This window comes from Lissotriton vulgaris, chromosome 5, assembly GCF_964263255.1.
Source record: "Lissotriton vulgaris chromosome 5, aLisVul1.2, whole genome shotgun sequence".
In the NCBI taxonomy this organism is placed as follows: domain Eukaryota; kingdom Metazoa; phylum Chordata; class Amphibia; order Caudata; family Salamandridae; genus Lissotriton; species Lissotriton vulgaris.
Window position 1 is genome coordinate 1,196,885,890 of NC_141693.1, and position 72,089 is coordinate 1,196,957,978.

General features: G+C 47.0%; 1 protein-coding gene across 1 annotated transcript; it reads left to right on the forward strand.

The window, feature by feature from the left end:
- Positions 1-29,053: 29,053 nt before the first annotated feature.
- On the forward strand, positions 29,054-35,916 carry HMX3 (H6 family homeobox 3). The gene is made up of 2 exons (XM_086920303.1): positions 29,054-29,726; positions 33,944-35,916. Exons 1-2 carry the CDS (start codon positions 29,417-29,419, stop codon positions 34,558-34,560), a joined length of 927 nt encoding a protein of 308 aa, XP_086776429.1. The 5' UTR covers positions 29,054-29,416; the 3' UTR covers positions 34,561-35,916.
- Positions 35,917-72,089: the final 36,173 nt, after the last annotated feature.

Below are 72,089 nucleotides of genomic sequence, written 5' to 3' on the forward strand. Positions count from 1 at the left end.
TGCTGAGTTGAGATGCTGAAGCGCTAAGTTCCTACTGCTGACCCGATAGCAACATATGGAATGGGGCTTAACATATTTGAAGCTTAGTGAGCTAAAGCAACGCTCAGTGTTGTATGTCTGAAACCATCACAAATCAATTTGTTAAGGAAGAGACTAAGAATGAATAATAAAATACAATTGTGGCCTTCTTAACCTTCACCCTAACCTGTCTTTTATCTACTGATTTGTTTTATGTTAATCATATTTTTTTTGATACGCTCATTATGTAGACAAGTACTGCATGATAATAAATGACTATAATTGTGAAATACCAATTCTTGTTTGTGCTTATTGAGCTGGGATACCCATATGCCACTCTATTCTGTTATCAACTGCAGATAAAAGATTCCCTGACAAGTGTTCTGATTTCCAGCACTTGATTGCAGCAGAACATAACTCACTAGAGGGGAGATGAGGCAGACAAGCCAGTGCTCCTTTTCTCAGAGAAGGACACTTAACCTTCTTAACCTTTTCTGGTAAGGGCAATCTGTAGGGTGTAACCCTCAATTATATCGATGGGGAACACGACAGAGCAAACTCACATTTGTTTTCCATTTAATCAGCCTTTCACTCACAGGAATTTCAAAATGGATTTATGCCCAAGTCAGCGACTCATACACATGCAGGCTCAATTTACACTCAGTTCTCTGTATTTCTCCAAAAAAGGCCTCTTTACGTTTTGGGGCTACGGGGATCTACTGGGTGTGACCCCAATAAAAATGGGGTGAACATGACAAAGTGCTCTACTTTGGGCCTTGCCTTAGGGGGGCTCTGCGACCCCTAGAATAAGTTGCATACACAAAATTTAACTGGAGACATCAGAGTATTTTACAGATTTTGTTGGTATTCAGTATTAGGAAGGGCATCTCCCTAGTCTACCTGAGGTTTGTTGAAGGAATAACAGACACAGAGGATATGCCCTAATAATTAGTACAATTTCCAGCGTATTTGCGAGGCCACTTGATGGCAAAAGGGTTCGCATTAACCAGGGACGAGATTACACTGGTAGTAATCCCAGTTCCTGAAGGGCATGAACTTGAAAGTCCATGCCTTGCCTGAATGAGCAATGGCGTTCCCATTGTGGTGCATTGCTAAGGTTCACATATTAGCCATAGCACTGTACTACCGTGGGCCAGCTGCCAGATGACCAACCGACCTGGATTACTGTCGAAATCTGGCATGCAGTCGCATTATGGCTTTGGTGGTGTGGCAGCGGGGTGCTGGTGTGGTGGCCCGCTGACACACCACCAAAGTTATAGTGAGGCCCTAAGTATTCTTAAGAATTTGCAGAAGGTGGATTCTTCTAAGTGTTCCTTGGAAGGTATTGTGCTACTCTTACACTATGGTATTTGTCTTTGGTTCTTGGAACATGGCTCTGCCATAGACATACCACCATGCAATGTGATACCTGAGTTAGAATCTGTAGCCTGGTCGATGTAGACAACCAAACCAAATAACCTCAAAATAATTCATTAGTGGAGCTTGTTTGGTTATGTGTTGTTGGTAACAGGAGATTCAATTAGCATATAAAAATGCTGAGTAACTTGTGTTGCATTGACATGTTGTAAGGCTATTAACTTTTATATTTCATATGCACATTTTAGGTTAGTTGCATATGATGTACTCAGGGTGGATTTTTGTAAATGCCTCCAAATGCACTGGCTAAAGTTATAAATAACACCCTAGATTGTACTGTGTGGGAAGATCTTATGTGTGGTCGAAATCATTGACTGTTCAAATACTATGATAAAATTTTGTGGGATATAATTGTTAGTTTTTTTTTATATGTGTCACCATTTTATTATAGTGCACTTTCTTTGCTAGGTAACACTTCTTACACTAATCAGATGATTATATTTTGATATTGACCATGCATTGTGTATATTTCACTGAATGGCTTAACTTAAAAGTGCTATCCCTCATCCATGTGTTACATTGTGTTAAGGTAAGTAAATTGTTATTGATAGCATAAACTAGAATTCTTTTATTGTTATTGAGGTTATCATTAGACAAGGGTGATATTTAATTAATCCAACTTAATTTATATAATTTTGGAAATTTCAAGTTATGTTTGTTGCACAAAGTTTCCTAAAGTATGCCATTAAACTACTTTGCATCACTATGCACCATTTGCAGTGAAAATTACTACAAATGTGCAGTCCATGATAAAAATGTACCGCAAAGGAACCAAGTAACAAGTGTAACACAAAATTCTAAAATTATGCAAATTACAACTGCATAGTTTTAACTTCACCCAGTCCTAATGGTTAGGTTCCCTACAGCTCTCAACAATATAATTGTTTGTGAAGGTCCTGCGATATCATACATTTGTATAGTATTTGCTGCATTTCCAGTTTCTTTTCTCTCTGGTGGTGCTCTCCTTACTCAAAGAATATCCTCTATAATTTAATAATTGCTTCCCTTTTTGGGAGTTGATGTATTTTAAAGCTTCCAACATTTTATCTGCTGGTTTTAGAGTACAGAAAATATAGATTAATAAAAAAAATGATATAATATTTAGTTTCACGTTTTCCATTACAGGTGCATTTGTTAACTTACTTCAGGCCTGATTACGACCGCCCGGGTACCGCATTTGCGGCCATCAGTAGACCACAGAGTTGGCAGTCTTCAGACAGCCGGACATTGTGCCGAAGGTGTGGCGGGGGAGATCTTGCGGCTTGGTGACTGTTTTTCCATATGTATCAATGTATGAGCGAACATTTAAACTGCATAACTGTCGAATGCACACACACATGCATGATACATGTGGAAACATTCTATCTAGCCATTGCTGGAGTCTGGCCCATATGTGGCAATCCAGGCAATGGGTATATATTGCACAAAACTTCCACATATAACAGTGAGCTACTCAATAACATGCCATAAATGATATTTAAGTTCAACAAAACTCACAGAAACAGTTTATCATGCACCCATGACTAACCCTGGGCCTACTGAATACAGTGGGTACCCACAATATATTTTTTTTTTAAGTTGTGAAAAAAGTGTATAAATTCTAGTTGCAGCAACTGCAATGCCCCAAACAAACAACACTAATTTACTTGTAAAATCTCAAATCCAAAAGTGATCCCCAAACAAAATCCTCAAATACAAATATCCAGCAGCAGCCACAAAGAGTAATCCTTCCAGCTCCAGATCCAAATGAAAAGTGACCAGGACATGGACAAAGCACTGGGAGGAGCCTGCTGGACAGGAACAGGAAGTTGGAGACTGTGGGGCATTACCTCCCTCCCACCCCCCCCCCCCAAAAATGGACTCCTTACACAAAAAAATGCAGCCAAATGTCAATCTGAGGAGTTATTCTGATCCAAATCAACATTTTCAGGAGGTTTATGCGGCCAGCGATAGATTTCTTGTGCAGAATTGCAATTTGTGCAATTTCGGGAAAGCGAGCTGTTCAAATATCCCGCTGGATGTCAGCTGCGCGTTGCATCTACGTCTCCGCAATTGTTTTCTCTTGTGGTGCATGATCGCGGGCCCTTATGCAGAATTCGCGTTCAACAAGTCTCGCAGTGCAAGATGGCGGGACGCTATGACGTAGTCGCGGTCGAAAAGTCTCGCGAGATCACGCAGCAAGATCGAAAATGGCGTAGCGCACGCAAACGAGGAGGAAAACAACTCGGCGAACTCAAAATCACGGTAAGTCAATGCCGTACGCGCAAAATTGTATTTTTGAAGCGCGACCAAGCAAAAAAAATACGCCAACTTGTGAATTGTGAATTCTTTGACAATTTTACGCGAAATTGTCAAAAATTCGCAAATTCCGCGAGTGGAAACGATTTTCAGTCCATACTTACAAACAATTGCAAAATGTGGCACGCCTTGTGTTCTTTCTTGACTCACTCATCTAGCCGAAGGAACCACACTCGATCTCTTAGGGATCTCTTAGTGGCTACAAAACCTCGGTGTACTACATGGGCCATCTAGATGAACCGCTGTCGTAGGTTTCCAGGTATGACGATTGTTGAGGCTTGCAGTATTACACAGTCTTGGGTGACTGCAAACTCATCCAGTACATTCTTGAACTTTTTTAATTCAACATCATTGGCAAGGAGCCAGTTGCTTCTCCCCCATGCGTGCGTGGTAATAAGTTCTTTGATTATGGTCATGTGTTTATCTGCATTAGTGGATCACTGATTTGTTCCACAGACAGAGCCTCTGGTATACTGGATCTCACAATAAAGTTGAGATAGGCTTCAGTTGTCCTTGATGTCGAACTGTGATGGGATAGTGGCACTTGTAAAAAGTGATCTTCTGGATTCTGATCTTTCCCCGGTTTGTGCAGAATCTCATAGTTGTACTCTTGCAGTCTTAACCTCCACCTCTCAATGTGAGGGGGCATCTTGGCGGTCAGGTTTCCAAAGATTATAAGCAATGCCTGGTGGTGTGTGATGACAGTAAATCATTTTCCATAGAGGAATACAACAAAATATTTGCAGGAGCACACCACAGCCAGACTCTCCTTCTCCGGCTGAGAGTAGGCATGCTCCGTTTCCGATAGGCTTTGACTGGCATAGGCTATGATGTGTCTCTGAGCATTTGAATGGCCACCCTGTTGAGCAAGTATTGCTCCTAACCCTTCCAGGCTCACATTAACTGTTAGTTTTGTATGTAACTTGGGGTCAAAGTAGGCCATTTCAGTTGCATTCCCAATCGCATGTTTAATGTCTTTGAAACTCTGGTCGCATTCTGAAGACCACTGAAACTTTACATTTCGCTTAGTCAAATCTCTCAGTGGGGCACTCAATGTAGTAAAGTTGCAAATGTATCTCAAGCAATAACTGCCCATGCCTAGAAAGGATTGCAGCATGATAATATCCTGCAGAGAGGGCAAGTGGGTGACAGTGCTTGAACCTTGTCTAGAATAATTCCCCTCATCAGAGAATATATGCTAAAAAACTTGTTTGATTTAGAAAAACTCACCCTTTGAGGCATTCTGATTGAGGCCATCAGCAAGTAACTGGAACACTTGGGTAAGGTCTTTGTCATGTTCTTTCTGTGTCTTCCCAAAGACCAGTATGTCATCACTGTAATTGAAAGCATGGGTAACAAGTTGGATTACTTGGTGAAAAACAACCTGAAATATCTCAGCAGCCAAAAATACTCCAAAACTCAGTCTCTTATATCTGAACAAACCAACATGAGTGAAAAAGGTAGTACTGTACCTGCAGTTCTCCTCCAGTTCAAGTTAATGGTATCCTTAATTCAGGTTGATACAGGAAAACAATTTGGCTCCATTCAATTGCATGATCATGTCCACTATATGTGGACCAGGGTGTCTTTCCTTTTCAATGGCTTTGCTTGCCTGGCGCATATCAATGCAAATGCGCACCGCTCCGCTACTGAACTTTTTCAGTACTACTACTATGAACGAAACCCATGACGTGGGGCCTGTTGAGCATACAATGAGATCATCTTTTATTAAGAGTGCTTCAAACTCTTTCTGTACAGCTTCTTAGAGATGAAAAACAACTCTATGTTGCTGTTTCTTAGAAGTGTTGAAAGGTGGTGGTGGCTTCAGGAACACGGCTGCATTGTATTTCATGCTCTCTTCTGCTGCTATTGTATGTGCAGTTCAGACAGCCTTCACCAGCACCTACAACTTCTGCAAACATGCTCCTGTGCTTAGGCTTGTGTCACCACCCCCAATGGGAGGTCGTAGAATGTTTTGCTTGTTTTGGTGGTGAGTATATTCTGCGTTTCTCGAACCTGGTTGTGGCTGTTGTTATCTTCTGCTCCGTTTGAGTAATTGCTCCATATTCAAGGCATAGCACAGCGTTTCCGTTGACTGCTTCACTGGCAGTTTTGATGGGCATTTTCAATGTGCTCCTCTGTAGGGCCTTCACATTCTTTTTTGGCCATGTATGGGCTGGAGCAGGACTTTGACTCCACATGTACCAGTCGCAGCTCCACATGTACCTGTTGCAGACTGCTTGGCATTGAGTTGCGGCACACGTGGCATGCACCGTTTTGTGTACCTTTGCAAACTCTCAGGGAGAGCAGCCTTTTCTTTGGGGCATGTATCCCATCCTCGTCTTCAGATGTAGCAGCTTCTCCAGCCCTGGAACATGCAAATGAAATATGCCATGCGGGACCTGTAGTCAAATTCTCCTTTATGCCTAAGCATACATTTGCACACTGACATTCTCTCATACTAAACATTAACCATGCCTTAAGACCTTCCCACATAGTTCCTGTTTAGAGTCCGCCCCTGAACCACAAAGGTGCTTGTGCATATGATATAATTATGCTACTACAGTAACAAAAGGTTGATTACAGAAGTGCATGAAGAAGTTATTGTGTCTTGTCTCCCTAGAGTGTGGCTAAAGCTGGAAGTAGATTTCTTTAGGTTTTTGTTGTGCTTCCACCTTTGATGTGGTATTTCATGGTTAACACTGATCATTTTTTCGGATGGCTTGAAAACTGGTATTTAGCAGAACCATTGACAAAGAGTGTAATTGATTTCTTTGCATGATGTGTTTGCTACAGAAGGGATTCCTAAAGAAATTTTGAAGGACAATAGGGCCCAATTTATTTTATCAGAAATAAAGAGGTTTCTTGGAAAGTGTGCCATAAAGCATAATATAACGAATGAGCTTATAAAAAAAGAGCACTGCGAACAACAGCCATTCACACTTAATTGTTGCTGTGAGTGGTGTATTTTTTACTGTGAATGGCATATTTTGCTGTAAAAGTGTGCATGTAATTACACAAAGTGGCATAACGGTATAATTTTGGGAATTTCAGTTAAAAAGCATCATCGAAAATTCCATAAATTATGACAACTATAATGGAATAATTTCAATTTCACTCAGGCCTAACTGTGACTTTACATGCAGGGTGGGTTTGTGCGCTCTGTCAAGAGTCATGCAGGGGACAATTATGTCTCAAAAGTTATCCTAATAGTTGGCTGTGTTAATCATCATTCAATATTTTATTAAAGGATGACAAAAGCCAACCCCCAAGATGCCGCAGTCACTCAGAACTCTCAAACATCGTGGCCAAAAACAGACTTCAAGTCATTTAACTCTAATTTTATATGTCAACTAGTATTTTTAATCACAGAGCTTTAATATGTGTGGCCTTGTTAGAGTGGGGTGGATCTGGAATGTGGAGACTTCTTCTATGTCTGGCTTCTTTTATCCAATCCACTCTAATCACTCCATATAGTATGTCTACGAAATACCCTACGCACTAGCAGCTACTTGCATGCAGTGCAGAAGTATTCCATACATTACAGATATACTCTATGCAGTAAAATTATAAGATTTGTGACGCAAGCAGGCTACATGCACTTTGACAGCTCAGTGAATGCCCTGAAAAACTGTCTCTGTTACTGAAAACATGTTTCAATCGCCATAACACGGCTCATGCTTGGACAATGTATTCCATGATCCGAAGACCTGTTACTTTCACTGAAATCAAATACACGCAATTTAAAATTTCTGTACTGAAGCACTAATTTGAATATAGTAACAGAAAAGTAAAATAATAATCTCTAACTCAGGTATTTATTCTTACTCTAAACTAAAAACCTGGAGGACGCTTCAGGGGAGCTCTAGGGGACGCTTCAGGGGAGCTCTTGTTGGGGACGCTTCAGGGGAGCTCTTGTTCCTCCTCACCTGTTGTTGCTGATTCTGCCCTCTCTGCTGGGGAACTTGGGCTGTTTTCAACACCTTCTCGGCCCCTTGCATTGCGCCCAGCACAGCCTGGTGGGACTCGCTGTCCCAGGCTGCACCGGCTCCCTGTTGGCAGAATTGCTCCCAGCTGATGCAGGGGGAGGCGTGGTGATTGCGCTATAAAGCGCTGCCTCAACCCCCGTGGCGCGGGATGCGCCCAGGCGTGCCGGGCGAAGCCAGAGCCAAGGGCTGGCTCGTCTGAGCCCGTCCGAGACTGGATGAGACTGGACTAGGCTACCCCTCTGATAAGCTGTGTAAAGTGAGTTCCATCGTGACTGTCTGAGGGTTGTTAAATTGTTGTTGCTTATTATACTTTGTTGAGAGGTCCAGTATGAGCAAAAGTTAGTGCTCCTTAGAAGTACTACAGGGGGCGTACGTATCTTATCTTATTGGAACTCTTTATCTTTTTCCCATCTCCTTTGAGAAATGTTGTGCTACTGCTCAAAGTTTGGGGGACATTCCGCCTCCAATTTCAAGGCCTAATACCCGATACAAAGTTTCTGTGCGCACTCCCACTATTAAACCAACTGCTATTGACAAAATGTTATGGTAGGCGATAGGAGCCGTCTCCAATGAGATAGAGCGCACAGAACGTAGGCTCTCCTTGACGCCAATAATGCCATGCCCATCCTTGACCTTGGGAACAGGAGTCTCGGAAATAGGGGCTGCACTCTCAACACTGAGAGATGTCCTCTAGGATCCAGAAATGTCCTTGAATCAAGGTTTCACAAAAAGATTATGACTCTACTCCAAGAGTTGTAGTCTGAATATTTTATTCACATGTGTTCATAGCTTGTTATGTTCACAAGCGTTTGCTGCTGTTCCTGTTCCATTAACATTTTGCACTCATACCATCCCAATGCATTTCGGCATTTCCATTATGCCTTCATCTGGGGATATATTTCTAAAAACGAAGAAATGCTTGTATTTTACATCATGTAAAAAAATAGTTCATAGGCTGCCTAATGGATGCTAAATAATTATACAACAGCAAGTTCATGCGGTGTGAGTGGTGAAAAAACTGGTCTGTCACAATAAAGGGTGATATAACGTGAAAGAAAAAAGATTATTGTTAAAAATAATAAAGTCTAAAGTGCAAGGTGAAAAACATGCGCTTTATGTTGCTGACTCATGCTGGTAGGAAAATAACGTGTGCATTTCAGCCGCTTAACTAAAGTAGACGGAGTGCTGTGAATTATATACAAATAAAAGCGAGAATTTAGCATGTGGAACTCCTAAGCTTGACATTAATCAAACACCTTAGTGTCTTACAAATTCGGTGGCTAAGGGAAACGCTTACCGCAAAAGTACAAATGCGCGTCTGTGACGGTAAAGGCTGTAGCTGGGTTCGGCAAAGGTCTGTGACCCGGAAATGAATATACAGAAAAGGTTGCGTGAGGGCGCGACCTGGTAGGGACTGTGTACAAAGTAAAATGCAGGGGTGAAAACGGGTAGGGAGCGCGTTAAAAAAGTGGGATGTTTAAGGATGGTGAAAAAGCATGGTGAATGAAAACCAGTGGTTCACTAGAGATCACAATGAATTATGATGCTAAAACTGACATGTAGTATAATAATATCAGGCAATATGAACAAACTAATATGATTAAACATGAATTACAAGCTTTGAATGGTGAAATGAAAAAACCACTCTGCGCAGGTAAGGAGTCATTGGCTGGGGCCCCAGCTCTTCAGAGGTAACATAAATATTCCATTCGGTCATTTAGGCCGAATGGTTTCATGCTGCTTAAGGTGAAAATCCAATAATTTTCTCTTTTTAATAATTCCTGATGATTGTCTTTACCCTCTTGTTGTTTCACACTTTCCAACACGCAATATCTTAGCTGGCTGATGCCATGACCAGCTTCCAAGAAATGTTGCGCTACAGTGGATTTTAGGTGCTTATTCCTTATATTAGATTTATGCTCGTTCAGTCTTATCTTGAGTTTTCTCTGGGTTTGTCCGACATAAATCTTGCCGCATGGGCATTTCAACATATACACCGCGTTGCTGGTGTCGCAGGTTGCTGTAGCTCTTACTTTGATTTTGTTGCCCTTCATGGGGTGGTTAACTGTAATCCCTTGGATAACATTATTGCAGTGGTTGCAGTTTCTGCATGGGATTGTTCCTTTGTATTCCGTGTTGGTTGAGGGAGTTTTTAACAGTTCTCCTAGGTTTCTTGCTCTTGTGAAAGCAAAGGTAGGTTGAATGTCAAAGATTTTGTTGAAGTCAGGCTCTATCCTTAGGATTTCCCAATGTTTTCTGATTATTTGTTTGAATTGGTGACTTGCTGTGGAATATTTGGAAACTATGGTGATTGCTTCTGTATCAGTTGTCGCTGTGTAAGACAGTAGTTGACTCCTGGTTTTGGTTTCCGATCGTTGGATGGCCTGCGGTAAGCGTTTCCCTTAGCCACCGAATTTGTAAGACACTAAGGTGTTTGATTAATGTCAAGCTTAGGAGTTCCACATGCTAAATTCTCGCTTTTATTTGTATATAATTCACAGCACTCCGTCTACTTTAGTTAAGCGGCTGAAATGCACACGTTATTTTCCTACCAGCATGAGTCAGCAACATAAAGCGCATGTTTTTCACCTTGCACTTTAGACTTTATTATTTTTAACAATAATCTTTTTTCTTTCACGTTATATCACCCTTTATTGTGACAGACCAGTTTTTTCACCACTCACACCGCATGAACTTGCTGTTGTATAATTATTTAGCATCCATTAGGCAGCCTATGAACTATTTTTTTACATGATGTAAAATACAAGCATTTCTTCGTTTTTAGAAATATATCCCCAGATGAAGGCATAATGGAAATGCCGAAATGCATTGGGATGGTATGAGTGCAAAATGTTAATGGAACAGGAACAGCAGCAAACGCTTGTGAACATAACAAGCTATGAACACATGTGAATAAAATATTCAGACTACAACTCTTGGAGTAGAGTCATAATCTTTTTGTGAAACCTTGATTCAAGGACATTTCTGGATCCTAGAGGACATCTCTCAGTGTTGAGAGTGCAGCCCCTATTTCAGTATATTACGCCTCCAGACAGAAGGCGATACTCTGGAGATCCATACAAACTCAAAAACGTATTAAAAAACGCTGTGCGCCCGGCAAATAACCCTTCTTTTCAACAGGAGTCTCGGACTCATCTCAGATAGTAGATCTGTCGGTCACTCCTGATCCAATGCCTCTTTCGGAAAGTACACCTCCTGTTACTGGACCTAAATCTGATGTGGGGGGGGCCAACTAGGAAAGGTGCCCATAGGAAACAAAAGGCAAAAAAGTGGGGGGGAGCATGGGAACCCCTCCTTAAAAGCAGCACCAAAGACTCAGACTGCGAGTAATACACCTGGTGGAAATAGTCAACAAGTACTAGAGCCCCCGCCATGGGCTACAAATATGCAAAGAGAAATTAAAGAGCACTTCGAAAACTACATCCACAGTGAGATAGAAGCTCTTAGACAACACTTAGAGAAGCTTACACTGCTGGTCGACTCATGGAGGAGCAAAATTGATGCTCTCTCTAACACTGTGGGTAATCTGAAGATTTCTGAACAGGCCCCTATACAACAGAGTAACAAAGTGACCATATCCCCCTATACTGCCTACAGAGGATCTAACACTGCAATAGAGCCCCTCTCTTTAGCTAACCACTCTACGGCCTTGGCGGGGTCTCGACCAGGGGCATCAAAGGAGAGGATGGAAGGCCAAGGCCCGATGACAACGATAACAACAACGGGCACGCCAGCGGAATGTAATTCTTCCAGTAAAAGTAGAGGAGTCTATGGGAATAATGATGACTCTAAGAGACCCACACCTAAACCCAATCTCCCATGTATAGACTTGCCTCCTGCATCGACTCCTTACACTTTTGTTTTAGCTGGAGTCCCTGAGCTGAAAATAAATAGGGTGGAGCTGTACCCGGAATTAAAAAATAAAGTTATTTTCTGGCAAAATAAAAACAGACCATTGCCCCTTTAATCCAGAGCAAAATCCTTTTTGCTAGACGGGCTAGCTGGTTGGAACAAAAAAGAAAGATCTACAGGGGGATTGTGTATTGATTAACTTTAGGGATACTAGGGCGGTTCATCATATCTTATGAAGAGGTGTGGCGCCGCGGCCAGGGCGACTGACTCCGGAATCTGGGGATCACGGTTCGATCCCTGGTGCCGGCGGCAGATTAGCCTAGCACCATGTGACTCTGGGCAATAGCTTGCTTAATCCTTCCGACGGCCTCTAGCACCTAGAGACCCTTACGGGTGATTGTTCGCGCTTTACAAATGTGGATTATTATTATCTTAAATTGGGACCATGCAAGGGAGACCAGTGGTATAATGACCCTTCCCCCTCGGTTATTTCTATCCTCCCATTCCTCTGATAGATAGAATGGGCGGTGTATACAAAAAATGGGAAATGAGAGCCCAAACTGACCTTCTGTCAAATATGAGACGGGGCTCCGAAACAATCCAGTTTTTTAACATCCCAGTTAGTAACAGGTTCAGCAGCTTAGATCTAGTTGATTGACTGGATCCTTTAGTAGAAGCTGCTGAAGGTATAACCAACCAGCCACCACTGCTACAAAAATGTGAAAGTATTGAGCAAGGGGTTTGCTACTTGGGGGATTTACCGGAGGTTATAGAAAATCCGGATGGACTGGGAGCCCCATCGAGTATACATGAGGATTCTTTGGAAACTTCACACGATTCTGCGGGGATACTTTGTCAAATAATTCAGCACGAGGCAGAAATTCCCGACCCCAGACTATAAACACACTAGATTTAGATGATACAAAGGTTCTCTTGTGGAACATAGCAGGTCTTGCCTCCAAGTTGGATTATCCTGATTGGGGAGCTTATATTGACAACCATGAGCTATGTCTATTCCAAGAGACATGGTCTGCTATTCTACTATATAGGCTAGGATATGCAGTTTACTCAATCCCAGCTATACAGGACCAAAGGGGGAGACCCTCAGGGGGCCTTTGTATTTGGATTGCCACCCACTTGGGGTGCTCTGTTAAAGTCCTTGATACTGGTTCCTTGGACATACTTTGTATTCTCCTCTCGTTTAATGACCAATCTAAATTGGCTATTATAAATGTATACTCACGGCCAGTGAAGCCGGGGCAAACCTTGCTGACCTTAGACTCTTTGTCTTCCTTTCTTTCGACTCTTCTGGAGTCTGTCCATTTAGTTGTTGGGGGGGGATTTTAATTGCCATTTTGAACCCCTCAATGGCATAAGCTCTATTATCACAAGTGAAGAAAACTCTGTTTGGTCAATTCCACATTGTAACACTTATCCAACAAGGGGGTGGTCCCCCCTTGTCCTTCAATTGACCTCACTTACACTCACCTATTCGCTTAGAGACTGTAATGGTCGATTCCCATCAGATCATCCGGGAAACCCAACCTTCAACAAAATAGTTCACAGGCCTCTATAATTGATTATATTTTGGTTGATGTTGAGAACTGGTCTAAAACCCGGGTTTTTGTTGTTCAACCACGATGTGAAAGTGATCATAATCCATTAATACTTGATTTGTGTATTCCTCAATTTAGGAAAGATCAGGGCCACCCCACCCAATCTCCTCCAAATGTAATCGCAAGAGAAGGTGGTCGAAGAGTTCGCTGGGGTGCAATAGTTGCATCAGACGAGAAAATGGCATCCTTGTATACTGAGATTATCCCCTTCTTAGAGTTTGCTTTTACTATGATCGAAAACAATCAAGACCAAGAATTAATGCTGATGATGAAAATCAATCACTGGGAGATGTTCTCAAAACTGGCAGCCTTTTTTAATATTGTAAGATCAACAGGAGTATAACCCATAAACCAATCCAGGATTGGGTAGGTAGGATGCAACAAAAACACAGTGTCCTGAAAGGTAGGAGTCGGTAGACAATTATAAATAGCATGCACGTAGCATTACTTGGAAAGAAAAGAAGGAGAATACTCGTTTTTATGTCAAAAGATAGTTATTCATCTTTATATAGTAACATTAGTTCCAAGGTCGGAGGTATACAGTTAAGAACAGCACTGCATAAATTGAATAGGTGACAACTACATGGAACTTGGTGCAAAAACGTGTACAAAAGTGCAAGTGGCGACGCAAGTGAAAGTGAACAGCGTTGGTGGCGCACTGTGCATAAAGTGCAAATAATTTACAGTGGGTTTGACTTTGAAAAACCTGATGCACCCCACTCAAGCAAGACCCACACATGTTAAAACCTAGACTGCAGTGTCAACATTATCGGCGCCATCTTGCCCCCTTTTCGAGCCCATTCGTGCGCGTAAGCAGCAGCCATTTTAAGTACCATGGCCTCTCTGCCCATCGCCGACCGCCAGCGCGTCATTCTCTCTCTCCTGACCTCGCAAGCATCCCCCCGAGCGCTGACAGCCCCCGCTCTCACATGCCTTGGGCCATAAACCCCTCTTCAGCACAACTCTGCCTCGGAACCCCATCCTGTTCCCAGCGCGACACCTCCCATCGTTCCTTTCATGATCCCGGGTCCTTTGATAAAACCCCCTTTCCTCTGTGCCCGTTTGTCTTACTCGTTCCCAGGCCGCCACCTGGCCCTGCGGATACTGTTTATTGCCCCCTATACAGTAGGAAGCTTCCCCCATCAAAGGATCCACAAGTTGATCAAAGCCCCCACCCCATGAGATCCGATCAACCCCATACATTCCGTGAATCGGCGGAATGTCCAGCTGCGCGATAATCATCACCTGTTGTGACCGGGGTGGGGACTTCAACTGTAAATGTGTGTGGGAACGGGCCTGAAGCGGGGATTCCGAGGATGTCCTTTCATACTTCAAAGCATTACAAGAATGTGTGACATGCAATAAAGAATCATAAACCTGTGTATAAGAGGCCAGGCCTCAGAGATGCGGTGAGAGCACCTCGAGAAGATACCCTGTTGTCTGATTTGATGTGTTCTGCTCCGTCTGAATAAAACTTCTGTTTCCTGCCTTCCAGTCTCCAGCGCCTGCCTCTTTGTTTGGTAACTTGAGTGGGTATAGAAGCGGTTAACGCCGGGCAACTTTGAAAAAGGTCATTGGCCCTACCTTTTTCCACAATTGGCGTCCCAAACGTGGGGCGCATCAGCGACTCGTGGATCCAGTGGGAGAGGTACTGACGACAGAGTGAACGACTGCAACGATCGGGAGAGCTCCTGTCCGATAGACTCTAGTCTGACAGCCGATCATCCGAACTTCACTGGTTCCGAACAGACCTCTCTCGAGTGATCTACGGTCCTGACTGGGAACCATCAGGAGTGCCGCGAAGATCACGAAGAATAGAGGACGATCGGGCGCTGGATTCGGAAGACAAGAAACTGTCCATGCGGTCCGGGTAAGGTCATGTAAACACGACAAATTGCGAAATGATTGTTTGATTGTTTGGAAAATACTAGTATTACTCTTTTGTTGATTTGTTTGGAGATTCACTGTCTGCAAACGGAGAAACAACAGGCTCTCTCTTTGCAAGCAGTGAAGGATAGGTAACGCAGACTTTTGTCCCCGTTGTAATCCGTCGTTCCTATCTTCCTCCCCCACTGATTGATTGTTTTGGCCTGAACTGTTGTTCGCGGATTGTTTTCTGGAGATTCTCTGTCTGCAAACAGGGAAGAACAGGTTCTCTCTTTGCAGGTAGTGAAAGGGTAGGTAACGCAGACTTTTGTCCCCGTTGTAACCCGTCGTGCCTACTTATTCTCCCCATTGATTGTTTGATTGACCGAACATTGACTGTTCGATATTGGTTCTTTTGAGGTATTCACCGCCTGCAAACAACGAAGAATAGAAATATTCTGTCTAGTTTTTGCACGCAGTGATAAGATAGGTAGTGCAGACTTTTGTCCCTGTTGTAATCCGTCATGCCTATCTTCTCCCCACTGATTGGTAGCCTGTTTAGCCCGGATCGCTTATTAGAGATGAACCATCCGGCTCCACGGGAAGGCACCCCTAATAAGGACATGTTCATGAAGCATGGATTGATCGCTATAGCTGATAGCAAGCTGTGGCATAAATATACGAAAAAGGATCGAGAAAGTCAGTGGCCACTGATAGGATCCTTCGATGAGGATAAAACAAGCGCGCTAGAAACAGCCCTTGGGAAACACAAGACAACGCCCACTATGCTTGATAGTCTCGGCATGTGGCACAAAGAAACCGAACAGCGTAAAAAGAGAAATGAGAGTAGGTTGGGAAAAGAGCTGCGAAAGGCAGCCCACCTAGCTGCTAAGAAATTAGAAGAAGAAATTAAGGAAAGAGAGGAAGCCAAACAAAAACTAGAGGTAGAAACATCGAGCCAGTGTCCGGTTAGAACGCCCTCTACGCTCTATCCTGAATTGCCCTTGGAACAGCGAGCCAACGATGATCTTTTGTTAGGTCCTCCGATCATCTACATGCCCCCTCCATATGCCCCTTCCCAACCCTTAGCACAACACCCGCTACCTGCCCCTTCCCAACCCTTAGCACAGCACCCACTACCCCCAAGCACAGACGAGAGTAGTACCAGAGCTTCGGCCCCCATGGCCTCTGTGCCGGCCGAACCTCTTGTATTAGATACAGCACAAGCGACAGTGTTAGATGACCCTGAGACCCGAAAGGCTGATCCCGCAAGAACAAACAGATTAAGCAAGGATGAACGAGCAGGGATTGACAAGATAGTGAGGACATTGGTAGAAAGAAAGGAAAGTGAAGAGTACATCACGGATATGTTCAACTAGTATGCAGGGAGTCACAGACGACATTTTGTCGTTCGACTGTGTTATCATGTCTTGAATGCGTACGAGGACCGATATCGAGATAAAGGTCCCGAGAGCCTAACGACTCTGTACAGGAAGGTCGATATCGGGGATGAGGGCGAGTGTGATGTGACGGACCTCCTTACGCGTACGCTTGAGGTTTTCCGCCACCTCACTGAACAGGAATCGGAAGCTAAACCCACGACACCGGTAGCGACCGAACCACAAACTGAGCGAGCTAGCACCATGATGCCAATAAGAGAGGCTGCCCCCTACTGGGTTCCTCCACGAGGTCAAGGAACACATGATGATGTCAACCACCAAGATGCAAGAGGGAGGGTAGTGTACAACTGGGTCTACCAGCCATGGGATCGGCAAGAGATTCTGACGTTTCGGAAATCTCTGCCTGATTTACGTAAAAACCCCACTGCCTTCTATACTGAATTAGGTACAGCCCTAGGTTCAACAATTATGACCCTGGCTGACATCGACTTGTTTTTCGGGCTATGTCTACCAGCTGATGTGTGGAAGCAAATCCGGAAAGTCGACCACCTTGAGCTGTTCGGACATACCTGGTCACAACTCGATGGCATAGATAAACAACGAGAGCCTGGACAGAAGCCTTTGAAATCCATTTTAGACCTCCCAGATAAAATTGTACAGAAATTGAAAACCCTGATTCTGGAAAAGAAAGTGGACTGGTCGATAGTAACGGCTTGTCGTCAGAAACCCCAGGAAGATGTATCGGACTACTTCTCCCGGTTTGAAACGGTGTTCTCCGATTACAGCGGCCAGGACATGACCACTGCAACCGGACACCACTTGTTTGTCCAGAAATATGTTAAGGGTTTGTCACCGAAAGTCTCCCAGAAACTGCAGGCCAGCGAGAGTAGTTGGGCGGCCTCCAAACCTGCGGCTATCCTTCAGATGGCCCAATATTACGAACACCAGAAAAACGAAAACGATAGAGCAACAGAGAAAAAGAAGAAAGATTTAAAAGAGAGGGTGATGATTGCACAACTGCAAGGGGTGACAATAGGACGAGAGCAATACAAAGGAAACTACCAGACAAATGTCCCTAGGAGCGCGCCTCCTAAAGACCGCACCTCGACACCCCACATTGGACGTACAGACATTAGCGAGGACCAGTGTGCCTTCTGTAAAGGATTCGGCCATTGGAAATCCCAGTGTCCGGTCCTGTTGGAGATGATCAGAAATAGGGACCCCAAGGACGTAGCAGGTGGACCGAGAAATAGAGGACAGCAACGAGGGCCCGTAAATGACACAACTAACGATAAATCACACAGACCAAATACATTTGACCGACCCAGACAGAACCAGTACCAGCAGTCTGACTGCGAAGATGCCCGCGACTTCGCATAGGACTGCCAAGGGCAAGGGAGGGATCCAGTCGAGCTCTATGTTGACCAGCAAGGTCCTTATGTCACTGCTAAGGTCCTGGGTACAAAGTCTCCATTTCTGGTAGACACTGGCGCAACACGTAGTGCGTTATCTAAACGACTGATTCCAAGGGCACCCTTGTCTGGCTCACTTGTGACATCGATAGGTTTCGATGGAATGCCCTCCACTAACCCTTTGTCCACTCCAATCCCCTTCGACTTAGAAAACAATACCACTGACACAACGTTTTTGCTTTCCGCCAATACTCCTGACGCCATTATGGGACTTGACTTACTGAAGCACTTCCGAGCGACTATTAGATGTTCCCAAGATGGAGTTCGAGTTTTCCTGTACGACAACCCCATTCTGCTCAGACATTGCCCTTCCCGACGCATGTTTTCTATCAATGACGCTGACACGTCCCTGCTTGACACTCTGCCTCCGTATCTGTGGGCCAAGACAGATTCGGACGTAGGACGCATGAAGATTGACCCGGTGCACATTACTGTTCGACCGGACGCAATACTCCCAAAACTTCCACAATATCGGATATCGCCTGAAGGCGAGAAGGCATTAGTGAAGATTATTCAGTCACTGATAGACGCAGGAGTGGTAGAGGAAGTGGTTAGCAACGTTTGCAACAGCCCTATCTTGCCCATCATCAAGAAACAAGGAGAGGGAGATGAGAAAGCATACCGCTTCATCACTGACCTTCGAGAGATCAACAAAGTGGTTGTACCCCAGTGTCCCGTGGTCTCAGACATCACCACTATACTGACTTTGATTCCTTCTACTGCCACCACCTTCACAGTCATTGACCTCAAAAACGCATTCTTCTCTATCCCCATCCACCCAGACAGCCGATATCTCTTCGGCTTCACCCTAAAAGCCCGCTCATATAGATTCTGTCGAGCACCCCAGGGCTACACAGAAAGCCCCAGCATCTACAGCCAGGCCCTCAAGAGACAACTGGATCAGGTCCAGTTACCTGATGGAGTGGTGTTAATACAATACGTCGATGACATCCTTTTGGCGGCCGACACCACTCAGCTAGCAGTAACAGCCACCATTCAACTCCTGCACTTCCTTGCGGAAAATGACCACAAGGTCTCCAAGAAGAAGTTGCAATTCTGCCAACCCCAGGTCACTTACTTAGGCCACCTTTTGTCCAAAGACGGAAGGAAACTTACCCCCGACCGGATCCAAACCATCCTCGAAACCCCTGTCCCTAAGACTCAGAAACAGGTCCGCTCCCTACTAGGCCTCACCTCCTTCTGTCGGCAGTGGTTGCCAAACTTCAGCCTCATTGTGAAACCACTGCTATCTCTGCTAGCTAAAGATGTCCCTTTCCCCCTCCCTTGGACCTCTGAATGCCAATCCTCCTTCATAGAGCTACGAGATGCCCTTTGTTCAGCCCCTGTCCTAGGTACCCCCGATTACACAAAGCCCTTCTCCCTCTACACTCACGAAAGGGAGGGGTGTGCTTTATCTGTCCTGACCCAGTCCATTGGCCCAAAGCAACGACCATGCGCTTACTTCTCTGCCACTCTTGACCCCGTAGCTAGAGCATTACCTGCCTGCCTTCGAGCTGTAGCTGCCGCTGCTATCTCTATCCGACAGAGTGAGGGGATCGTGCTCTCGAATTCCCTCACGGTACTAGTACCCCATGCAGTTGACACCCTCCTGAACCAAACCAAGACGCAACAGGAAGGAAAGGGGATTCTTGACCTCTCACGGCACCCCCATCTTACATGGAGATTTAGTTTCCGCCCTGATCGAAGCTGTCCTTCTCCCCAAAAGACTTGCGGTCATCAAATGCCAGGCACACAAGAAAATGACAGACATTATTGGACAGGGAAATGCACTAGCCGACATCACTGCTCGAACCACAGCTGAAAATAGGACGACGACACGCATGGTCCAGTTACCACAGAATTCGCGTTTTAAGGAACCAGCCCTCTCCCTTGGCACCTGTATTGTCTTTTTGCACGCAAAGTCGTTTCCTATGATTAAAACGCCAAGTATACTACTACTAGACCCCGATAGTAGTGTGTTGGGTAGGAGCTGTTGCGTGTCTAAACGTTTCCAGAATTGACGCCCAAATCGGCAGCCAGCCACAGGCACACCACAGCTACTAAATAACAACACTGCTCTATTTTCTCGTCGTATCAAAAACATCAGATAACGTGAGGGTGCATTTCAATACGGAAGCGGCCCCTTCGTTCCGCCGCCTCTCTATGTCCCCTGTACATAGGATGTTTTGTAGCCATGACCTGGATGTGCTGCGGTGTAAAATGCCGTCGTGTGTGTAAGCCGACCTGCAGCCAGCTTGAAATACCAAATATATCCGCGTGAGGGCGAACTTGCTTCACTTTGTCTCACGCCTCATCGGAGAACAGACGTGTACTATCCATCACTTCTTTATTGGGTGCTGTTAATCTGTTTCACTCCCCCCTTCAGATTTCGTTTTAACTAAGTGCCCTTTTCAAGTCGAAAATCTAAATAACCCAGAAACTCCAGACTGCACATAATTACCAGTGATTTCAGCTCCGAACTGTGCCCAAGAGCACTCATCAGGAGGCAGGGAAGAAAAACTTTCCATATTAGGAGCAAGCTGCTCGGAAATATATAATTAAAGAAGCTAACGATTTATATGCGTAAACATATGGAGATGTGGGCTCGTACCAGATGCTAGAGACCTGGGTTCGAATCCCTGTTTCAATACGCAAGTGAAAATATCCGTTATTTCCGGCAAATTATACTGTACCTCCCAGTGCATCGACTGCACAGTCTAATTTCGGTGTCCCATTTGTTCCCTGGGGTCTTTTGATTGTTCTCCCCCTGCTTCTCAATGAACTGCGCCGCTTTGCGTCAACGTCGCTAAAGACACTTCTACTGCCCTACAGACGTTTTCTGTCAAGCGCCATGAGTTTCTGGGAGCTAAGTAAGCGCTATATCAAATACCTGAAAACATACGAATATAATGGTATATGTATAGCGTGCGGACAAATATTGTTGATAACGAGAGCTATGGATAAAGATGTGTTCGTCGTTCTTACGACGCACCTGTCGATGTGAACTGCCCCTTTAGCAGCACTCTGTGCCCTGGGTGGTGTTTGCATATTTCTAACTCGAGAACAATAACTTAAACGTGAGTAGGTCGAATCATGCCCGTTCCTCATTGACCCGCTTTTCGTTTAGTCCGAGCCATAAACGTGGATGGTTGAGGCAGGCTATTTGTGCCTGCTTCGTAGGGTGCATGTCCCACTTGCCCCAGCGCTGAGAAGCTGCCCTCCTCGCGCTATTATTCATCGGTCCGGATTCTATGTCTGGTATTATCCAATTAATGTTCAGTTGTCTGTCCTAATAACGTGCAGTTTCTGCCCTAATTCAGTGTTTAAGATTTCTGCTCTGATGTTTTGAACGTTTCTGCCCCGTTGCTATGAGTGTTTTTACCCTAATGCTGCAAGTGTCCTGAAGTTAGGCAATTTCATCCAAAGTCATGCAGTAATAGGCCCGCATTGTATATTCTCGTCTGCTCATGCTCTGCGGATTGGGTGCAGGTGTGCGGCGTCAGGGCCTGTCAGTGTCTACCCCCGGTCAGTGCCTGCTAGTGTCCTGGGCCCATGCGCCTTCTGCCCTCCTACAATTATGTCCCTCTTTTCCCGCCTCGTGCTGTGTTCTATAAATAATGAACATTGTTTAACTTGTAATAATGGGTTCCGGCCCCGAGGAGCAGAGGGCCGGCATTGCTTCTCTTCCGAGAAGAGGTAACAAGTGTCGCAGCAGCAGTGTGCACGGGCGTCTCGGGCGCGCGCAGCCCTGGCACAGCCTGGTGTGTACAGTGCCCCTGCCAAGAACAACCTGAGTAATAAAATGGAACTGAAGGTATTAAAACAACAAAGCCTCTTGTGCTCGAGCGCTGTGTTTACACCGCCCTTAATCCCAGCAATATTTAAAGTCGGTCATTTCCATGGCTGACAATAACGCGCCCGGCCCAGATAAGGCCACAATGTGCCCTTTATCCAGCCTCGGGCCGCATTTGCATGAGGGAGGAGAGCGCCCGAGCCGATAACTGTAACTAAATGCAAAGTGCGGCACTGTTAGCCTCCCCCCCCCCCCCCCCCCGCCCTGCCCCCACCGCGGGGCCTTTCACACCTGTCAGAGCCCGGGACCCCTCCCGGGTGCCGCGGAAACACAACGGCCCTTTCAACGCCGAGCGGTAAACAATGCAAAATAACTGTCTGCTCCTGCCTGGTGACGCGCGCCCTGCCCTGACCCATCAAACATAAACACACGCGCCGAAAGGAAGGGTTGAGGTTCACGCAAATAATGTACCCATTCTTAATGGAGCATTCCACCGCCGCCCTCCCAAAAGTGAAACAAAAAGGGCGCGGGGAAAATGCTGACAAAGTATTATTATTAATATTATTGTTATCATCGGTAGCGGTACTAGTGTTGTTGGTGTCGTTACGCATATTAGACCAATGCTAGTACTACTACTGTTGTTGTTATTTGTATTAATAGCATTGTTGCTGTTGTACTTTTTTACAGTAATACTAGTGTTCCTAAAGGCCGCTATTGCTGCCTTTGCCCGGCCCTATGAGCCCCCCTCGGCCGGCGCTCCGCTCCTCCCCTCCCATCCCCTCCGGCTCTTGCTCGGCCCCGCGGTACCGCGCGGGCCCGTGTTCCCTCAGACCTCTTCTGTCATGGCCGCTGTGTCGCGCGGCTCCCAGGAAGGGCCCTTCCTCCGCCCCTTGCCTGCCCGCTAACCACGCACTTGTTGTCTGTACACGGGGGGCTGCCGAGCTCTAATTTGGCCCTCACTGTTCCTAATTTGCTCCTTTATTTCTCTAATTTGCCCTCTCTGTCTCCCTCGCGCCCGCTCTCTAATTGCCGCCAGACTCCAGGGCTGCGCGCGGCGCTGAGGGGGGGGGGGGGGGGGGGGCTCGGGGAAGGGGGGGGGGGTTTCACCTGGGCAGCAGGTGCGGGCCCACCCCCCTCCTCCATGTAAGAGGGGGACATTAGAAGGGCCCTGTTGAAGATACGCGCGCACCCCCTTCCCCCCAATAACAGGGAGACAAATACATGTACTAGTCTGTCATTATTCAATTTAACAGGGCAGGCCACAGACTCTCGGGCTCGGCTGCTTGGAACAGGCTGCTCAAGATATCACTTCTGTGCTTGTCTGCTGGGGAGGGGGCAGACACTGAGGGTGGGTAGGGATTGGGGCTGGTCGGAGCGTTGTGGGGCTTTGCGAAAGGGATGACGAGGAGAAACGTGTTCAACGCTTGTGAACATACTCTTTGGGAGGGGCATGGGCAGGTGTGTGAGGGGCAAACTTGTGGGGCTGAGTCAGGGGCTGGGTGAGGGTAGCGCATCAGGAATGTGTAAAAGGTGGGGCTGTCACCAAGTACGAGCCCTGTGGCAGTGTGAGAGGGTGGTATGCCAGTGGAACTGTTTCGAAGTGATTTTTAAGGGGAGCACTTAAGCACAGCTAAAACTGGTGGAGCAAAGTGCAAGTGTGTGTTTGTTAGATATATACAAGTTTGCTTAAGTGGTTGAACCTGCCCTATGTTTGCATGCATATATATATGTTTGTGTGTGAATGTGTGTCAATATTCATGTTATAAAATCAAAGGTTAAAGTGAAATTATAGTTGGTGTTTAAATAATGAAAAGAGTTAATGTTTAATAACCAAAATAAAACTGAAATCCAACAGTGATAGTTTACAGAGCTAATTATTACATGCACCCTGCCATGCACTGCTCATGACCTGTTAAATGACATCTCAAGTGACATCATTGATGACATCGATGTTTTTAAAAACTTTTTTAAGACATGGGGACCGACTCCCCATGTGCTGGCAATGGCGAATATTATATTTTTCTTTAAGTTGTGTTCAGTCAATCTGATCTTTTGGTCATGTAAGACCGGTACCAGTCCTGCGAGACTCAAACAGCCAATGGGAGAAAAAGTTATTTCAGCCAATCAGAAACACTTATTTTTTTAATTTGCGGTATGGCAGGGCTCCAACAGGACTCCGCAGAACCAACCGTCTAGATGTACCAATGACTTTTTAACCCTTTCAAGCCCATCTAATCGCCTCTTGAAATGCATTAAAAAGAGCTGAACATATTTACAGCAAATCATGAAAAGCATGCTTTCAGAGTAAAGTTCTAACTTTCTGCCAAATTTGGTATCATTCAATTCAGCCATGTTTTCCGTATCACTACCCAAACTTGGGGGAACACAGAGGACATATGAGACAGAGAGCAACAGAGAGTTGGAGCCTGTAAAGAATGGGGGAGGGGCTGGGGGGGAGTTACATATTATTAAATGAGATACCACATAACCCCCAGTTTTATTGTCTTTGTGTGGCCTCATAAAAGGGATTTGCATTTTGTTTGCTGTTCCACAAGAGCAGCTTTCTGTGTGTTTATGTCTGGTATCTAATCGTAATGTTTTTGCTGTCACAGAAGCATGTTCTGTATATTTGTTGCCACCAGTCAATGGAGAGCTATCTGTATTTTTTTTACTGCTACATTAGGAGCAGGTATCTATATTTTATTTAATTGTCTGTCCTCACAGTAGTAGGTATCTACATTTGTATTTTTTTGTCTGATGTTGCAAGAGTAGGCATCTAGACTTTTTTTTTCCTGCTGTCACAGAACAGATATCTACATGTTCATTTTGTGCTTGATATCACAGGAGAAGGTATCTATATATATATATATATTTATCTTTCTCCGCAGTCACAGGACCAAATACCTATATTTTTTAGGTTTTGCCTGCACTCACAGGAGCAGGTATCTGTATTTTTATTTTTTTGTGTGGGCGCACAGGAGCAGTTTATATTTGCATTATTTTGTCATCTGTCACAGTCGCAGGCACCCATATTTTTCTAGTGTCTTCTGCCCCTTAAGCAGGTATCTTTATTCCACCCACAGATGTACTAGTTTTCAACATTTCTTGCTGGTGTCACAGTAATTATGTGTGTCCTGTTTAATCTGATGTCACGGGGAGTGTCGTTTTCCCATGATGTTACAGGAGAAGGTATTGGTTTCTGTACATTGTTTGCTGTTATGGGTGCTGGTGTCTGTATGTGTACTTCATCATATAACTGTATTTCACACTCTGATATCACAGTGTCATTTTACATTCCATCTCTGCTGTGCGCTCGTTTTCTGTATTTCTGAACTTTCGTCGCAGTCGTTTTTTTGTATTTCACCTCCACTGGTACTCAAGTTATCTGTATTTCAGCCGGTAATGTCACTGTGTCTATATATATGTATTTCTTCCCCGGTGTCACAACAACTATCGATATTTCCCATTCAATGTCGTTGCATTAATCTGTGTTTGTTTCCAGAGAGCACTGCGGTCATTTGTTTTTCTTCCCTGATGCTAACGTCGTTTTCTGTACTTTATCTGCTGATGTCACTGTAGTTATCTACATTCATTGTCTTATAGGGGAGCGGTTGACTGTGTTTCTTCTTTCATGTCAGTGTATTTCACCTTCTGGTGTCTCTTTGCGGTCTCTGATGTCACAGTGAGAACCCTTAATCGCCATTTCCACTCTGATGTCACAGTGGGAACCCGTAATCGCCATTTCCACTCTGATGTCACAGTGGGACCCCGTAATCGCCATTTCCACTCTGATGTCACAGTGGGACCCGGTAATCGCCATTTCCACTCTGATGTCACAGTGCTACCCGGTAATAGCCATTTCCACTCTGATGTCACAGTAGGACCCGTAACCGCCATTTCCACTCTGATGTCACAGTAGGACCCGTAACCGCCATTTCCACTCTGATGTCACAGTAGGACCCGTAACCGGCATTTCCACTCTGATGTCACAGTGGGACCCGGTAATCGCCATTTCCACTCTGATGTCACAGTGGGACCCGGTAATCGCCATTTCCACTCTGATGTCACAGTGCTACCCGGTAATAGCCATTTCCACTCTGATGTCACAGTAGGACCCGTAACCGGCATTTCCACTCTGATGTCACAGTGGGACCCGGTAATCGCCATTTCCACTCTGATGTCACAGTGGGACCCGGTAACCGCCATTTCCACTCTGATGTCACAGTGGGACCCGGTAATCGCCATTTCCACTCTGATGTCACAGTGGTGTGCGCATTCCTAAATGAATGCCACTGCATTTATCGGTATTTCCCTTCTGATGTCATCATAGTACATGTCCTACGTCTTCCTAGATGTAATAGTATATCTCCTTGGCTTCGCATTACGTCCCCGTATTCCCATCTGACGTCATCGCGGCACGGCCACCATAGCTTATCTCACGGTGGCCCCTGTCACTAAGTCAACTGTCAAAGAGCTCCCTTTCACCGAGGCCCCTGCCGCCCATCATGGAGGCCCCTGTCACAAAGGCCCTTGTCAGTCACACACACAAACACATACATGCAAACATACAAACATATATGTGTGTGTGTGTGTGCGTGCGTGTGTGTGTTCCCCTGCCCGAACCCTCTTTGCTCTGTTTTTGGGGGATATCCCCCAAATCAACCTTTTTTTATATTTAAAAGAAATCCTCACTCTACCCGCCTCTGAATCCCAACAAACCCTTTATTCCTTTACCTCTAATCACCACTTGACCATACAATTACCCTTACCTCCGTTTACCTCTACCCACCCTTTAACTCTAAAATCACAATTCACCCCCTTTACCTCTATGCATTCCTTCACCCTAAATTCACCTGTACCTCCTTTTACTTCTGTCCATCCCTTGAGCGTAAAAACACCCTTGCCTCTACTCAGATATTTGCCCTTTGTACTTTCAAATAACATTAAAATAGTGTTCTTTTTTCAAAATAAAAAAATACTTACCCCCGGGAAGTACAAATCCATTAGCCTCACTTACCTGGATGGTAAAACTGGGGGGTAATGTTATGAGGGGCAAAAACCACGGTAGAAACGTTATCCCCCCCCCCCCCCCCCCCCCCTCTCCCCCAAGGGCGATCTAGTCCTGCGTGAAACTGTGTGCTGGCGGGAGTCTGTTTTACGCCTTCGGGACGGAAGTTTAAACCCCTAACATTTGCCCACAGTACAGCTAAAGCAATCGGAGCGGACAATATAGAATCAGATTCATGCAAGTAGATTCACACACCGAAACAAAAATATATATTTTACATGGCGTATTTCGCTACAGGTGTCTGTAATCACATGCGTTTGTGTATGCAGGAGACTAGTGCTACATTCACTTGCACACGCATTGATGCGTTTACGCTTGGTGTGTATTATTTACTACACCTGTCAACACGTAGCAGAGTTTATGAACGTTCTGTTTACACATGGTCACTCTAAAGTAGACATACGGACCCATTTGTGTGTGTGTGTGTGTATACATATATATAAATACATATATATATATATATATATATATATATATATATATATATATATATATATATATATATATATATATATATATATGTGTGTGTGTGTGTGTGTGTGTGTGTGTGTGTGTGTGTGTGTGTGTATTTGCATACACCAGCGATCCATAGAAGGCACACACACACGCAAGTATGTGTATATTTATGTATTCATGTCTGCTCTTCTATCCCTACAGCACATACGTGTGCGTTTTTGTGTGCATATGTAGGCTTATTTCGACACGTAAACATGCGTATTTCTGTTCAAACAAATATTTATGATTGTATCACTATCGTCGTGGTGCTCGCTCGCACATAGACACGAACACGCTCACATATGTATGTTTATGCGTGAGTCCGTCTGCTTCTCTGTGTGCCTGGGCACTTTATTTGTATGATCACTTTTGCACCTGTTCCTACATTCCTTAATGTAGCCACCCACATTCACGTTCTGTATACGTATTTTTATGCACGTGTTCATGTTTCGGAAAAGTGCACACGGACGTGCAAGCGTTTAAATGTGCATGTTTATATGTTTATTTATGCACGTGTCCGTGTATTCTCCATATGTAAACAAACAAGCATTTGAGTAAGTTTCCCGTGAAACGTTCTGTAAATCACATGGCTCGTGCCTCTGGGGCCGCCCACCTCAAGAACTTGGGAACGAATGCGCGCATCCATTACCTGGTACCCCTGAATACTCAAATCCTTAGGAGGGAGGGGGGGGTGTTACCCGTTGTGCCAATACGCACACCACACCAGCTGAACCAAGGCCTGTTTGGGACTATCTCGAGTCACATCCCTCGAGTGAAATGTGTGTGGGCTGCCTGCATGTGAGGAACCTACTGCCACGCGACACACACCACGTGCAATCAGTGCAACACGCACACAAGGCGCACACACGAAACCTGCACAGCATATAAGGCAAGTATTACTTGCACACCACATACTGCACGGCATAATTCACGCACAATACTCCCAAGAGCATAAGATAACACACACCATACCGGCACAAGTCACTCAGGTAATCACCCACTCACTATACCATACAAAACACCGCAAATACAACACAACTGCAGCACAACACGCGATATACACACTACCACTTAGAATACACAAATAGGGGGAGCAGTCGGCCCTGTGTGAGGGGAGCAGTCCGCCCTATGTGAGGGGAGCAGTCGGCCCTGTGTGAGGGGAGCAGGCGGCCATGTGTGAAGGAGTTAGCCGGCCCTCTGTGAGGGAAGCCGTCAGGCCTGTGTGAGGGGAGCAGTCAGACCCCTCTTTGTGAGGGGGTACAGGCGCAGGGCCAGCGTGAGTGGGTAAGGCATGGGCCCTACGTGAGGAGAGCAGCAGGCGGGGTAGGAGGCGGCAGATCACTGTGACCCACTCACAGGCGCGGGCCCTGTGTGAGGGGAGCGTGAGGCTGTACGAGGGGAGCAGTTTGTCCCGCACAGCTCGCCTCCGTCCTGTGTGCTCCCCGTCCCCTGCTGATGTAATGTGACTGTGCAGCAGTGAGGGCGGGGGCCGCTCCTGCTGGGACTCCAGGCGCAGCGCGCAGGGCGCACACAGGCTGGCTGCGCTCCTCCCGGCGCAGCTCTCCCCCTCCACCTGCCACTCTCTCCTCTTGCCCCCCTCCCCTCCGCCTCACTTCTCCCGTTGCCCTCCCCCTCTCTACCTTGCCTCCCTCCCCTCCCAGGCTCCCTCTCCTGCCTGCTCCCGGTTTTGGTGCCTGCCCAGTGTACAGGTGACGGCTCCGAGGCAGTGTGGCTGCTTCTCTGCTGCCTGCTCGTGAGACCCCTGCCTCCTCCGGGTGCATCCATTGCTCTCCCTCCGAGGGTCTCTTCTGTCCGCTCTGGGGTCTCCGGCCCGTACGGAAGTTTCCAGCGTCCTCGACCGGCTTCATTCGGTTCGGGGGCCTCGAGTCTGCTCGGGGGTCTCCAGCGGGTTCGACGGCATCCAGTTGGTTTTGGGGTCTCCTGCCTGCTCCGGGGTCTCCAGTGCTCGGAGTCTCGAGCGTGTCCTCTCTGGGTGTGACAGCAGCCCCGCCTTTCTCCAAGGAGTCTCCTTCTGGGGCCCCCTGCCCCGCGCCCCATCCGGCCAGCGGCCCCCCCCTGTCCCCTGGAGCCATGCCTGAGACGGGGGCTCCGGAGAGGAGCGGCAGCGCGGGCAGCAGCGCCCCCGCCAAGGAGTCCCCCTTCTCCATCCGGAGCCTGCTGACCTGCGAGCCCCCGCGGGCCCCCAAGAGCCTCTTCAGCCCCTTCAAAGGGGCCCTGGAGGGGGCCACCTTCGCCCTGTCCCCGCTGGCCGAGCTCTCCTTCCCGCGCCTGGACCTCCCGCCGCAGAGGTTCACCCTCCCCGCGCACTACCTGGACCGCTCCCCCGCCTGGTGGTACCCCTACACCCTGAGCCACGGAGGCCACGGGCTCCGCACGGAAGGTACTACTGGGGGCGAAGTGTGGGGGGAAGCATGGGGTGCGTATGAATGGTTCCGCCTGGAGGTACTCAGAGGTCATGGGGTCCGGACGGAAGGTGCCACCGGGCTGAGTGTGGGGTGGGTGCCCAGGAGGGGTGCCCCCTGGCGGTACCCTACACCCTGAGCCATGGAGGCCACGGGGTGCGGGTGGAGGGTACCACTAGCTCTGTGTGTTGAAGGTGGGGACATTACAGAACAGTGCAGAAAACTAAACAGCAAGGAGAAACTTGATAATAACGGGAAAAAGGGAAAAGTGAAGTGAGTGAGTTTCTGGTACACGGTTGGAAATAAGCAAGGGAAAGAACTTGACAAGAGTCCGACGACCAGAGAATTGAAAAAGAAATGGAGACAGGGACATTGGAGTCATGCGTTGGTACTGGCGGAAGAGGAAAAAGGTCAAAGGGCAGGGGCAGAGAACGAGACGGGACTGGACAGGGGACATGGGGCAAAGGAAACAGGACAAGGGGTAAAGGGCAGGAGGCCAGGCGGGAAAAAGAGGACGGGGTGCAGCCGACTAGGAGCAGATAAATGAGTACAGGAGCCAGGGATAGGAAAAGGAAAGAGAGTACAAGAGACTGGACAGAGAGGCCCGAAGACAGGAGTTAGGGCCCAGTGGGCAGGGGTAGAGAGCGGGATCATGGAAGTGACACGTGGGGGAGAAGCAGGTGTCCAGTGAGAAACACCTATAGATTGGGGCCGAGGATAGAGCAGACCCGAGCGGGGGCCCGCCTGGCGCTGAGAGGCAGAGAGTGTCGACACACAGAGCTGAGAGGAGGGCAGGGAGTGGCCACAGAGGGCTGGAAAAGCCCTGTCTACTTCAGGGCTGTAGACGAAATGTCTCTATGTTTAGGTTTGATTAATCAGTCACTCTCTCTTAACCAATGTTATCGGGTCGATGATGATTGACTCTATTAACTATTATTTATCGATATGTATATATATATATATATATATATATATATATATATATATATATATATATATATATATATATATATATATATATATATATATATATTTGTGTGTGTGTGTGTGTATATATATATTCTCTGGACACAGAAACAGCCCCTCCCTCCCCTATCTCTCAGTGGGACTGTAGTTAGGGTCGAGATTCTTAGAGCCTAGGTTAGGGTTCCCTTTTCAACCTGAAGATATCTAGCACATTTCCCCCAAAAATGTATTTGTACAACTCATGTTTTTTCTCATCAAGGAGGCACGAAATTCTACTGGCTTCTAAAAGTGTGCTTGCCTTTAATAGAAACTCCCGTAGTTAATGTGCGCGTACTCGCGTGCCATGTTTGGATGTGAGCCTATAAAAATGTATTTAGGGTGGGTAAAGTTGGCATAGGTCACTGACCGCAGCTACATCACTTCTTCAAAGCCCTAACCTTGTCAAAAATGGAGTTGCAGTTCAGCAGACAGGCCACAAGTAACTGATGTGGGCCAAATTAACAGCTCTCTCAGACAAATATATAGGAGCACAATCACGCAGCCATCTTTTACTTCTCAGCCTTTAGGCGAGAGTCGTCTCCTTTCACAGAGTGAGTGCACCTGTAACAGACACAACGCGGTATTCCAGCTCACCCCAAATATCTGTTTTCTAGTCACCGTTTTAAGTAAAAGTCTATGTAATTAAAATATATGTGTGTGTGTGTGTGTGTATATATATATATACACACACATAAATACACACACACACAATATAACAGACACACACGCACAATATCTAGGGCTCTGAGGATGACAGCTTAGATCTGCCACCAGAAAGCGGTTTTTGCGCAGAGAGGCTTCTGGACAGTGTGTATGAACTCATATTATTTACTCAAAACAACTCTGTCCGGATGACTCCAAAAGCTTTGGAAACAAGATTTAAAAAAAACGAAAAATAGTTCTAGCAGACGATTGTACAGATCGTAAATGTTGATTTTGTGTTTACTATAATTATAATTATATATATATATATATATATATATATATATATATATATATATATATATATATATATATATATATATATATATATATATATATTTTATTTTAAACCGCGGAGCAGTTCTGGAGGGACAGCTCCCCGCGGTGCAATTATTCCGGTTTTCGGCGGGAGATCGCACGGCCGAGGACAGGCATCCGTCGGTCCCGCTCGCCGACAGACTATGCTTCACACAGGTTCATCGTAAATGCTTTAGTGTGACTAGAATGCGGTCCGCACGGGGCCGTGACATCTCCCGCCGCCCCTGCCCCGGGCTCTCGGTGTGGGCTGGTTGCACGGGCCTCTCTGCGCTTCGGTTCACGGCGCATCGGGCGCAGACAGGGCAGTATCCCTTCGCCCCTCGGACGCTGCCTCTGGCTTTCCAGAGGTCTCTGGCTTTCCAGAAGCCGGGCGTGGCCTGCCCTGGTCGCCAGCTGTAGTGCACCTGAAGTTCTTTGTGGCAGGCCTTTAGTGTATTTTCATTCCTCCCTGGCCTGTCTGTCTGTCCCGATATTTCCCATGGCCCTGCTGCTCCTCCTCAGGCCTGTCCGCATATAGCCGGCTTCTTTCGCAAATAGATGTAGATCCCGCTCGCAGTATGTTTTTATTTATACGTCTCCTTTATCTTAAGCGACTTCTTTGCCGATATAAATAGACAGTGCCGTAGCACATATTTTCTTGCCGTCGGTGTATTTAGTTATTTGGTTAGAAACGTGTCAGGCTGGACCCTCACGTATTTTGTAACGTTTCCTTGGGTGTCTTGTCTTGCCTCCTGGTACATGTTATGCTCTCCTCTAGATTTTTTTCATCAATTGTTTTATCAATATTGACAACATGTATCATTGTTTGTCAATATTAAGCCTTTTTTGGTGAATTTTCATATGCCACGACCTTGGTATATTTTTAGGAAGTACTTGTTATTTTTGTTCTCTCTTTTTTTGAGGGAAAACTTTAGTTCACCTAGTAATGTATTTTAGATATTTCTTGTTTCTCATTTTAGCATAACCGTGCTTGTACCCTTGAATATATTTGGTTATGCTTGCTCGGCACGTATGTAGTTCTTCCCTGCCACACACACAGGATCTCTTTAATACAGCTTTTGGTACCACCGGGACCGGTATATGTTTACTTTTCTCGCATTATCATTTCCCTTGCCTTTAATAAACATTTGATCGTATCTGGAGTAGCATCACTTGAGTTGTCTTCGGGAATGCGTGCAGCACTGGACGGGTGGATCTCTCTTGGTATATGTAGGATTCTGCACTCCCCACTAGTATTTGCTGCACTCTCTCGGTTATGGCCTTCATTTACCCTTGGACTACTTTTAGTTCTGAAGTATATTTACTTTCTCTGGCCTATCTTTACTGTTGAATTAATTTGGGTTTGGTTCCCTTGGCCGTCCCTTGTGACTTTGTCCTGTCTGCTGGTGTCATGTTGACTGTCACACAAAGGCCTACTTAAATTAGAAGCAAATGAATAACAATTGGAGATTTTTTAGTGTGTCTCATTAATGGTGTCTGGCAGGGATGATGGCTGGTGATTTTTTGTTGAGGGTGATGGTCCATGGTGATTGTTTCAGGATAATGCCTAATGTTGTGTATTTGTGGTGTGTGGCCCTGGGTGGTGGCTGATGGAGTTTGGTGATATTTTGTCCAAGGACTACTGTTTGTGCAGCTTGGTGCAATATATCGTCTGGTTTGTAGAGGGCTGATAATACTGGGCACAGAGTGAAGGTGGTTGTTCATTCATGATCTGTGTCCATCAAGATGGCTGATGAGGTTTGGTCAGGTTGATGGTCATTGATTTCGCCTGGGTGTAAGTTGATTCTGGCTGCTCAGATTTGGTGTTTGTTGAAGCACTTCGAGTCAGAGTGGCATTCAAGAAGGTTGCCTCAAGGTATGCTTGATGTTCATTGGTGGTGTCTGATGGAGATGATGGCTGGTACCATGCAGTGGATGTTGGCTGGTCTTGATGGATGCTGTTTGGTGTGGATGATGGTAGATGTAACTTCACATTGGATCATGGCTGGCGTTTGTGGATTATCTTTGACTGAAGGTGTGGGTTGGTGTCCACTGATAAATATTTGGCCAGGAAGGGATGGCCATCTGTGGCCCAGGAGGGGGTGCAGTGGGGTTGGACGCGTTTTGATGCTTTTTGGTGGTATTTATGTCAGTTTGGTGGCTGATGGTGTATCTTTTCTTCTTCCCTCAGCTCCAGAAAAGACCCTCCTGCGCCCTTCCTCTCCAGCCTCAGGGACTGACAGGGACTCTCCAGAACCCCTACAGAGCCTGAAGCCCGACCTGGACCCCAAGGAGCGGGACCCCAAGAGCCCCGAGGAGATCATCCTGGAAGAGAGCGACTCCGAGGAGGGTCGCAAGGAGGAGGGAGGGGACGAGTGGAAGCAGCGGGAGGAGGGCCCGGACAAGAAGCCCTGCCGGAAGAAGAAGACCAGGACCGTCTTCTCCCGCAGCCAGGTCTTCCAGCTGGAGTCCACCTTCGACATGAAGCGCTACCTGAGCAGCTCGGAGCGGGCCGGGCTGGCCGCCTCCCTGCACCTCACAGAGACCCAGGTCAAGATCTGGTTCCAGAACCGCAGGAACAAGTGGAAGCGGCAGCTGGCGGCCGAGCTGGAGGCGGCCAACCTGAGCCACGCGGCGGCCCAGCGCATCGTGCGCGTGCCCATCCTGTACCACGAGAGCGCGCCCGGCTCCGAGGGGGGCTCCTCGGCGCCCACTGTGCCCGTCAGCCAGCCCCTGCTCACCTTCCCGCACCCCGTCTACTACTCCCACCCCGTGGTGACCTCGGTGCCCCTGCTGAGGCCGGTCTGAGGCAGCGGGGACCCCTGCACCCCAGAGCACCGGGCCTGCCCGAGGACGGACAGTCACTGCGCCTCAGAGGAGCGGGCCTGCCCGAGGATAGACACACGGACTGCGCCTCTGAGGGGCAGGTCTACCTGAAGGACGGACACACTGACCACGCCTGCGGGAGCAGGCCTAACCGTAGATGGCTCACTGGGCCTGTGAGGAGCGGGGCCTACCCGCAGAGGGACATGCTCACTGCGCCTGTGAGGGGCAGGCCTTCCCGAGGACTGGCACACGGACGCACCGCAGGTTCGTTCCTCCGAGGCCTACCTGAGGATGGACGCGCTCAGCGCCCCCCACATGCCGGGCATGCCTGGTATGGACACAATGAACCCCTAAGAAGCAGGCCTACTGGAGGGCGGGCACACCCACGCACCTTCGAGGGGTGAAGCTGGACAGAGGTTTCACACAAACGATGCCCTTGTGAGTCTGGGCACAATCAATGCGGCCATGAAGGCCACGCATACCTGCACCCTTGAGGCCTCAGGCCGGCCGGGCTCAGGTGCCCGGCCTGAATCCTGGCGCACTTACAGCCTCTCTACTAAACAGGCCAGTGTGAGGACCCCCTCAAAAGAAGCGTAGGCCAGACCATGGAGCCCACCCAAAAACCCGGATGGCTCAGGGTAGCCTGAGGGGGCACTCAGTGGAGTCAGGCCAGACTGAGGCTGTGCGCGAGAAGGGGAGGGTCTCTTCAGACTCTTGCAGTGCAGCACCCCTGAAGAAGATTGGGGGATCCGAGGACTGATAACACCTCAAGGGTGGGCAGAGGATGGACCCTGGCTCCCCGACGGAAAGTGCAATTGTGAATATCAGTCTTTTTTAAGTGTGAACACACACACCTGTGCACTTCAGGAGAGCGAAGTTGTGGGCGAGAGCGCAGAATGCTCCCAGTCGACCATTCTCCTGGAAAGGACGATAAATGAACAGCACATGCTCCAGACTTTGCTTACAATTTTTTATTATGACTGGACACACTCCACAACTCCCAGGTCCCCGTTCGCTATATTTGCCAAAATGATGAAAGGGAGAGTAGGCATTTCTGTCACTTTACTTTATTCCCAAGCATTATTTCCGTGTTTCTCTTTCTAGGGGGTTGAATGCCCGAACTCGGTCACTTCGGACAACAGGGATCCCGTTTTGACACATTCGCCGAATTATCCGTGGGTTTTTGTGGGCCAGAGAGTCGATGAAAAAACCTTCGTTGTACAGAGCTTTCCAATCATTTATTTATTGATATTTCTTTCGTTTCGAATGTGTCTGTGATTTTTTTGTTTTGTGACTTTTTAAATATTTGAATATAAAAAACTGTAATTTTTCTAAAAACTTGGGTTTTCTCTATTTCTTCATTGGCTGGTGTATTGTTTGGGGCGTTTTTTGGGACTGGTGATTGGTTTCTATCCACAGAACGGGCGGTATGGGGGCGCATAGTGGGGCACAGAAAATGAAAAGCAGGAGAGGGGGGAGACGAGGAGAGAGTGTAAAGGAGTAGGGTCTCGAGGACGGATGTGAGCGTGAGGGTGAGAAGTAGGGAGGCGAGGTAGAAGATGGGGCCGGCGAACAAAAAGCAGAAGAGGGTGGGTGACATGGGAGAGGAAAGGGTGATTGGGGATTAGAAAGGGGAAGGAGAGGAGAGTACATGCAAGAAGAGGGAGAAGGTAGAGGGGATAAGAGAAGAGAGGGCCGAGGAGACAAATGAGGGGTGAGGAAAGTATCTGAAGGGGATGTGAACGAAGAAGAGGGGCTGGAGGACGGAAAACTGAGGTAAGGAAAGAAGGAGAGAGGGTGAGAAGGGAAAGTGGGGATAGAAGTAGAGGGAAGAGTGAAAAGAGAGAAGAGGAAAAAGAAAAGGATTGGAGGAGCGGGACAGGGGGAGGACACGCAAGAAAGTACTGCACAGAAAGAAGTGAGCGGTAAAGTACCAAACGTTAAACATGCTGGTAGCTGAAGGGTGCTCGAAATGAGGGACGGAGAGCGGAAGGAGGGAGAGAAAACAAAGGACGGAAGTAGGAAGGGGCTCATGTGCCTGGAAAGGAGAAGGGAGCGAGGAAAGAAAGAAGGACGGGTCCGAGAACGAGGACGGACAGAAGGTAATTACAGGAGAGAAGAATGTAAGCGAAGGGTGGTAAATGCAGGCATGAATGGCGAGAGAAACCAAGTGAACGAAGCAAAACACGATAGTAAACGTGCAGGTCCCTGCCACCTCCAAGGCCCCAGAGGTGCCCCGCCTGGGGGGCACACCCAGTCCTTGCCTAGGGCTCTCTCTACGGGGCTCCACACCCCCCGCTGCACTGGGAGGTTCGGTCTGGGGGAGGGCGGAGTCACACTGGTTCCTGCAAAAGTGCACCGACTTCCTGCTTCGGGGCTCGAGCTCTCAAGTCCCACCGTGTGCCCCCAACAGTTTTTACCCACCTCGACGGTTTGTCATCAAGATGTTTAAAAGTGAACGGTCCACTCTTCAGGATAATTTATCGAGCTGAAAGTATGAGGGCCGTGGAAGATTCAAAGGCAGGCGCGCGCTCCGTGAAGCTATCACCTGCCTGATAGGAGCTCCCACCCAGATGCCCGACGAGGATACAGAAGGGAAGAAACAATTCATGGAAGCGAAGAACTGGATGCAGGAAAGGAAGAAGCAGAGCGGGAGGTAGCCGGGGAAGTAAGGCTGGGAGCAAGCAAGTGAGGGAGTTCGGGTGGATGGGAGGTGAGGGGAGGTGAGGGGAGGACGGAAGAAAGAAAAAGAAACGAGGGATCTGAGGGAATAAAGTTTGGAATAGAAAGGAAGGCAAGAAAGGGGACGGAAGGCGGGAGGAATGGGAACGAATTAAACGGAGAAGAAATTAACGCTATAAACAGGGAGGGAAAGAATGAGTAGAGGAAGAGGAAGGAAGATAGGAAACACGAACACCAAGGCAGGAAGGAAGGGCAAGTTAAAAAACAAAAAAATGGTCAGGAAAGTGGGATAAGAAGGAAGTAAGAAAGAAAGTAGTAAAGAAAGAATGTGAGAATACATATAAGAAAGGGTAAAGAAGGAAGACATTAATCAAAGAAAGAAGAAAAGTGGGACCACAGGACCTAGAGAGAAAAGAAAGGAAGGGGAGAAAGAAATAAAGATAGAGGACAGAAAGAAGGAAGGAGGAAAGCCAATGGGAATAAACAAGGGAGGAAGACAGTGATACACGAAAAGTAAGAAGAAAGGCAGAAAAAGAATGAAAGTAAGAAAGAAAGGCTGCAGAACACAAGGGAGAAAAGAGGAAGAAATTGTGATGGGAAAAAAGGAAGAAAATACAAGAATAAAGGAAGGCAGGACTGAGAAAGTGGCGAGTAGAGTGGTTAGCTGACAAAAGAGAAAAATAACTAAAAAATAGATACAAATCAACAAGCGAACCCAATACACAGAAAAGGTTAAAATAAAAAGAGAATACAAAAGGGAGAGGAAGAAGATGAAGATACACTCGTAGATTCAAGGAAAGGGAGAATGAGTGAAAGAAAAGAAAATTAAAAAAAGGAAAGAGAAAGAGGGAAGGAAGAGTAAAAATAAAAACACAAAGTCATCGAAAGAGGTTATGTGATGCGAGAAGAAAGAGAGAGTGGAAAAAAGCAGACAGAAGGAAGAGGAGGAAAAAGACCAGGTAAAGAATCAAGGAGATTGAGCTGAGGGAAAAAAGAGAAAACAAATGTAATATTTATAGAAAAAGTAACTTAAAAAGTGAAGGTAAGCAAATGAAAGAATCAAAGAAATAGAAAAGAAAGTAACCGAGTATTTACAAAAGACTAAGGAAAAAACGAATATGAAGAAATAGGATGGAAAAAGAACCTGAAGATTTAGAAACGATAGAAAGGAGAAGAACATTGGAAGAGAAAAAAACTAAAGCACGTAAATAAGAGTTATGAAATGGCTAGAAAAGAAAAAGCAAATCCGAAACAATCAAAAAGATAGAATGGGGCACAGAAAAAATAATTAAAGAACGAAAGGCAAGAAAGAACACAAAGGGAGTTTGTTAAGGAAAAGGATAAGAGAAATGTGAAAAACAATGAATGAAGCAATGAGTTGAAGGAAATATAAGAAATGATAGAACGAAACACACTTGATTCAAAAGACGAATTAAAGAAAAATAGTACGTAAGGAAAAATCTAAATAAAAAAAATAAAAGTGAGAAGGCTTAACATAAAAGTAAACACATTTTAGTTAGAATTTAAATTAATCACGAATCTGTCCCTGTAAATAGTTGAGGAGGTTTTTATTTTACTGTCTGTTCCTTCTCATCCAGTTATAGGAGTAAAAACACTTCTGGGTTCCCAAAATAAAAACGGAAATGGAAATGGAAAAAAAGATAGTGTTAGAAATGGGATTTCTGGCTGGCTAGGGCATGCACCTAAGCCAGGCAGAAACCACCACTCTAGTCAGGGCAAGGGAGTTACACACAGAAGATAACCCCTTCTCACCCCCTTGGTAGCTTGGCACAAACACTCAGGCGTATCCCATAGGCAATGTGTAAAGCGTTTGCACAACACACACACCCAGCAGCAACACACTAGGTACACCACAAAAGAAACTCCACACAAGGTTATACAAAAATAGCCTTTGTATTATCTATCAAAAACATCAGAGCATATTCACATATATACACCGTGCCACCTGGCACTAGGTATTTCTTTACAGGGGATTATATATATAACAGGGCCAAACAGGCCACTGTCATAACCATTAGAACACATCATTAGTGGAAATCACAACCAGTAACTACTGGTAATATTGCAGGTAGCATAAACACATTATGCATCACATCTTAGGCATACATCCTAAATTATCAGTGCACCACAGTACACTCCTGTGGTGCACACATCACCTTAGGGCCTTACGCCCCACCAGAACACAAGGTGACCTCCAGGCCAACTGGCCTTCCTCATGGGCCCGTCTTGGGCTGTCCCAAAATGCCCTCTGTTTAAAAGTCAGGGCACTCTGAGCACATGCATGGCTTCGTCTGAGCCACCAGGCTACCGATGCAGCAGGGTACGGACCCCAATAGGCCAGAACCAAAAATGAGGGCAAGGGTGCAACTCACCCATGTCTCTCAGTGATACAAAAAGGCTGCCGCCACGTTGCAGCTGCCTGAAATATGGCGGTGCAGCTGTACAAATCGCAACAGCCACCTACAGTGTGCCTTGTGAACCCCCCTCATAGGTACTCCTCTTTGTAGGCACAACAAGCGGGCACCAACAGTGTGCCCCCCAGCCCCACTCACCGGGGCTTTTGGTGTGCAATTGGCACAAGCATGCACCAACAGGGTGCCTTGTGAACCCTACTCACCGGGGCACCCCCTTGAAGTAAAATCGGCACCCACAGGCTCCCATTGTGTTCCTCTCCAAGCCTCACTCAGCAGGGCTTCTCTTTGGGGACTCCAACAGGAAGCCTGCGAGGCTCCGCCTCCTCCTTTGAAACACAGAGGTCGTCCAGACCGGTGCAAAGTCTCTGCCGACCCCGTCTCCGTCATTGCACAACACGCGGGGCTCTCACCGGCACACAGGAACCCCACCCTCCTCCAGACATGAGCTTGCCTGACTTTCGGCGGCCTCGTCTGCGATTGACTTCTCCTCTGGGTCAGCCTCGCCCCTGGTCAGGCAACAAGCACCTGACTTCCGGTTTTGCATTGAGGTCGGAACCCCCGTCTCGGCTCAAAAGTCAGTTTGTGGAGTGCCCATCACATGTTGCAGGTGCGTGGTCACTGCACCTTCCCCTGGCACAAACAATGTGGGGTAGGCTCCCGCTGATGGCGCCTCAGCTGGGGAGCCCGCACCTCGGGCTCCAGGGCTAGGTCTGGCCCTGAACCCTGCATCTTCTCAATGAGGGGGGCCAGTAACACGCTCTACCCGCCAAGACCAGAAAAGCAGGGGAAATGAGCAGCGCTCCCCCTGTCTCTCATCTGCAGACACCATTACGCAACATTTATTACCACTATTCCAAATATACCAAACTTGACCACTCTACTCCTCTCAGGTCAGGAATTACCACTGAAGCACATATCCAGCCAAAGTCAGAGCCCCAAGGAACAGAGACTAACCAAAAGCGACTCAGCTGTTCCTACAAGAGAAACGAGAGGAAAGGTGCGGTCACAAGGGGGTAGGGGTAGTGCTCAGTGGAGGGCTACCCTGGGTATCCAATTTGTTGGATTTAATGGCCTCACACACCCTTGCGAGTGTCATGCTTCATCATAGGCCTTTAATCCTCGTTGGGCAGGCGGTGCAATGCCCAACGGGCTCACCTCAAAGAGGGGCTCTTTAGCGGAGATCTTTTTCCAACTGCCTATGGGTGAAGTGAGAGTGAGGGGCCAGCTGAACCGGAGATCAATTTATTCTGGTGGTCCCTTGCCACAAGTAAAAACAGTGGATAGCCTGTGATCGCAGGAAATTAGGATTCCACGTCACGATCCAGGACTACATTACATATCGTGAGGTCAACATGTTTCTCGCCTTTGCACACTGGCTGCGATTCTTCAGGACCTAATTAATTACATCTATCTCTAAAAAACATGACCTAATAAAGTGTCAGTTGGTATTAGCAGTTGTACTACCTGTGTGGGACAGCTCTTGCCTAGAGGAGACAAAATAAATCATTACCATAGTTCAGTGACAACAATTGCCCCTTGTGACCGTGAACACGCTGTGTTTTTGTGGATATAGTGACATACAAGCGTTGACATACTAGTGGTGGCTTGTGACCAGTATGTGTTGACTTATATTACAATTCCACACAACACAGCATCCAAAGATTAAAAACAAAACTTTAAAAACAGCAGCAGTTTCTTCAGAGTCTCTGATCCACAACCTGTGGCAAGGGTAACATGTTACTCACCTAATGGTCAAGGTGTATAGGTGTCAACAGTACCCGGTAGGTTTGACATCGAGGGGGGTACCAAAAGGGGTTTAAGGCTAAGGAGGCCCTGAACCCTGCATCTTCTCAACGAGGGGGGCCAGTAACACGCTCTACCCGCCAAGACCAGAAAAGCAGGGGAAATGAGCAGCGCTCCCCCTGTCTCTCATCTGCAGACACCATTACGCAACATTTATTACCACTATTCCAAATATACCAAACTTGACCACTCTACTCCTCTCAGGTCAGGAATTACCACTGAAGCACATATCAGGGAATCCCCAATTTCTTTCCTGTGAGAGGGCAGCCTCACAGTAGTGAGAAACCAAATATACCAAACTTGACCACTCTACTCCTCTCGGGTCAGGAATTACCACTGAAGCATATATCAAGGAATCCCCAATTTCTTTCCTATGAGAGGGCAGCCTCACAGTAGCGAGAAACCAAAATTGTGGATAGGCACTACCAGGACATGCCACACAGTTGAGGCACATGTCCTACCTTCTACCTACAATGAACCCTGCCCATTGGGCTAGCTAGGGCATCCCTTAGGGGTGACTGACATGTAGTAAAAGGGAGTCACAGACGTGGCACCCACTTTATGGGCCACGTCACAGCGGCAGTAAACTGCGCGCGCAGTCCCTGCAATGGCAGAGGCCTGAGACAGGTTTGAAAGGCTTTTTTGGTGGGACTGATATGTAAATTAAAGACGCCAAACATGGGTAAACCAATTTTCCCACGTTTACCATAAAGAGCACATGCACTTTACACTGGACAGCAGTGATAAAGTGCCTAGAGTCCTGAAACAACCAACGCCAGGCCAGAAAAAAGAGCAGGAGGAAGGCAAAAAGTTCAGAGATGACCCTGCAAAAGGGCCAAGTCCAACACAACCCCCTTCCAGCCTAAAGCCAGAGTAGACCAATTAATACCTCAATGGGCTTCCCTGCTCGGGGTGATAGAACACGGATGCAGGCCCGCAACTTCAGGTGCACACTCCAGTTCTACACCAATCTCAACCCATGTGATTCCCTCTGTCTAAGCTCCCAGGACCAACTAAGCTACCCCACTGGGATTCCCTAGTTGTCCGCGGCCAGGACCAGGCCCTAGGCCATCCAGATGTCTCTGCTCCTTGCCATTTCACAGAGTGGGGGGCAGTAGCCCTGAAGGAAGTGACCCAATTAGGGTCACCTGGGTCACACGTGACCACCTCTCAGCCTTTCAAACTAATGAAGAGTCGGTCAGACAGTAGAGAATACAAACCAAATAATGTATTAGTCATGCACTCGAGGGACTGACTTTAGGAAACATAGTAAGGCATGAAGTACATTTCCAATACCCCTAAAGACACACCCAGACAGGAATTTTCCAGTATGGTATCTGGTGAACAAAGGAGACACAGAAGGATAAGCTACAATCCTGGGACCAGGTACACATTATCTTGCATTCAAGGTCACTCTGCCTGCCTACACTGCCCTAAGCTGTAGGAGCAAGCCTATCTAGACAAAACGGTTTGCAATAATATTAACAGTCTATTCATTAGCACAGAAAACTCAACCTTGAAGAGATACACATATAGAGAGCAAAAAAACAGCTGCTTTTTGATGAGGCAGACACGAGGTGAGACAGAAGTTAGTTTCAATCATCACTCAAAATTGTGGCTTATACAAAATGGTATATACCAATAGAAGGGGAGGAGGTGGATCAGGTGGAGATCCAAGGGCTCAAATTACCATTCACGGAAAATAGAGAATGGAAGGTCCAGCCAAAGTCAGAGCCCCAAGGAACAGAGACTAACCAAAAGCGACTCGGCTGTTCCTACAAGAGAAACGAGAGGAAAGGTGCGGTCACAAGGGGGGTAGGGGTAGTGCTCAGTGGAGGGCTACCCTGGGTATCCAATTTGTTGGATTTAATGGCCTCACACACCCTTGCGAGTGTCATGCTTCATCATAGGCCTTTAATCCTCGTTGGGCAGGCGGTGCAATGTCCAACGGGCTCACCTCAAAGAGGGGCTCTTTAGCGGAGATCTTTTTCCAACTGCCTATGGGTGAAGTGAGAGTGAGGGGCCAGATGAAGGGATAGTGTAGATGAGTGGATTAAAATATGGCACAAGGTACCGGAGATCAATTTATTCTGGTGGTCCCTTGCCACAAGTAAAAACAGTGGATAGCCTGTGATCGCAGGAAATTAGGATTCCACGTCACGATCCAGGACTACATTACATATCGTGAGGTCAACATGTTTCTCGCCTTTGCACACTGGCTGCGATTCTTCAGGACCTAATTAATTACATCTATCTCTAAAAAACATGACCTAATAAAGTGTCAGTTGGTATTAGCAGTTGTACTACCTGTGTGGGACAGCTCTTGCCTAGAGGAGACAAAAGAAATCATTACCATAGTTCAGTGACAACAATTGCCCCTTGTGACCGTGAACACGCTGTGTTTTTGTGGATATAGTGACATACAAGCGTTGACATACTAGTGGTGGCTTGTGACCAGTATGTGTTGACTTATATTACAATTCCACACAACACAGCATCCAAAGATTAAAAACAAAACTTTAAAAACAGCAGCAGTTTCTTCAGAGTCTCTGATCCACAACCTGTGGCAAGGGTAACATGTTACTCACCTAATGGTCAAGCTGTATAGGTGTCAACAGTACCCGGTAGGTTTGACATCGAGGGTGGAACCAAAAGGGGTTTAAGGCTAAGGAGGGAAACAAGCAACAGTGCAAGCTGAATGAATTGTTTTATTAAACACCTGCCTGTTGGTGTTAAAGTAAGCGAAGGCAGTTTGTTGGTGGTAAGTTTGAACCACTGTGTCATCCCCATGTGGGCAGAAAAAGGTCATACTCGTGATCCTCGTCAATAATGTTATGCCACATAGAGTTGGATATTGACAACCCTTGTTATTGCCACTAGGTAGGAAAGGGTGTCTAAAGCGGTGTGTCCAAAGTCAATCATGTGCTTTGATAGTGTCAGTATCTAGTTGGCTGGGTTGCCTGATTATCAATACTGGGATTTGGTTGTGTCACATGCCCAATATTGTTAGTTCAAGCACTTAGGTTAGCATGTCTGTGGTCATTGACAGTAAGCACTCCCTCGCGGTACCAAGGAATAGGCTTGCGTAAAATAGACAAGGGGGAGCCTAACCGATGTGCTAGAGCGGGAGCCCTAGTATTCTCCCTACCTCGGTCCCCAGTCGTTTGTATTGACTTGCGGTACCCATACCGCATTATAGACTCAGCGCTTATAGGGTCAGTCTAGAGACACAGAGTCTTGCCTCGTATTGCCCATATCGCATTCAAGAGTAAGCGCTTAAAAGGTCGGGTTCACAGGAGACCTCGCCAGTGTTTAGGGCAGCAGTGTGCTTGCCGCGCAACTGCATGTCTGTAATTATCGACGGGGTGGATCACTTACTTCTTACTGCCTCAGTCAGTGCCCGTGTGCCTACCCATCGCTACCGGGATCCAGATAGTCCCGATTCAGAGCGTGATGGTCTGTTAAATATTTGTTTGGGGCGTGATCAATGTTGGAGGTAGTTCCGCCTGTTACATCATGTAGGATCTGGTGTAACCGTGGGGGCCATCTTGGAAGGGACCAGTATTCGGTGGTATTGGTCTGATGCATACACTAGTTTGAAAAAAGCCGGGTGTTAGTCAAAGATTAAGGATTAATGATTAAAGATTAAAGAGTAAACGGGGACTCCGTGTGATGGAGTACTCTCATTAATCTTGCCGTTGATACATTCTATCAATGTTGGAGCTAGTCCCGCCTGTTGCGTCATGTGTGATCTGGCGTAACCATGGGGGCCATCTTGGAAGGGACCAGTATTCAATAGTATCGCTGTAATGCATACACTTGTTAGTGGAAAATCGGGTGTTTGCCAGGGATTGAATGGGGACTACGTGTAATGGAATACTCTCATTAATCTTGAAATTATAGTATACTTGTGTCACAAGATTAATTATTAGTAGTTCACGCTGGACAAGGTAGGAGACAGGGTTATATGCACAACCTCGTGTTGGTGTGTTTACAGTTATAGTTAAGAGGTATATGAACAGCAGTTATTTACAGCGCACTCCACGGGATGTCCTCATTAAGTCCCCGTCTATCCGAGGATAACCTATGAATCCACCTTTGTTCCTTCTGGAACAAGTTCTGTTTAGATTTGCTGCTAGGTGTCTCAAGGATAAGCCATCTCAGTGAATCAGCAGTATGGTTTTGGTCTACAAAGTGCTTGCACATTTTAGTATTAGTTTTTTTGCAACAAAAGTTGCTTCTGTGCTCTGAGATGCGGATCTTTATGGGGCGGGTGGTCATGCCCACATACTGTAGATCGCAAGGGCATTTAAGAAGATAGATGCAGTTGGGGGTGTTGCAGTTGGTATGGCATCGCAGTTCCCACAGGAAAGTCTCAGTCAATTGAATGGACTTGGTAATACTGGTGAAGGGGCATACACTACAGGAACCACAGGGGTAGTGTCCCTTTACTGGTGGGAGTTGCCAGAGTGTATTTTGCCTGTGGGTTTCAGCTTGTTTAGGCCTGGTGTGGACTAAGATGTCCTTTATATTTTTAGACCATTTGAAAGCAAATCTAGGGATCGCAAGGTTGAGGGTTCCTGTGTTGAGGATCTGCCAGTGTCTCTTAATGATTTTCTTGATTTCATTTGAGACTGGAGAGAAAGTTGTCACACAAGTCAAGAGATCAATGTCTTGGGGGGTTGGAGTATTATACTCCAGGAGGGCCTCTCTGTGGTTATTCTGTGCCCGTTTTCATGCCTTGTAGATCTCCCTGGTTGGATAACCTCTGTCTTTAAGGTTACGGGATAGGATGCTGGACTCAGTTTTGTAATCTGTAAGGTTGGTACAATTACGCCTAACCCGCAGGAACTGTCCAAAGGGAAGGTTTAGTCTCAGGGCTCTAGGGTGGAGGCTCGTAAAGAGGAGTAGACTGTTGGCTTCCGATACATGGTGGTATCAATCTTACCCCCCTCTAGTCTGATGGTAAGATCCAGGAACGCACCTTCTCTTATACAAAATGGTGCCACAAATGTTAACTTAAATCACACAATGCCAGAAGGAGCCGACCGAAAGCATGTTTCAGTCCAACAGACCCTCCTTTTAGCATTTGCTAACAATTTTGTCTAGTGTTAGGAAACAAATAACTTCTTGCAAATTAGAAAGACTACTATTACATGTTAATATACACATTATCAGTATTCAAATATTCCTTCATCTATGGACATCAGGTCTTGAATACCCTGCATCATCATGGCCATTGTCTTTTGGTCATGCACTAGAATCTTCGGTCTGGGTGTCAGTGTTTTTACACAGTACACACAGCAAGCAGGAAGGCAATGTATACACAAACAACAGGTAAGAATCATACCAGCGATTACAACTAGGAAGATAAGAATCTTCAAACCCAGCACGTAAATAGAACCCAGAACCACCCAAAAAGAGACCCTGTACCATTGCCTTGGTGTATGTCGGATACAAGCCTGTGTAACCTCTGAATGGCAGAGTATACATTAGGGGCGTGGTCAGGTATGTACATGCAGCAACTGCTGCCCATGATGCAACAGGCCCCACCTCAATCAGCAAGGATGGCGTCTAACAACATCCGGTTTTGTAAAGCAACAAGCCTCGTAGCCTAGAGCTCAGCTGTAATATTTGTCAGAATCCCAGCCATTGTATTGATGACCCCCTCTACAACTCTGGTGAGCCTACAAATGATGAGAGTGTAGGAGAGTAGGATCTGCTTACTATGGTTACCCCCACTTTTTGCTGGTGTTCACTGTTTCTCGACTTTAGTCTGGCTGGGGCCTGCTATTCAGGACTCCAGCCCAGCTGCTTCCTCTCTAAAATGATTGCATGTACTTTAGGTACACTCCAGAATGGTTAATGGGTTACCCTTGTGAGTTCCTAGTATATGGTACCTTAGGTACTAAGGGCATAGGTACCCCAGAGGCCTACCAGGGGCTGAAGCATGTATTATGCCACCCCTGGGAAGCCTTCCAAAATGGCACCACAGGTCTGCTACTGCAGCCTAGGTAAGGTGGTGCATGCACCCCTTACTAAGATATAGGCTACCTACATTTACCTTTAAACACAGACACATATAAACCTATAAGTCACTCCTATGGCAGGCCTTATCAATCCAGAAGGCAGAGTGCTTGGTTTTGTGTGAGAGGGTGCCCATGCAGCTTTCGGAGCCTATTCTCTGAGGCTGCTCTGTGATACAGCCAGACCATATACTCTTAAGTGCATTATAACCTCGCGGTAAATGCTCACTTTGGAATGGCTGCATGGAAACATGTCATGTTTGGTGTCAACCACTTTGGAATCCTACCCCTTGCCAGTCCTGGCAGCGGGGGTAGAATTCCACCCTTCTAGAGGGAGAGACATGCACACACTGACCTAACCGGTAATAGTTTAAAAGATCCCTGGCATCACAAATTGGATGCTGCAGCCACAGAAACGGGTCTGACCTTCTGCTCCTGGACAAAATTCCAGCAGGGGAGGCCTGGACAATAGGTTTCCTGTCACAGGGATGTGTATCACCTCCCAGACAGGCTTTAGTGTATTGGGGCTGGGTGGGTGCATTGAGAGAATGCTTTTCAGACAGTGCCGGGGGCACACTTGGTGTCCCTGTGCATATCCCAGTTCAAACTGGTTGCAGTAGCACTCAGCCCCTCCTCTGGTGCAAAACTGGACAAAGGTGTAACCCCCCTCTTCCCAGACTCTCCCATAGGTGGGTCCCCAGAGTATGTTCAACCCCCTAACTTAGTATAAATATGGGACCCCAGTCCTTAGGACTTCAGATTACACCTGGACAAACCTCTGATACTTATATCCTGGAACTTTGACATTCTACATGACTAGAAGATGGAAGAATCTCCCTTGGGGCCAAGGAGTGACTCCCCTGCTCAAGCAGGCACCAAAGAAGCATCTTGCCAGTCTGCATTTCCGAGGCTCCCTCCGGAACCCCGAGGTATTTGCGACTCAGGACATGGACTTCCAGACTTCTCAGAGACCGAAACGAGATCCCAGCAAAGCTGAGATCCACAGCCCTCACGAATGACGTGGGACCAGAACTACTGGACACTGCACATTTGCTAGGGCATCCACTTCCTGAGGTTTCCCGAAGTTGTGCATTGGGCTACTTGTAGTCCTAGTCCCAAGCACCATCTGCACAGAAGATTGTGGGCCTACACTCCACGAGTATTCCGTGAGCCCGCTTCTAGCATTTCTGCTTAAGGGCCCTTCACGATCCCTGGTCCGTCGACTGGTGGGTCCCCACAAAGGTAACTCTTCTTTCCTTTGGGCTTTTCTGGTTGCTCTAGATGTGCCCTGACTCTCAACCAAGGGGTGAGTCAATCAGACCTTGCTGGTCTGCACCAAAGCCAATCTTTGCTTTGCTTTCTGCGTGAGTTGCTGTTGCCAAGGCTTGTTGGGTCCACTTCGGAAACCGACACCGCAGCACTCGACATCCTTTGTGGTACAGCTCGAATCCAGCACCTGGTTGTCATCGACACCGCCTGGTCCTCGTGGCTGAAGAGTCAAGCTTCACCTTCTTCACCTGAAATCACCCGACATCGGTGGGCATCCGTTCATCACCTTCCTGGTCACTGGCAAGTGACTAAGCATGGGCAAATTTTGCGAAATGGCAATTCGCGAATTTGCAGATTTTTTTATTTTTGCGTGTTTGCGGGTGTTCGCGAGGCGCTTTGCAATTTCGCAGGCTTTTTTTTTGCCTGCTTAATCACTGCCAGCCTCTCGTTTTTTTTGCCCATCTGCCCTCTGTACCACTCGTTTCTGTGCCCTTCTGCCCTCTGCCCCACTCATTTTTTGTCCCCTTCTGCCCACTTTCCCACTTTTGTGCCCCTCTGCCCTCAGCCCCACTTAGAGTGGCGCCGGCAAGCTGCCAGCGCCATTCTAAAATAGCTAGAAAAAGCTTCAACAGGAAGCACTAATAGATAAAGTAAAGCAGGTGCTCCAGTTGAAGGTCAAATTAAGTTACACAATCATTAATCACACCAAATTTGGGGTGATTAATGATTGTGTAACTGAATTTGAGCAGCACCTGCTTTACTTTATCTATTCGAGCTTCCTGTTGAAGCTGACTTTTGTATCTATTTTAGAATGGCTCTGGCAGCTTGTCGGCCCCATTCTAAAAGAGTTACAAAAGTCAGCTTGAACTTTTGACCCAATCCGCTCCGTTCGCGGATTTTGCGGGAAATTCGCGAATCTCACGGATTGCGAATTTACCGAAAATCCGCAAAATCCGCGAGCGGAACGGATTTTCCGCCCATGCTTACAAGTGACCCAGACTCTGTCCCCTCTGCTTTCAGTTTCTTCACATCTCCAATCCACATGGACACTTTCCACTTTGCAGCAGCTCGCCATTGAAATAGACGACAAAACCCGACACGAAAAGACACCTAAGCAACCGGCTTCCCTTGGTGAATTAACTCGAGTACTCCGGTGCTCCCGTGGGTGTTGACTCTAGAACCTCCTAGTTCTAAAGGGGTTTGCTCCAAGTCCTCTTCTAAGTGTCCTTAATCTTAAATTTCCAACCGTGACTTTCCCCATAGAAGTTAATGGTGATTTGCGGGTGTGTTTAGACACTGCACGTGTTCCCTGTGAGTCCCCTGTGTCACTACCTTGGGTGGTTCCTGGTGGCCCCAGCAGTTCTAAAGGCTCTAGGCTTTGTATATATGTCAGTCGTGGTTCTTATACCACTTTCTTAATATATGGTTTGTTACACCCCTAGGGCTCAACGTATATTGTGCTAATTTACTGTGTGTTAATTAAGTTTAATGGATGTACTTTTGCCTCTAGCCTCATAAAGAGACTAGAGGGATGTGTTTAGAATAAATACATATATTTTATATATATACCTGGTGTGGGTCTCCTTTCATTTGGTCATTCATGAGATTATAGACTGGTAAAACAAGCTGCTTTACATTCCTTCAAGACTTAGCCTGAAGGCTGCTCTCCACAGCTACCGCTAGGATAGCTTTCTATATAGGTTGTCTTTAAACCTACCATCAATAAGGGTTGTTTGGACTGGTGCAAGGTGCCGACTAGAATAGTGGACAGCATATGCCAGGCCAACTTCTTACAGAGACTATTTGACATCGGACCCCAAAAGGATATAATACCCTTCATGGCATCTGTAAACTGCTGCAAAGTGGTGTCTGTCTGATCTATATCTTTTGTATTATTAACCCTTCTAATGTGGAACAGCTGTGCACTCCTACGCTGTAATCAATGGTCTTTATGGTAATTGGATGGTGCAGTGCTATATACACTGGGGCAAGGAGGAAAGAGAGGTAGCATGTACCTAACCGTCCTCTAGGAAGCCAAACATAAGCTTGGGACCAACAGACAAAATAAAAAATTTGTGGTGATAGCAAAGGTGGACTAATGATTGTGTCAATATATAGGTGTAATTGCAATGGATCTCTCCTACATTTACCTTTCCTGTTCCCTGGACACAGAAACCAGCTGTTGTGTTGACCACTGGTATTGCCATTACTTCATCCTCATTTGAAACATTTGAAGTATTCAATAGCATTGATCCTCTGAAAGTCTAACAATTCATTTCAAAGCCATGTTGTATTTTCTTGCTGTTCATATACATTCATGCAAGCTGTCGGGGGCAATGTATAATGGACCCCTTGTCCTTCTGGAGTAAACCCTTGGTAAACACGTATATATTCTTACACCGTGTGGTAATCTGCAGATGTCACATTCATAGTAGAAGAATGAAAATTAATATATACCATAGTAAACAGGTCAAAACATCCCTCACCGCCCCCCAGATAGGACAATGGCAACGATAACAGGATATCTCTTCTATGTGTAACTGAGGGGAGTAAGCCACAGATCCAACAATCAGTAATGTTAGATGTACCATGGGCCTGGTGCAGCATTTGCATCTTCTACATATGTTTTGCGCTATTCCCCTTTGTGAGGGGCCAAAGTAACAAACATATGTTCGGAGGGAACAGGCGTCATACCCACCAGGTAATGCACTGGGTATTTCTCTTCCAAGAACCATGCTACTCCAAGTTTTGTTATTAAGGAAATCACAATAATCACTATAAAAAACATTCTACTCTTCATAGACCAACTAGACCAACCAGATCCATACTGCTCTAAATGTGGTGACGCAAATTCCTACTCTTCTACAGTAATGGGCTGACCAAACGGGTACATTATGAAATCAAGGGGGGAGAAATCTCAAGAAACTAAGGGCAGGAAGCAAATGTTCCCAGCATCCCTTAGAGCCTCGCTGGCAGACTCCTATTGTTCATCAACGTTGGTGCTGTTGAGCACCGGTGGTGGAGCTGTCGGAGCAGCTCTTGGAAAGAATCCCACATCATACAGGATAAAGTACCCCCACTCCAGGGGAGCACGTTCAATCTATCCTGTCCAGTGTTTGAACAATGCACTAATCTTGTTCCTCCCTATGCTACTGTTGCCTGACTTATTGAGTCCATCCCATCTAATCTGACTTTTCCTTTGGTGCACTGTTCCTCTGTCAGGGGCGCAGATTATACCTAGTTACTACAGGCACAGTAGGGTCAGGAAAATGGGGCACAAGGGTGTCAGACACAGAAGGGCCAATGGACTGGGACTCAGGTCAGTAGAAAAGGGCTCCTGAATGGCCCTAACCTCAGGGGGCACAGTTGCATTCAACAGTGTATCATTCTCCTCCTCTGTTTGGGTCCACGCTAGCTGGGCATCCAAAAAGGGGATAAAGCGGGGTACCTGCTCCCACTCCGAGTCCCCAATGCTGTTGCGGACCCACTGGCCATAAGGCAGGGAAAGAGGCACTTTTCGGCAGGGTTGGCAGTGGAGCCAATTCTTTCGGCCAGCAACCTTGCCCGCCGTTAGCGTGGGGAGGAGCACCTGGACTGGCCCCTTCTACCACAGCTCCAAACTTCCTTCCCCCTGAAAGTTTCATGTCAGAATAAAGTCTCCAGGCCGAATGTTATGCCTGGGCCTCTCAGATGCTGACGGAAGCGCGTCTTGGATCTGTTGGTGAATAGAACGCAGACTTTTAGTTAACTCATACAATAATCCTCTAAAAACGGTATTCAATCTCAGAAACTCGAGGACAAGAGACGTCCCAGAAATTTGCTGGGCACCCGAACACAACCTCATTGGGTGACAATCCTATTCTAGAATGGGCAGTCATTCTAGTAGACAAGCTAGCTAATGGTAAAGCATCTGGCCACTGCAGACTTGTGCTCTCCTGAATTTTAGCCAATTTCAGTTTGAGAGTACCATTGTACTTCTCAACCAAACCTGCTAACTGGGGGTGATTTGCAGCATGAAACATTTGTTTGATATGGAGTCCCTCGCCAACCAGCTGTATGAGTCTCGCATTGAAGTGACTTTCATTGTCACTCCAAATCAAACGGGGCAAGCCGAAGCTAGGGAAGAACCCCTTTAAGAGTGCCTTGCAGTCGCTATGGCTGGATTCTGTTTAGTGAGGTACGCCTCAACCCATTTACTGAATGCACAAATAACCACCAACAGATATTTCAAATTATTGACTCAATCCAATTATATACAATCCAACTGGAGGACCTCAAAAGGGAAAGGAGGGTGTGCAACATTCGATCAATCAATCAATCAATCATGGCATTTCTAAAGCGTGATACATATACGTGAGGGTCTCAAGGCGCTGGGGGCGCTACTGATCGAAGAGCCAGGTCTTGAGAACTGAAGGCCAGCAGGTCCTGAATCTGTCGTAGACTGGTAGGGAGAGCGTTCCAGGTTTTGGCGGCGAGGTAGGAGAAGGATCTGCCGCTGGCGGTGGTTTTTCGGTACGGGGAACTGTGGCGAGGGCGAGGTTGGCTGAGCGGAGGCTTCGGGTGGAGATGTGGAAGTTGAGACCGTTGTTGAGGTATGTAGGTCCGGTGTTGTGGAGTGCTTTGTGCGCGTGGATGAGGAGTTTGAAGGTGATCCTCTTGTTGATGGGGAGCCAGTGTAGGCCTCTCAGGTGGGGTGTGATGTGGCTGCGTCGGGAGACGTCGAGGATCAGACGTGCCGAAGCGTTCTGGATTCGTTTTAGTCGTTTCAGGAGCTTGGTTGTTGTTCCTGAGTAGAGGGCGTTCTCGTAGTCGAGTCTGCTGGTGACGAGGGCCTGGGTGACGGTTTTTCTGGTGTCGGGAGGGATCCACTTGAAGATCCTGCGGAGCATTCGGAGGGTGTTGAAGCAGGATGCAGAGACGACGTTGACTTGCCTGGTCATGGAGAGGGTGGAGTCGAGGATGACCCCCAGGTTGCTTGCGTGGTCTGTGGGTTCCGGGGCTGTTCCAAGCAATGTGGGCCACCAAGAGGTCTCCCAGGCTGATGGGGTGGGTCCGAGAATGAGGACCTACATCTTGTCTGAGTTCAGCTTCATTCCTCGGTGGAGGTTGGTTTTGGCGGTGTGGAGGTCTTCGGTGAGGGATATGATCAGCTGGGTGTCGTCGGCATAGGAGATGATGTTGAGGTTATGTTGACGTGCGACGTGGGTGAGTGGTGTCATGTAGATATTGAACAGCGTCGGGCTGAGGGAGGATTCCTGTGGGACGCCGCAGATGATCTCAGTGGTTTTTGAGCCAAAGGGTTGGAGGCAGACGCTCTGGGTTCTGCCGGAGAGGAAGGATGTGGTCCCGGCCAGGGCCTTCTCTTGAATTCCGACGTCATGGAGGCATGCTGATAGGGTGCGGTGGCAGACTGTGTCAAACGCTGTTGATAGGTCCAGGAGGATGAGGGCGGCTGTTTCCCCTTTGTCCATTAGGATCCTGATGTCGTCAGTTGCAGCGATGAGGGCGGTCTCGGTGCTGTGGTTGCTGCGAAAGCTGGATTGGGAAGGGTCCAGGATGTTGTTGTCCTCGAGGTAGCGGGATAGCTGTTTGTTGACAATCTTCTCTGCCACTTTTGCCGGGAACGGGAGCGGGGAGATGGGCCGGAAGTTCTTGAGGTCCTTGAGGTCCACCTTGGGTTTCTTCAGAAGGGCGTTGATCTCGGCATGCTTCCAGCTTTCCGGGAAGGTTGCTGTCTCAAAGGAGCTGTTGATTGTTTTTCGGAGGTGGGGCGCGATGGTTGTGCTGGCTTTGTTGAAGACGTGGTGAGGGCAGGGGTCGGATGGGGATCCGTAGTGGATGGAGTTCATAGTTATGATGGTGTCTTCGTCGTTAACGTTGGACCAGGCGGTCAGGCGGCTGGTTCGAGTAGTGGTCGCGGGAGTGTTGGACTCGGTGGTGGGTGCGGGGGTCTCGGAGTTGAAGCTGTCGTGGATGTTGGTGATCCTGCGGTGAAAGAAGGTGGCCAGGGAGTCGCACAGGTCTTGTGATGGTGGTATGTCATTGGTGTTGGAGCTGGAGTTCTTTCACGATGCTGAAGAGCTTCTTGGAGTTGCGTGCGTTGTTGTCTAGGCGGTCCTTGAAGGCGGTCCTATTGGCGGTCCTGATGAGTTGGTGGTGTCTGCCGGTGGCGCTCTTGTGGGCTGTGTGGCCGTCTGGTGTTCGGTCGTGGAGCCATTTCTTCTCCAGTTTCCGACAGGTGCGCTTGGAGATCCGGAGGTCTTCGGTGAACCCGGCAGCTTTCTTGTTGGTGCGGTTGGTTGCGGTGGTCTTGAGAGGGGCGAGGGTGTTGGTGCAGTCGTTGATCCACTGTTTGAGGCTGTGTCGGGGTCGGTGGGGTTGATGGGTGGTCTCAGGGCGTGGATGGTAGTCAGTTGGTCCTTGGTGACCTTGCCCCAGCAGCAGCGTGGCAGCTGTTGGGTGCGGTGGTGTGTTTTGGGTTTCCTGAAGGTGAAATGGACGCATCTGTGGTCGGCCCAGTGGGGTTCGGTGGTGTGGTTGAAGGAGAAGTGGGGGCTTGTGGAGAAGATGGGGTCCAGTGTGTGTCCGGCGGCATGGGTGGGTGTTGTCCCAAGCTGTTTGAGTCTGAGGTTGGCGAGGTTGTCTAACAGGGCGGTGGAGTTGGCGTCGTTGTTATTCTCGAGGTGAAAGATCAGGTCCCCGAGGAGGATGTAGTCCGTGGAAGCGAGGGCGTGGGTGCTGACAAGGTCGGCGATGGTGTCACAGAACTGTGGTCTTGGTCTGGGTGGTCTGTAGACGAGTGTTTCTTGGAGGGGTCGTGTTGGGGTCGGTGTGGATCTGGAAGTGCATGTGCTCGGCAGTGGTGAGGGTGTCGTCGCTGTTGGTCGAGACTCTGAGGGTGTCCCTGTGGATGATAGTGATTCCCCCTCCAACTCTGTTGGTGCGGTCATTGCGGGAGATCTTGTAGCCCTGTGGGATGGCTATGGCGATGTCTGGTGCTGAGGTGGCGTTCAGCCAGGTCTCCGTCAGGAAGGCCACGTCGGGGGCAGTGGAGTCTTGGAGGTCCCAGAGTTCGACGGCGTGCTTGCGAGCGGAGCGGATGTTGAGGAGGATGCAGCGGAGGTGGTTGGGTTCTCTGGTTGGTGGTCTGGTGGGCTGGATGCAGGTGAATCTGCAGTTCCAGCAGGCGAAGGGCCCTTGGGTGCTCTTTGGGGTGGCCCGGTAGCAGGGGTGGTCTCGTTCGGTGTTGAGTGCGTGGAGGGTGTTGGAGTCGAAGTGCAGCTGGGCGTTGCGGGGGGCACGGGGTCCATGGGTTCTGGCACTGGGCGCGGTCCAGGCGTGGATGGGCGCAGACGGGCTTGCCTTTGGTGCGCCAGTGGCGCACCCACTGCGCGTGGCCGTTGTACAGCCTTCATATGAGGGGCAGAGGGAGGGAGGAGCAGCTGGGAGGTGGGAGCGGGGCGGCAAATGGGATGCAGGGGGTGAGTCGCAGGGGCGCAGTGGCGGGAAACGGCGATGGACACGGGAGGCGGGAGAAAAAAGAAAGAAGAAAGAAAGGGGCACAGAGGCAAGGAAAACTGGCACAGGGGGACAGAGTGCAAGGGGTGCAGAAAGCAAAGAGATGGGCACAATATAAGGCAAAGGATGGACACCAGAAACAGATGGGCAACAGATGGGCACCAAAATAGAACAAAGGATGGGGACCAGAGACAAAGCAGAACAAATCAGAACAGTACTCAGAGGCGAGGCAGGTGGCTCAGCACGGGTGGCAGCGGGTCACACAGGGGGCTGCGTGGTGGTGAGGCGAGCAACCTGCCTGGTGGCAGGTGGTGCAAGGGTACCCTTCCCAGGATTATGCATCATACACACCATGCAGTATTTGACTAAATGACAGCCATCTTTGGGATATTGTCATTGTGCCAAACAGGATCTAACAATTTATAGATACCGTTTCCACTGATATGGGCTCTGCCCGTGCGCCATAGTGACTAAGGGGAGAACGTATGCATCAGGTTACATCCACCTCTGTTTCCCTGACTTATCTGTCCAACACCCTTCCTCATCCAAAGGTGCTATGCTTTCCTGCCATACTGCTAACTCCTCAATCGTTGCCTCACTCTGAATCTCCTTGACATTCGCCAACGTATCCTCAAACATAGTAACCTCGGGCACCCACCTAGCTGGACCCACTACAAACATCCTTTTCATCTTCGTTCGGGCTGTCTCCTTAGCTGTCTGATCTGCAAATGCATTCCCTCTACCCACATCATGAGTTATTGCCTTGTGGGCGCTAAATTTGATTATTGCTTACTTCTTGGGACGTATCAGGGCTGACAAAAGCCTATGTATAAGAGGGCCATTCTGTATTCTCAGAATATGAGATGTGAGAAACCCCCTCTCTGCCCAGAGTCGCCCATAGTTATGCACGACTCCGATGGTCTACTGTCTATCAGTATAAATATTGACAGACAGTCCTTCACTCAACTCACAAGCTCGGGTAAGGGCAACGAGCTCCGCAGCTTAACCGGACTGGTAATGAACTTGTGACGTCTCAACTACTGTGTGCAGTGTTGTAATTGCATATGCAGCTGTTGTAGTGACATCTGGTAGCTGAAAACAAGAGCCAGCGACATATGGTTCCACTTCGGGTTCAGATAAGGGAACGTCAGTCAAATATACACGTCCCTTCCTCTCTTCCTCCGTTTGAAAAATGCAATCATGTAAATCAATTTCTTCACTTCCAGAAGGGAGCGGTAGCAATGTGGCTGGGTTTAGAGTGGCACATCTTTTAATCGTGACATGCGGTGCAAAGAGGGTCAATTTATAACCGGTCAGACAGTCACTGGTGAGGTTCTGTGTCTTGGTTTTATTCAAAAGTGCATCCACAGCATGAGGTACCATGACTGTGAGGTTGGTATCAAGTACGTGCCCCTCCAATTGCCTTGTAGAGATGGCCACTGCCGCGACCGCTCTTAGACAGCTCAGGAAGGCTCTTGCGACAGAGTCAAGAAGAGCAGAAAAATAAGCACATAGCCGTTTCTTACCTCCAAAGGCCTGTTTTAAGATAGAGAGAGCACAATCGGCCGTCTTGTGTACATACATCACAAACGGTTTCATGTAATCAGGCATACCAAGCACAAGTGCAGAGCAAAGCGCAACTGTTAATTGTTCAAAAGACTGCTGACATTCAGGTATCCAAGGCAAGGGTTTATGCACATCTTTAGTGGTGAGCGCAAGCAGGGGCTTTGTTAGTAACTAATAATTAGGGATCCAATGCCAACAGTAGGAAGTGATGCCAATAAAAGCGCACACATCCTCTGAGTTTTAGGGATAGGCATTTTAACAATGGTACCAATGCACTCTGGGATCAATCTCCTACCCTCCTTCGACAGTAGGTGACCTAAGTAGGTGACCTCCCGTCGACAATATTGAAATTTAGAAAGGGACACTTTATGTCCGTAGTGAGCCAAATGCAACAACAACTTAACCGTACTGTCCTTGCATCCCTTTTCAGTGTAAGAAGCAATGAGGCTATCCTCCACATATTGGAGCAATACTTTACCTGAAGGAAGGGTGAGAGAATCCAATTGGGCTTTCAAGGCTTGGCTATATATACTAGAACTCTCAGTATAGCCCTGAGGAGCTCAACAGAATCTGAAGCTTCTGCCAGCTAGAACAAAACCAAAAAAGTGTCTGCTGTCGGGATGGATCAGGATACTAAAGAATGCATTTTTCAGGTCAATGACAGAAAAGAATTTAGCAGAGGAAGGAATCATCTTCAGAAGGACAGTAATTTCAGGGACTACCGGAAACTGAGGCACTGCTATTTTATTAACTGCATGCAAGTGAATCACAAAACAATAAACATCTGAATTGTCATTGGATGGACCTGAAGGTGCCCTCTTAAGAATAGGAAGAATAGAGCTATTACACACATTCGCTGTTATCACCTCAACAACTCCAGACTCAATCAGATCCTGTATAATCCGTAACAAAGCTTGCTCCCCCGCTTGTGGTATTTTATACTGGGGAATATGAGGCAGAATGGCATTGTCTTTAACTTAAATGGAAACCGGGGGAATTTACAATAGTCCTACATCCGTGTCACCTGTGGCCCTCAACGTGGGCGGCACATCTCTAAATTCATCAGGAAAGGGTGCACATTCTGATCCATTGTCATGTAACCGCCTTCCGGGGAACAATAAATAGTCGCATGTAACTTCTTTAGTAAATCCAAGCCCATCAAATTCTCTCCGCAATGAGAGGACAACAGAAATGGTGAATCCATAGTAATAGGACCTATAACCAATATAAGAGGTTTGGAAATGAACTTACAACCGGTACACCAGAGAATCCTACTGAAACATTATTATGGCCAGACAGAGCTGCCCCGGGTTAGCAGTGTTTGGGAGTTCCTTAGCTGAGCCATGCAAATCTGCATAACGTCCGCGCTGATCTACAGGTATCTGAACTGGTCCCTCACCCGGTCCTTGGCTGTCCTAGCTGTGACATTCCTGTCACCTCATCAAAATCATAGTCATTGTGGTGATACTGGCCACCCCTTTTGTCATCAAAACAGTTGCCATCCCAACGATCCTGTGAGGCGGCAGCATGCTGGGCTCTGTCCTGACCCACATCCCCATGACTCCGTCCATGAGAACCTTGTCCTCTAGGGGCTGCAAGTTCTGCAACGACACAGGACACTCGCTCCGCCAGTGTCCCTCCTCTTTACAATACGCACCCTGATTTAGCCCTACAGATGTAGTGTTCTGGCTAATAAGCGGAAGCTGCATGTCCGCACCATCACATTCTCTACCATTCCCCCTTGAAGCCTGCTGCAACAACACCTTTGTCTTCAAATCTTTATGCTTTTTCTCCACCTTCTCTTTCTCCTCATTCTCTCTGTGCTCATAGTACTGCTCCATACTCAGTATTACAGAAGGGGAGGAGGTAGTCCACGTGCTCTCCAAAGCCAGCAGCCGAGTAGCGATCTCAGGAAGCAGGTTTGTAACAAATCTATTAACGAACAATCGGACACCTCCCTCCACCGTCAAGTCCTGTCCGCTAAAATCCCAAAACACACCTTCAAATCGAATAAAAAAATCAGACGACTTTCATCTTTCTTCTGACAACATGCCATTAACTTATCCCAGTCTACCCTTCTCTGTGGAAAGAGAGAGTGCATATATGTAATAATCCCGCCAGGCAAAGCTAGTATCTCAGCCTTATGCTTCTCACCAGGCTTCCTCTCCTGGTCCCATGCTTTATTCTGATCTCAGGTACCACCCAATTCCACAACATGCTTCTGTGTGTGCACCTGTCTCCAAATGTCCACGGGCACCAATGAACCAAAGAACATCTCAAAACCTGCTAGCATCATCATAGCTGACAAAGCAGACTATGTTAATTCCTTATAATAGGCCGTAGGATTTTTTCTGGGGTCGAGTAACTGAGTCTTACGGGACAAAACCGCACTCCTCTCCCATAGAGTATAAACTCGATGTTCCTGAAACCGGGCCCCTACCCGGGGTCTAGTAACAACGTTGCACTGTTCTCATAGCTCTGGTATCTCAGGGTGATATGTAGGGTGGACTTCCCTCATCGGGAATTGGGACATTGTTTTCAGGCTTTTCTCAAGTAGCCTACCCCAATAAGCAACTAGTGTTACAACATTAGCAAAGACCTGACCAGGTGCCATATCAGCAGTATACATATTGTCCCTAATATCACAAATAATCTGAGATGTAGCCTTGTTAAAACGCTGTTCCCATAGTTCAAAAAGAGTAACTGACATATGCTTAAGGGCATTCTGCTACACAAAAGGCTCATAATCTTTCATCTCACTCCACACATCCTCCACACTGTAAATGGGGTGACGTGCCCACTGAGTGACCTAATTGGCTATCAGCTTTTTCTTTTCATCGCCCACATCAGATCATATCAATATTCGCCCCAATCGTTCCCTAACCGTCACCCAGTTCTCATCCCCTAATACCCTTACAGTCATTCCACTATTCAGTACCATCGGTGAATGAAGGAAAAGAGAAGGAGTAGTAACGGAGGGAATGTGCGCCAATGTCACCAAAGGCTGTGTCATAGGTTTAAGAGTTGGAGAGAGAGATGCTGAAACAAAAGGCGTAACAGGGAGACCCGCGGCCATCTCAGGTGCTGAAGGCGAAACCGAAGAAAGGGCAAAAGGTACGGTGGCGAAAGCAACCGGATCAATGACAGAAGAATCAGAAACAGAAGAAACAGGCAATCGTGACTGTGGGATGGCAGGATATATTTTCTGCGGGGCTTAAGGGGGTGGAGGTCCAGAAACTAACAATTCCTCCATATATGTATCATTTTCTTCTCAAACAACATAAGACTTTTCACATTGCAATTGAAATCTTGTATCAGCACACTTTATCCTTCCTCTGTTTTCTCCCTATCATACACCACTGCTTTCTGGGTCAATGTCTGCATTTTTCCCTTCCGGGCCTCCTTCTCTGCTTTCATTCGTCTCTGTCTAGCTTCCTAATACCATGTTCTGAGGGAATCGAACATCGACTGTCTACTTCTTACTTCTTTTCGCAAACAATTTATCCTGCAGGAAATTAATTTTCTGTTCATCAAAAGTGCCCGTCAACGGCCACTGCCACTCGACACTATCCCCTGTATATTTGTGTCATGCCATGTTTGAACTACATATCAAAGTTACAGGTGCCTTCTGGTGGCTCTGGCTGTCTTTCTTCCAATAGAGCATCAGTAAAACAACAACGAAAGCCCAAACAAAACATCTTACTGGTACACAGCATCTTTCAAAACAAAAAAACAGGTTCACTTGTTATGGCGAGCAGATATTTGCAAATATCTTACCAAAACTGGTCCTCAGACCTGATCAAATACAAACCAAAGTGGTACCATGTTCACAAAGAACTCAAACAACTCCAAGCGCTTGTCCAAAAAGACCGTGATGAATTCAAACCAACATAGCGCCATAGCCACAAAAAAACCAAAGCAGACTCACCTGGTGCACATAGGCCAAACAAATTCATTTTCCACTGCCGACTCTTTAGACCAGTCAGATCCAAGGGTTTTGCCGATCATGACCCCAGCCCAGATGACCACTGGGCGGGGCACCGCCTGGTCTGACAGACGGGCCAGCTGTGAGTTCAAGACTCTCTCTTGCAGGGATCCCTGGTCCGCCAAACCGACCCGACATGGCCCGACCTCCTCACCTGTCCGTGGGCAAGGAAGGGTCACTCACCCGATGGGGTCCCTGCTCGGGCGCCAACTGAAGTAAGTGACCTGATTAGGGTCATCCTGATCACTCGCGACCACTTCTCAGCCTTCCAAACAAATGAAGAGTCGGGCTGACAGTATAGAATACAAACCAAAGTTATTTATTAGTCATACACTTGAGTGGAGTCCGGTCTGACCAGCCTACTTAGATCGCTGCGGAAGAACTGACTTTAGGCAACATGGTAAGGCATAAAGTATATTTCCAATACCCCTGAAGACATGCCCTGATGAGGTCCGTGATTCTGAACCCGTTCAATAAAGGTCGTCATATCAAGACGATTTTGGTATCAGCAGACCGCAAATGACGAGAGCGGTATGTACGAGTGTTTTCGTCATGTTCGATTGATGGATACACTGTGTATTCAGGGATTTCGTTTGAACCTCCGGGTTCCATTTTGTGTACGGCAGCCATTTTGTGGTTGCCTTCACATAGGCCGATGACTGCAGCCGAACGAGTCTTTGGGACACGTACACCTTTAGCTGACTTCTGTGTGACCTGAACGAACTGACTCCATTGCCCGAAGCTGACCTTGTTGAGCCAGTTCCTTGTTAGGCAGCTGGTCAGATAGAGATCAAAGAGCAGGACATTGCTGAGTTTATGGTACACGCACACACCCTTCTATCTTGCTTCTCATCTGTTTCTGTTCCTTCTTTTATGGCCTATTTATGGTTTGGGTTGAGGTCCTTTTATTATGGGTTTGTCTGGCCTGTCCGAGCAAGAATGTTGGATTTTGCCTTGTCAATTATGGTGGGCTGGACAACTGAAAGTGGGCTTGTCGATATGCGATATCCTTTGAAATGTCACTGTGTGATTGGACAGTTCGTAAGTAATTGATGCTAGTCAGGAATGTGATTTTTAGCATAAAAGACGATGTCTCGCAATACGAAAATTGCACAGTCTCTGATGAACCACCCGTGTTGTGATTCGTAGACCTCTGTTCCTGGTTGCAGCCAATAAATTTGGTCTTTCACGTCACCGAGAAGTATCCCGTGTCTCTGTATTCTAAGACAGGTGAACCTGAAGACATTGGGCGTGCCCCAGGCGCCGCTGGGTTCTAAAACCCGGTTCTTCAGTTGGCGCCCAATGTGGGGCGACTTCAGTGGTACCGGTCCAAGCCTGAAGATCGTGAGGAGCTTCGTGTGAAAATTCTGGAGGAAGGCCTGCCACTTCATCGACACCTGCACGTCGTCGTGGTCCGAAAGTCTTTGCTGCGAGGTTCCCCGCTTTCCGACGGCTATGAAGGACTGCTGCCCTGACTGTCGCCCTGTCTTGGAGCCGTTTAATGATTTGTATGGCGAGACAATAGACTGGTCTTCTGGTGGCGTCATCGATATTTCAGTTAAGTATGAGTGGAGCGTCTCCCAGTCCTTAGTTTTGTTTTGGGTATCCCCTTGGGATCTTTGATTTGGGGTTTTGCAAGCTCCAAAGCTGAGGGACTTGTGTATTCACGAGGTTATCGTATTCGATATTCCCTTGAAGTTTGAAGCTAGACTAGTGAGCGAAGATGCCTGGTCTTAGCAGACTTGGAAAGATATTTTGTTGTGGTTGTAATAGGGATTCCCGATTGGAGGACTCGTGTCCGGTGCCTCCGACCTATGAGCTCTATTTAAAACATGGCGTGGGCCCTATCACGTATCATGAAGTATGGATTAGATATACTAGGAAGGATGGTGTCCTAAAGTGGCCCCAATATGGTAGTTATGACACGGAGATTTTAGATAATTTAGAAGTTAAACTTTTTAAGAAGAAAGCCCGGCCGGCGATGTTGGACTCTTTCCGCCTATGGCGAAAGGAAGCCAAACAGAAAGAAATTAAGTTAGCGAAGAGAAATAAAAGAGAGAAAGAGATTTCGATAATGCAAGCTGCTATTCAGTTTAAAGATAATGAAGAAGAACAAGCGAGTGAGCAGTTGCACAGGCAACGTAAAATGGCGATTGATAAGTGTTATCCAGCTTTGCCACCTCAACAGCAAGGTGCAACGAAGGACCTTGAGAAAGATCCTTTGATGTCACATTTGTTGAGTTCGCCACCCCCTTATGTGCAGAGTGCTACAGCACCTCCGCAACCTTTAGTTGCGCAACCTCCGGTTGCTTTGCCTCCTGTTGTTCTACAACCGCCAGCTCCTCTTCAATTGGCTCCTATTCCTTTGGCACAGCCTTCTCAAGGGCCGCCGACTTTGCTACCTGTTCCGTCTCCAACTCCTACGACTTTGTCTCCTGTACTTGCTGCTTCGTCTGCTACTGTTCCTACGTTGGTTTCCTCTCAGTCTGCCTTGTCTCCTGTTCTTATGTCAACTTCTCCTTCTGTTCGACGGAGAATGACTGATACTGTTACTGGTCTCTTTTCTCCTCTATTTGGGTCATTAGGTATGACCCCTGTTTCGGCGTGTACACAGTTGCGTAGCCAACTGCCTGGTCCCGATGAGCGGGAAGTATTGGATAATTTAGCACATAAATGGGTTACTATTCCTTTACGGTATGATTTAGAGTCTGTTATGGATGTCTTCCGTCAATGGGAAGCACCGAAGCAGAGATATGTTTTCAAGAAGATGTGTACTTTCCTTCGTGAATAATGGGAAGATGGTGATTTGGGACAGACTCCGTCTGAGTTGTTCCGCGTACAGTCCGAGTTTGCGAAGGGAACTATAGTGGGTATCGACGTTGAAAGAGCAGTTGCGACATTGCTGTCATTTAGGAGTGAGTCTCCTTCTCAGCCGTTGTTTGAGCCTGACCCTTCTGTTAGGAGAACAGTGCGTCAATATCCGATGAGAGAGGTTCCCCCAGTTTGGAGAGCGGGAGATGTAGCTGCTAATCCACCTATTCTGCCACATTTTCAGCGTGTTTGGGTACATGTTCCATGGAAGCGAGCTGAAGTTTTGCCCCTTAAGCAGACTTTGCCTGATCCATGTAAAAATCCTGCAGGGTACTATAAGGAATTATCACAGACTGCAGACTCATGTATTATGAATTTAGCTGATATAGACATGTTGTTTGGGAATGTAGTTCCACAGCCTTTATGGGGACTGATTCGTCATACGGATCATGCGCAGGAATTAGGTGATACATGGGCTAATATTGGTGCTGCAGATGGCCGACAAGTTGGTGGTGCTAAACCTGAGCCTTTAGTTGCAGAACTCCCCGGTAGGATTATTAATTACATGAAGACTTTGATGCCTGCTATGCGTGTAAACTGGGACAAATTGTCTGCCTGTAAGCAGAAGAAAGACAAAAGTGTGTCCGATTTCTTCACTAGGTTTGAAGAGACGTTTATCGACCATAGTGGTCAGGACATGAGTACGGAAGGTGGTCAACGATTGTTTGTCGATAAGTTCGTGCATAATTTGCTTCCAGATTTGTGCACTAAGTTGAAGGATTCTGAGAGTTCTTGGGCTGTTTCTTCGTCAGCGCATATATTGGCTTCTGCACAGTACTACGAGAATAGGGATAAGGATGAGAAAGATAGAGCCGACAAGAAGACCAAAGAGTTAAAGACGAAGGTTCTTTTGCAGCAAGCGTATCCGCCTCGTAATAATCAGTGTGATTATCAGCAACCTCAGCAGTATCAGAGAAACTCGCAACGGTTCTAGTCTTCTCAACAGCGTTTTCCTGTAGGCCCTAATCAGTGTGCGTATTGTAAAGAAGAAGGTCATTTCAAGAATAGTTGTCCGGTTCTGTTACAGCGCACGACTGGTGCTTCTGGTGTGAGAGGTCGAGGTGTTCAGCAAGCTCCTAGAGGTAGAGGACGTGGTGTGTTTCCCCAGAATGCGCGTTCCTTGCCTCCCACAGAATTCGATGAATAGTTTTGATCAGCAGAATGGTGCGTCTGGTAGGACGGCTCAGTACTATGCGGACGACTATCATGTAGAAGGTGAGAATATGTATGGTAATGATTGCTAGGATAGCCATAGACAAAGAGAGGGAGTTGTTTCAGTGCCAGTAGATCAGAGTGGACCTTATGTTGAAGTGATTGCATCAGGTGTGTCGGAGCCTTTTCTGTTGGATACTGGTGCTGCGAAGAGTTCTATTATGCACTCTAAACTCCCTGGCGCACCTTTGTCTGGCTTGACAAATGTTTCAGTAGGGTTTTCTGGAGCCCCGGTTCGTAATCAGATTTCTAGTCCGTTGTCTCTTTCTGTTGGACCTTGTGAATTCGAAGCACCCCTTATTCTGACGACAGGTTGTGGTGAGAACTTGTTGGGATTGGATTTGTTGAAAAGATTATATGCAAGTTACATTGCTCTCCTTCAGGAGTACAGCTTACATTAGGTAAGAGAGTGATCTCTCCGATTTACTTGTCTAAAGATCTACTTCCAGCTGAATTGTCTTCTTTTCCTGATTCTCTTTGGGCTACTGGTCCTAATGATGTGGGTCTTTTGGAGATTCCACCATATGTTGTGACGTTGAAAGCGAATGCTAGATTGCCACGTATTCCCCAATATGGGATCTCTAGTGATGGTGAAAGAGCACTTTTAACGATTATCTATGATCTGATTGAGAAAGGAGTGATTGAAGAAACGAGGGGTAATGTGTGCAATAATCCGGTTTTGCCTGTTCTGAAACGTACTGATTCTTCACAACCGCCTGTGTGTAGGTTTGTGATTGATCTTCGCGAGGTGAATAAGATTGTAGTTCCGCAGTTTCCTATTGTGCCAGATATCACTGCTTTACTGACTTTGATTCCAGCCTCTGCCACGTGGTTTTCGGTGATTGACTTGAAGAATGCTTTCTTCAGCATCCCGATTGCCGAGGAGAGTAGGGATATTTTTGACTTTTCTTTGGGAGGCCGAAGTTTCCGGTTTAAGCGCGCTCCTCAAGGCTATTGTGAGAGTCCATCGATCTATTGTCAGGCTTTGAAAACACAGCTTGATACGTTTGTTATACCTGATGGTGCTGCCCTTATTCAGTATGTTGATGATTTGTTAGTTGCTGCTGACAATGAAGAGATTTGTAAAGAGGCTACTTTGTCGTTGTTGCGTCATTTGTCTGATTTCCTTCATAAGGTGTCTCTTTCGAAGTTGCAGTATTGTCGACAAGAAGTGACCTACTTAGGTCACCTCTTATCGAAGGAGGGAAGAAGATTGACCCCAGAAAGAATTCAAGCGATTGCGAAAATGAGTGTGCCAATGACACAGAGAGAAGTGCGTGCTTTTCTGGGTATTACATCATATTGTAGACAGTGGATTCTGAATTTTTCGCTTCTTGCGAAGCCTTTGATAGCCCTTACTGTTAAGGATACTCCGAATCTTATTCCTTGGACTGACGAATGTCAGAAGAGTTTTTAAGAATTGCGTGATGCGTTGTGTTCGGCTCCTGTGTTGGGTACTCCCGACTACAGTAAGCCTTTTACACTCTATGTTCACGAGAGAGAGGGATGTGCATTGTCAGTTTTGACTCAGCAGTTCGGCGATAAGCAACGTCCATGTGCGTATTTTTCGTCGACTTTGGATCCGGTAGCTAGAGCGTTGCCGAGTTGTTTGAGAGCTACAGCAGCAGCGGCTGTCTCCATTCGACAGTCTGCTGATTTAGTGATGGATAATACATTGATTGTGATTGTTCCACATGCAGTGATACCTTGTTGAACAGGACCAAGACACAGCACTTAACTAGTGCTCGATTGTCAGGTTACGAGTTGACACTTTTAGCGAGTCATGTGCATATAGAGAGATGCAACACGTTGAATCCAGCTACGTTATTGCCGATTTCAGTTGAGACAGATGTTTCTGAGCAGCATGATTGCTTTCTTAGGACAGAGGAAGAAACGAGAGGGAGAATAGATCTTAGGGACATTCCTCTTCCAAAGTATGATGGTACCTTATGGGTTGATGGTTCGTGCTTCAAACTTCCGAATGGTAATATGACTGCGGCATATGCTGTTACGACTTTGCATACAATTGTTGAAGCTGCACGTATCCCACATAATTCAGCTCAAGCAGCAGAGTTGATTGCATTGACAAGAGCATGTGTGTTGTCGAAAGGGAAATGAGTGACTGTGTACACTGATAGCCAGTATGCGTTTGGTGTGGCTCATAGTTTTGGTCGCTTGTGGAAGGAACGTGGGTTCCTCACGTCTCATGGAACGAAGATTCAGCATGGTCAGTTGGCGAATGAACTTCTTGAGTCACTTACCTTGCCGTTGCAAGTTGCGATTGTGAAATGCAGTGCGCATAAGAAAGTTACTGATGATGTTGGTCGTGGTAATGCGTTTGCAGATGAAGTTGCGAAAGAAACGGCGAGAGATGTGATGAGTCGAATGTATGTTACGGGTCCAGCGAGATGGGTTCTGGATAGAAGTATGTGTGAAGATACGATAGAGTGTGAAGTCCATTCAAGCTGAAGCTACAGAGAAAGAGATGAATGAATGGAGAGAAAGTAAGGGTAAATTGGATTTGAATGGTTGTTGGGATGAGTTGTCAGAGCATCAGCGATGGTTGTTACCCGATGCGTACGTGCCTCCAGTGGTTACGATGGCGCATGGAATGGCTCATATCAGTGTGAAAGGGATTTGTAAGTTGTTAGCTCCAGTATGGGAAAATGCAGGAATTCCTAAGTCTGCAGAGAACTTGGTTAAGAATTGTATAGTTTATCTGATGTACAATCCTGGTAAGGGTACTCCAACTCCAGCTGGTCATTTTGCGCCTCCGACGTACCCGTTTGAGGTTTTGCAGCTTGATTTCATCGACATGGAGAGGTGCAACAATTTAAAATATGTGCTCGTGGTTGTTTGTGCCTTTTCAAGATGGGTAGAAGCATATCCCCTGAAAGATAACACTGCCTTGTCCACAGCTAAAGCCCTTATTAAGGAATTTTTCCCTAGGTTTGGATTGCCGAGAATGGTCTGGAGTGACAATGGGAGTGAATTTGTGGGTCAAGTGATGAAGAGACTGTGTGAGGGTTTAGGAATCCGCCAAAAATTCCATGCTGCAAATCACCCCCAATCAGCTGGTTTGGTAGGATGCTATAATGGCACCCTTAAGCTGAAACTGGCCAAGATTCAGGCGAACTCCGGTCTACAATGGCCCGATGCCTTGCCATTAGCACTTCTGTCAACAAGAATGACTGTACATTCACGAATGGGACTTAGTCCCTATGAGGTAGTTTTTGGTCGCCCGGTAAATATATGGGGAGAGCCGCGGCCGACCAAATTTAGTGAAATAGAGCACCCTGTATTGCTTGATTACCTTTACGGATTGACGGCTAAATTGCGTGTTTTGCATCACCAGGTTCATGACATATTGCCACAAGCATCTGGAGATCCAGGACATGTTATCGAACCTGGGTTTTCGTGAAAAACTTCCAGCGGACCAAGAACGATCAGCCCCGCTGGATTGGTCCCTACTTGGTGCTACTGTCCACGCGATCAGCAGTGCGAGTGCGCGGTAAAAAGAACTGGATCCACGGCGTACATTGTAAGAGGGCCCCTTTGCCTCTGTCGTACGACCAGTGGGTCCAGAATGGTATTCCTGACTCTGAAACCGAAACCGTGCCTCGTTTTCTGCCTTTTAGCGATGCATGTTTGATTGGAACAAACTCTGAACGAGAAAGCGACGATCTTCTGCAAGAAGCTGTGCCTCCGTCAAATCGTTTGGACACTTCCGAACCTGAACTTTTGTTTCATGATCAAACATTGCCTGGCAAAGGCCGTTATAATTTGCGACCAAGAGTCGTGGGACTAATAAAGTAATATTCTTTTCTTTGCTATTTTTGAAATAGTGTTCTCTCCTCTGAGGAACTGTTTTGATTTTTGTTTCTCGAGCCGCCATCCTGGTTCAGCTGTAAGGTCGCAGTGCAAAGACTTGTGAGTGCAAGCCGAAGACACTAGGTCGACGGTTCTGGTTGGTCTTAGGGCGTTCCCTGGACTGACAGATGCATTCCTTAGCACGGAACACCCAACCGCCGCGAACAGCACGGTTAGAGGATGGAGTTTTTCGAGATGGAGAGACCTGTTGAAAGAATGAGCTTCAAGAGTAAAATATGTACAGTGATGAGCAGAAAACGTTTTTTAATATTATGTTCGTTGATGTTATTTAGTTTAATGATGTTTTTGATGGGATATATAATATTCTCTTTTCAAGTGACATTTGCACCCACTACACAACCTATGCCTCCTCCTACTGTTTCTTCGCATTCTTTACACCCTCTGCCCGAACATGAATCTATTAGGAGATTGGAATTCGTTAATAACTCCTTTGTTCAGCTTCTGCACCAACACCAGCTAGTAGTGAACACGACTAATTGTTGGGTGTGTGGTCTTATGCCTCATACTACTGATAAAGGTTTTCCTTACCTGGTCCTGCCTTTTAGTTATAATGGTTCAGTGTGGGCATACAGAACGATGTTTATCTATGCTCGTGAAGTTAACCTCCTACGTTCTGTGAAGGATAGTCCAAAGAATAGTGCTCTACTTAAGGGTATAGTCGATATGATTAGAGGAATTAGTTCCTATGAGACTATCCCGAAAGATGAGACACTAGCGTCTATTGGGATGGAACGTTACTGGATATGGAGTTAGTCTGAGTGAGAACCAGCGAGCGAAAAGATCCTCTCCAATTTGGATTGTACCCCATCAGGGTCATTATTGTCTTGCAAGGTAATGGCAAGAATCCAAGAGCTCAGTTAGGGAAGAGTGTTTGCACTGAGACGTACGTTTTTGCGTCCCAGACTTCCCCATCGTTTTTAGCAGCTAAGGGTACCTATTTCATTTGCTATGACAGAGCGTACACATGGTTGCCCCCTGATTTCTCTGGCACATGTTTTGTTTCGTTCCTGTTGCCTCCTACGTATACAGCTGCGGCAGATTACCACAAGACGAGAGTTGTTAGAGGTGTCTTCAGTAAGGAAGATACTGCAGGACAAGAATTAGGAGATTTCTTGAAGGGTTTTCTGCCGTTTTGGGGACCTATGGCTAACAGCAGGAACATTCGACAGTTGACGAGAGTGGTTGAGTCCACCATAGTCGAGACTGCCGGTGCTCTTAGTAACTTGACTGCTGAGCTCCAGTCGGATCGCCTTATGACTCTTCAGAACAGAGTTGCGTTAGATGTCATACTTGCAGATAGAGGAGGGGTATGCAAATTGATTCAATCGAGCTGCTGCGTTTTCATTCCAGACAATGCTCCGACAGTGTACCAAGCCATTTCCAAGCTACATAAGATCTCCGAGTCTGTACATGTGGACGAAGGAGATTGGTCGTCAATGGGATGGCTTTGGGGATTGTTATCCACCTGGGGATGGAAGATTCTGATGGTTATTGGGATGATCTTAGCCATCCTTTTCCTGTCCTGTCTTTGCGTTCAGTGTGCTCCTTCTATATGTGGACTTTGTGCTACTTCGTGTGCAAGGAGACCTGTCCAGAGAGAGCTGCTAAGTAATAGGATGATACTACAGCAACATCTTGATGATCTGATGAATATAGACCTGGATTCAGACTGACATGAGTGTGGGTTTATTGCCTATGTAAGGGCAAAAGGAGGGTCTGAGGTTCCGTGATTCTGAACCCGTTCAATAAAGGTCGTCGTATCAAGACGATTTTGGTATCAGCGGACCGCAAATGACGAGAGCGGTATGTACGAGTGTTTTCGTCATGTTCGATTGATGGATACACTGTGTATTCAGGGATTTCGTTTGAACCTCCGGGTTCCATTTTGTGTACAGCAGCCATTTTGTGGTTGCCCTCACATAGGCCGATGACTGCGGCTGAACGAGTCTTTGGGACACGTACACCTTTAGCTGACTTCTGTGTGACCTGAACGAACTGACTCCATTGCCCGAAGCTGACCTTGTTGAGCCAGTTCCTTGTTAGGCAGCTGGTCAGATAGAGATCAAAGAGCAGGACATTGCTGAGTTTATGGTACACGCACACACCCTTCTATCTTGCTTCTCATCTGTTTCTGTTCCTTCTTTTATGGCCTATTTATGGTTTGGGTTGAGGTCCTTTTATTATGGGTTTGTCCAGCCTGTCCGAGCAAGGATGTTGGATTTTGCCTTGTCATTTATGGTGGGCTGGACAACT

Bases quoted from the DNA above. Each gene is read 5' to 3' on its own strand.
- HMX3 (XM_086920303.1), top strand. From the start codon at position 29,417: ATGCCTGAGACGGGGGCTCCGGAGAGGAGCGGCAGCGCGGGCAGCAGC. The intron at 29,727-33,943 runs GTACTACTGGGG...TTCTTCCCTCAG, and splicing joins CCACGGGCTCCGCACGGAAG to CTCCAGAAAAGACCCTCCTG.